The 72,089-nt window shown below is 36.6% G+C and overlaps 2 protein-coding genes and 2 long non-coding RNA genes across 5 annotated transcripts; all 4 read left to right on the forward strand.

Annotated features, from left to right (window-relative positions):
• The first annotated feature begins 1,328 nt into the window (after positions 1-1,328).
• On the forward strand, positions 1,329-9,910 carry LOC125479921 (probable leucine-rich repeat receptor-like protein kinase At1g35710). 2 transcript variants are annotated; one of them, XM_048590084.1, is made up of 4 exons: positions 1,329-1,849; positions 1,937-5,071; positions 6,638-7,509; positions 9,194-9,910. In XM_048590084.1, the coding sequence occupies exons 1-3, from the start codon at positions 1,555-1,557 to the stop codon at positions 7,036-7,038; spliced, it is 3,831 nt and encodes a 1,276-aa protein (XP_048446041.1). In that variant the 5' UTR covers positions 1,329-1,554; the 3' UTR covers positions 7,039-7,509; positions 9,194-9,910. The 2 variants fall into 2 exon arrangements, with proteins under 2 accessions (XP_048446041.1, XP_048446040.1); XM_048590083.1 differs by having other exon boundaries at positions 1,336-5,071.
• LOC125479926 (probable leucine-rich repeat receptor-like protein kinase At1g35710) lies at positions 9,286-17,646 on the forward strand. Its single transcript, XM_048590090.1, has 2 exons — positions 9,286-9,472; positions 17,051-17,646. Exons 1-2 carry the CDS (start codon positions 9,286-9,288, stop codon positions 17,644-17,646), a joined length of 783 nt encoding a protein of 260 aa, XP_048446047.1.
• A 3,473-nt stretch (positions 17,647-21,119) lies between these two features.
• Positions 21,120-23,089, forward strand: LOC125479959. Its single transcript, XR_007260384.1, has 2 exons — positions 21,120-22,056; positions 22,182-23,089. It is a non-coding gene; the product is annotated as an uncharacterized LOC125479959 (long non-coding RNA).
• A 43,141-nt stretch (positions 23,090-66,230) lies between these two features.
• LOC125479991 lies at positions 66,231-68,732 on the forward strand. The gene is made up of 2 exons (XR_007260405.1): positions 66,231-67,939; positions 68,043-68,732. It is a non-coding gene; the product is annotated as an uncharacterized LOC125479991 (long non-coding RNA).
• Positions 68,733-72,089: the final 3,357 nt, after the last annotated feature.

The raw sequence follows: 72,089 nt of genomic DNA on the forward strand, positions 1-72,089 counted from the left end.
GACGTCGGGCCCCTAAGGGGTGGATTGTTAGATCCCACATCGCCCAGGGAAGCGGATCCTTTATGCCTTATATATACATGCCCACCTTCATACAGCACGAGGCCTTTTGGGAGTTCACTAGCTTCGGATTCCATCGGACCTCCGAAGTTAAGCGAGTTCAGGCGAGAGCATTCCCAGGATGAGTGACCCACTAGGAAATTCTCGCGTGAGTTCCCAGAAACAAAACCGTGAGGGTATGGTTGGGGCCCTAAGCCGACAATATCGTGCTACGGCGGAGTCGAGCCCAGGATGTGGTGGAGCCGGGATCGGGATGTGACAATAGAACTATTTGAAGTTTCAAAGTTTTAATCCTTATCTTTATAAAAATGTAATTATTGTTCCATGACTTCCATGTTTCAAGGGGCAGGTTTATAGGAATTTAAATATTTTTAAGTTAAAATGTTCACAAAACTTAATCAAGATAATTTACATAAATTTTACTTTTAAAAAAAGTAACCGACAAAAAATTAAGCCAAAATCATTCTTTAATAATCTCGACCTAAAATTTTTAGCCAAAACTATTGGAGGATAAAAATTATTTTTGAGTTAAAACCTAAATTTTTAGCCAAAACTATTGTTGTATTATTATTTTTTTTTTTCAAAACTGCTTATATTGTGTTGTGAGAATAAATAATTGTGAAAAGAGTAGGTAAGTGTAATGGTAAATTATAGTGCTAAAAGTGCTTTTAGAAGAAAAAAAATGATGGGATAGGATTGTCAATATGAAAGTTTCATTAATTACTTGCGTCCCTTGGAAGAAAAAATGCTTTTTTGAGAAGCATGTGTAGATTTGCTTCTCTCTTTAGCTGTTTTAGACCTATGATTTGGGGGGAAAAAAATAATAAAAAAACTTTTTTTTATTTACCAAACAAAATTAAGGCCCCAACATTTTAAAGAAAGTTGCTTTTAAAAATTTTAAGCAACCCTAACCTAGCCATAATTAAGTTTTCAAAATTATTATTGCTCGTAAAAGTTGAACACAATACCTTTTATTGATAAATAAAAAGATAAATATCACTACACATTACGTGTTACAACTGATTCTTAATAATCTTTAGATGTTGCTCCAAAGAGATAAAACATAAAGTCCACTAGCATTTCCCAAATTTTGTTTTATTTGATAAGTGAACTTATGACACGAAACAGAATAACTTTAATGAGAAGAAGAAAAAATAGAAATAAATGAGATGTGAACAAGAGGGCAGGGCTGAGATAGGGATATTTGAGAAGAAAGATTGACAATTACACACATTTGGGACTAAGTACATTGTATATTATAGGAAAGAACCGTTAGAAGGAGAGGGGTAGGCCCCATACAATTACACGCATTTGGGACAAAGACTTTGACTTATCTTGTGCGTACAAAACATTTTCCAAGTCCTGTATCTTTTTTCTCTCCCACCCCCTCTTTCGGTACGGGTTGAATTGAATTAATTACAATAGCTCATGGATGCCATTATAAATAAGCCCTAGGAGTAGAGTCTAATATGTACACAAAATTAAACGCTAGCGGCCATGACATCTTTAGATTTTCATAAACTCTGCCTTTTGGCTTATTGCCTTGTCTTATTCGTACAACTTCTTTCACCGCCAAGTTGCTTTGCTTTTGTTTCTGCTACTTCTACCATGGAAGCAGAAGCGCTTCTCAAATGGAAAGCCACCTTTCAAAACCATACCCGCCTGCAAAATCTGACATCGTGGGCTTACCTACCTGCTCATGCAAAAGCAGCCCCATGCTTCTGGATTGGTATTTCATGCAATGTTGTTGGGAGTGTCAGTGTGATAAACCTTACCAATTTTGGGATACAAGGTACGCTACATGAGTTTTCCTTCTTATCTTTCCCCAATCTTCAATACCTCAATCTTAGCTACAATAATCTCTTTGATGTCATTCCAGCTAAAATCAGTTCCCTCTCCAAACTCATCTCCCTTGATCTTTCTAACAATTGGCTCAGTGGTTCAATCCCAACATCCTTAGGTCAGCTCACAAACCTTTCCACTCTCAATCTCGGTAGTAATAATCTTTCTGGCACTATTCCTAAAGAGATAGGGAATTTGAAATCTCTTGTGGACCTAGGATTGTCTTATAACCAGCTCATCGGTTCAATCCCAACGTCTCTAGGTCAGCTCACAAACCTTTCCACTCTCTATCTCGGTATGAATAATCTTTCTGGCACTATTCCTAAAGAGATAGGGAATTTGAAATCTCTTGTGGACCTAGAATTGTCTTATAACCAGCTCATCGGTTCAATCCCAACGTCTCTAGGTCAGCTCACAAACCTTTCCACTCTCTATCTCCATCGTAATAATCTTTCTGGCACTATTCCTAAAGAGATAGGGAATTTGAAATCTCTTGTGGACTTAGAATTGTCTTATAACCAGCTCATCGGTTCAATCCCAACATCTCTAGGTCAGCTCACAAACCTTTCCACTCTCTATCTCAATAATAATAATCTTTCTAGCACTATTCTTAAAGAGATAGGGAATTTGAAATCTCTTGTGGACCTAGGATTGTCTGAGAATCAGCTCAATGGTTCAATCCCAACATCCCTAGGTCAGCTCACAAACCTTTCCACTCTCTATCTAGATAGTAATAATCTTTCTGGCACCATTCCTAAAGAGATAGGGAATTTGAAATCTATTGTGGGCCTAGAATTGGCTAAGAATCAGCTCAACGGTTCAATCCCAACATCCCTAGGTCAGCTTACAAACCTTTCCACTCTCATGCTCCATCATAATAATCTTTCTGGCACTATTCCTAAAGAGATAGGGAATTTGAAATCTCTTGTGGACCTAGGATTGTCTTATAACCAGCTCATCGGTTCAATCCCAACGTCTTTAGGTCAGCTCACAAACCTTTCCACTCTCTCTCTCGGTATGAATAATCTTTCTGGCACTATTCCTAAAGAGATAGGGAATTTGAAATCTCTTGTGGACCTAGAATTGTCTTTTAACCAGCTCATCGGTTCAATCCCAACGTCTCTAGGTCAGCTCACAAACCTTTCCACTCTCTATCTCCATCGTAATAATCTTTCTGGCACTATTCCTAAAGAGATAGGGAATTTGAAATCTCTTGTGGACCTAGAATTGTCTTATAACCAGCTCATCGGTTCAATCCCAACATCTCTAGGTCAGCTCACAAACCTTTCCACTCTCTATCTCAATAATAATAATCTTTCTGGCACTATTCTTAAAGAGATAGGGAATTTGAAATCTCTTGTGGACCTAGGATTGTCTGAGAATCAGCTCAATGGTTCAATCCCAACATCCCTAGGTCAGCTCACAAACCTTTCCACTCTCTATCTCGGTAGTAATAATCTTTCTGGCACTATTCCTAAAGAGATAGGGAATTTGAAATCTCTTATGTCCTTACAATTGTATGAGAATCAGCTCAGCGGTTCAATGCCCCAAAATATTTGCTGTAGTGGACAACTCCAAAACCTTTCAGTGATAAATAACCATTTGACAGGTCCAATCCCCAAAAGCTTGAAAACATGCAAGAGCTTAGTTAGAGTTCGTCTTGAAGGGAACCAATTCACAGGCAATATATCAAAAGACTTTGGTGTTTATCCAAATCTTAATTTCATAGGTATGAGTCACAATAAGTTTTATGGTGAAATTTCACAAAAATGGGGACAGTGCGCAAAATTAGAAACCTTACTAATTGCAGGAAACAACCTCACTGGCAGCATACCTCCCGAGATTGTCAATGCTGACAAAATCCATAAACTCGACCTCTCTTTAAATCACTTAGTTGGGGCCATTCCGAAGGAGTTCGGGAGAATGACTTCTTTGCAGAAGTTGATGCTGAATGAAAATCAACTTTCAGGCTGTATACCTTCGGAATTTGGATCACTCGTTGATCTTGAATATCTCGACTTGTCCTCAAACAAATTCAATGGGTCAATTGCGAGCACATTCGGCAACTTTCTCAAAGTGTACCATCTGAATTTGAGCAACAATCAATTTTCCCAAGGAATTCCATTGAAGTTCGAAAAGTTAGTTCAGTTGAACGACCTTGATTTAAGTCACAACTCACTTGAAGGTAGTATACCCGCTGAAATTAGCAATATGGAGAGTCTACAGACGCTCAATCTTTCTCACAACAATCTTTCGGGTTTCATACCATCAAGTTTTGAAGGCATGCATGGCTTGTCATATGTGGATATATCTTACAATGAATTGGAAGGTCCCCTTCCCAACAACAGAGCCTTTCGACAAGCTTCGCCAGAAGCTTTACAAGGAAACAAAGGACTGTGCGGCAACGTTGAAGTTTTGCAATCTTGCACAATTGGCCCAAGAAAGGAACGCAAATGGGTATTTGGAATCACATTCTCTCTTGTAGCAGCAATTTTACTTATTTTTGCTTTCTTTACAATTAAATTCGTAGTGCAAAGAAAGAAGAAAAGTCTAGAAAAAGAAGAAAAAAACTTGGATGAAGGAATATCGTTTTCAGTTTTAAATTTTGATGGAAAGTCAATGTATGAGGAAATCATAAGGGCGACAAAAAATTTTGATTCCACATATCGCATCGCGAGTGGAGCACAAGGAAGTGTCTACAAAGCAAATTTGTCAAGTGACAACGTAGTGGCTGTGAAAAAAATACATCAATTGTGGGATGGTGAGAAGAATTTGGAGACGGCATTCTTGAATGAAATAAGGGCACTAACAGAGATAAGACACCGGAATATTGTGAAGCTTTATGGTTTCTGTTCACACCATCGACACTCGCTCTTGGTGTACGAGTTTGTTGAAAGAGGTAGCTTGGCCACAATTTTGAGCAAAGATGAAGAAGCTAAAGAAGTTGGGTGGAGAAAAAGGGTTAATATTGTTGACGGTGTAGCTCATGCCTTGGCATACATGCACCACGATTGCTTGCCACCAATTGTGCACCGGGACATATCAACTAAGAATATTTTGTTGGATTCTAAATATGAGGCCTCTGTTTCAGACTTTGGCACTGCTAAGTTTTTGAATCCAGGCTCAACAACTTGGACTGCCGTTGCAGGCACATATGGGTATGTCGCACCAGGTAATATGTTTTTTTTTCCTTTTAAGCTTATTAATTGAGTGTTGATTATGATTAATTTTTTGGCAAAATTTATTTCTTTTCGTTAGGATGGATTAAACAGACCATGTTACATGCTTTGATTTTGAAAGAACATTCATCTAACGTATAAGCCATAGTTGGGTTTATTTTATGCTCTTATAAGTCAGCACCCTCTTTCCTTATAGCTAAAACATAAAATAAAAAAAAAAGTAAAAAATAATAGTAATAAAAAAATGGAAAAAAAGAAAACCAATTATAAACATGCGAACTATAGTAACATCTAATTTAATAAGTAATACCAATCGAGATGTTAATGAATTACTAAAAACTATCTAATTAAAACAACTTGTAGTAAACATGGAAACTGCAATAAGAAAACAAATACCATGTAAGATTTACCTCTTTTGCCAAAAAGCCAATCTCTAATACATAACAATGCTTGAACGGTTTCAGGCAATAAACAACTACGATATTGATCGAGCACTCTAGCACCAATACTAAATACTGATTTTGAGGTGACAGTAGAAACAAGAATTGTTAATACATCACAACTACGATAGTTATGGTTTCTCTCAAGTCTTTCTTCATCAAGATATTTACGTAATTCATATTTTGTACTTAAAATTGAGCCCCGTTTGTAACGTTTATCGAATATCAAGAATAAACATATCGAAGAGAGCCCATGTCTTGTATTCCTCTGATCATATACCAACAATAAGCATTAATTTTACCTCAAAAGTTTAGTTTGACCCAAGGTCTGATTCATTGGATTTGAATGATGACAAGATACTTCTACATGAAGTTGAAAGGCAATATGAAAATTTTATTATGATGCATCTATGAGCAACTTTTAGCAAGCTAATAGTCCGCACTAATAAGAAATCCCTAAAACCACCACACTAATAAAAATTCTCAAATTTTGAAGAAAAATCCCCACACTAACAAAAAATCTCAAAAACCCAATATTCAACTATAGTTGAAAATCGAAATTAAGCCAAAACGAAACCTTCATTACCCAAATTAAGCTAATAGTCCAGTAACCCAACAAGAAAGACAAAGTAAAATCACCTCTAGATGACTGTCATTGATTCAACGCAGAGAGAGCGCGAGCTGCTTCATATTGTTCTAAATTGAGAGAGAGAGAGAGTGAGAAATCGTTCGAGGACGGAGGGCCGAATGCCGAAGTGAGAGATCGTGAGAGGGGAGGGGGCGCAGTGGCAGAGTAAGATTGTGAGGAAGCAGAGTGAGAGAAGAGGGCAGAGTTGGTGGAGCAAGAGAGAGATTGCAGACTGTATCTCTTAGATAGGATTTCAAAAATTACAAAACTAACCCTCTTTAATGGGTGATTTATGATTACGGGTTTTTTGGGATTACTCGAGACCAACTATTTTAATCGAGCTTGTTAAGTCTTTCCCCATTAATTAAAATTTTGCGAGCAAATTGAGTCGGGTTAGTTTGTTCAAAATTTTCGCTCTTTATCTTCAGTTTAGTTATTATAATATATGCAAACTAATAGTCCCAATATTGCTATGGTCTTATTATAAGCAGAACTTGCATATACCATGGAAGTGAACGAAAAATGCGATGTTTATAGTTTTGGAGTGGTTGCTATGGAAACAATCATGGGAAGGCATCCTGGTGATTTTTTCTCATCATTCTTATCAGTGTCTTCTTCGTCCACGTCGTCATCAGCATCAACATTACCATCCCAACAAATGTCAGTTGTGGATGTTCTGGACCAACGCATTTTGCCTCCAACGCATCAAGAAGCAGGGGAAGTACTTTCTCTTATGAAGATTGCGTTTTCATGTTTGAATCCCAGTCCGCATTCTCGCCCTACAATGAGACAAGTTACTCAACTCATCTCAACTCAGAAGTTGCATTTGTCGAAGCCAATACGTATGATAACTTGTGGTGAATTGCTTGCTTTAGATCCTTTGACGGCCTGAGAAGCAGAGAGTGCTTGTTTTCGATAAATAAATTTCGAGTCTTCCTTTCAGAAGAAAGATTCTTCGTAGATGTTTCTGTATTGCAATTTATTTTTATGCACTAGTTTGCTTGGGCTCTAGTCACTTTATGCAGAACACTTAATGTTTTTTCAGTTAAAACTGTGTTTACGCTTGTGAGGAAGAAATAGAAGTTAATAAAACAAAGAATTGGTTTTCATGCACAGGGATAATGACTGGCTGAGAATGCAATGGGTACACTTATATTACTATTTCTATTTATGTATACGGACAAACGTAAAGTCATAGACAAAAGCAACCGAGAAGCAGACCAAAAGCAATCGGGTTCTGGCCTAAATAGCCTGCGATAGGTCTTCACATGAACTCCTTGTGGCAAGGCAGGCTTATCACTCTCTATACAAGAAATCCCTCGAGGAGGATGTTGGGCATCACACAACTGGGGACTGCTGCAAGGTAAAGTTGCTAGAGTATAACTTTTTCAACATATTATATTATATAGGGTAAATTATAGGGTTCTTTAGAAAAAGACCCTTGAAACTCCTACTTTTCAATAAAAAGCCCACCAAATATTAAACATCCAAATAAAACTCAAATTTCAAATAGAGTACCATGTAGACAAATATGTAACCAATTATTATTACATATTTACAACTTATGTCACAAAACCCTGATTATGTCAATAAATATTATTACTCACCCTAATTATGATTAGCAATTAACCCCATATGGAAATTTTACCTTTCTTGTATGATAAATATTAGGAACATATATATATATATATATATATATATATTAATTTAGCCATGTTCATAAATAATTATGGGCAAATTTTTCATATGGAAAAAAAAAATCCTTTGTACAATCAGTTATTTTGCATCAAATAATAATATTTTTTGATAAAAACAACAAAGAACCAATTAATATTCTTTTATGTTGTAGGGAATTATTTTACCTAGATTATTACATACATTACGCATTTTTTTATTTGTTATCATATGTGCTTGTTAAAAATAATTTATCTATATTTATATGTCAAACATAAGTAAATTAATTTTGAATCAAATAATAGTGGTTCCATTATGTTGGTAAAGTTAAATAGTGCCTAAATTATTTCGTAAAAATTAAACCAAGACAAATTATCTCCATTAAAATAAAACAATAGATATTCGACAAAAATAAAAATAAAAATAAAAAAGTAGATACATTATTTTCTTATAAGATTAAACAATAGGTAAACTATATTGTAGGTACATTATGTTTATAATATTAAAAAAGAAATTGAAAACCATAAACAAAATGTAGTAGATATATTATTTTTTAATCAAATTTCCTTTAATTGTAGGTGAATTATGTTCATGCATTATTATATATATTGGGCACATTTTACAACTAATATATATGTGCAAAAATTTACCTATATTATTATATAAAATATAGATAAATTTATTTTGAATCAAATAATATTTTTTATTTTATAAGTAAGTTATTTTGCATGTATCAGGCCCGGCCTTGGCCCAATGCTAACAAGGCTACTGTCCAGGATCCAAAATTGCTGAGGGCACCAAATTTTATTTTTAGACATACAAGTATATTAAAAATTAAAAAAAAAAAAAAAATGCAACAGTGCCCGCCGTCCTGCGTCTTCGAATCTTCACCATCGACGCTTCCAAGTTCCAAGCCTTTCTCTTCGTCTTCATAAGTTCTTCGCGACCACACTACAGGCTAAGGCTGCACGGTCCACCCACACCCAGATCCAACGGTCCACACAGACCTGCCTGCCTCCACCACCACCTGACCACCGTCGCCCATCGGATGATCGCCGATCTAATGCCGATGATATTAAATCCCGACTCCATAGGCCAACCCAACCGCGCAGCCGTGGCGAAGCGAGTTTCAAATGCATCCGCATTGAGTCAGGGTGTCAAGTCGGTCTTTCGGTTCGTTCGATTCGCCGAGATCGAAACCCTCTTTCGTTGTCTTCATCATCGCTTTTATCATTTTCAAAGATCTTGTAAGTTCCCCATTCCTTTTTTCTCATATTTCTTCTGATTTCTTTGCTTAGATTCCTAAGTATGGTTTTGGTTAATTATGTAATTTTAATTTTCTGGAAACTGATTATGTTCATATAATTATACAGATTCTTCAAATTTGTTGACTCGTGCTGATTGAGTTGGGCAAAACTTTTCTAGGCATTTGATGTGATGATAATTAAAGAACCGACGCTGGCTGATGATCATATGGATGCTATGGAAGAATAGGAACGACGCTGTCTGGAATGGGGCTCGGGTGCCGCAGGAGCTGGTGGTCAGAACAGAGGGTTGGTTGCAGGAGTACCAGAAGTGGCATAAATCTGGTACGGAAAAATCCATTAATCCCCCGCAGATATGGCGGAGAGCTGAAGTTGACTGGGTCAAGTGTTATTCTCTTATTTTGATACAATGATATATCTATACTAGGGTTTTTATTCCAAGAACAGACATTTATTTTATTTTATTTTATTTTATTTTATTTTTTTATTTTTTATAATACCTTTTATTTATAAATAAAGACATAAACATCACTACACAACTTACAACTGATTCTTTAGATTATTTGATAAATTTGAACCTAAAAATAAATGAGAAATGAAGAAGAGGGCTTGAGATAGTGATATTTGAGAAGAAGAAAGATTGACAATTCCACACATTTGGGACAACCGTTCGAATGAGTGGAAGAGGATCCTCTCCGGGTTCACTTTGTGGGGGATCTTAGAGATCTCCACATCCTAGCCGTTCATCGCACATCGTGCTGTCAATTTTCTTCATGTACTATTTGTGTTTAATTTTAAATAAAAAAAAAGTCAAATGATTTCTAACCGCACGATGCATGATGAATAGCTAAGATGTGAAGATCACTAGAATTCTCACAATTTGGATCCAACTGGGATTCAAATCCAAAAGGAGTGGGGTGGACTCCATAAAACAAAGTGGTGCATTGTACTAACTGGCGACAATTAAAGACTTTTAACTTAGAATGAGTAAATTTATGGAAGACTCCATCAAGAGACACTGAGTCATGAAGATGTCATTTTCTTGTGGAAAACAAAATATTTTGTCATAGTCATATGAAATAAAGGAGAATAATAAAAATAAAACTGGAAGTTTCAATTAAGATCATCAAGCTCTTATTCTTTGAAGAAAAAAATTGAAATAAATTGCCAAATTGCATTTATGGCCCTTGACTATGAATTCTTAATTTCTCAGTTTAATTATTTATGAATTTTCATTCAAGTTGAGTATCATTCTGTATGCTTATGAGCTTGATTTTAATCTTGGTGATTGGCCACCACTTTGGTTTGAGTTGATTGTATTTGATGCGAGTTAACACAGATGCCATGTTATTAATTCGGCTTTACCATCTTGCAAATGGTACCATGAATTCCTTGATGTAGATGCCATGCACTAGGTTTCATGCGGTCTCTTAAGTAGTTCCCAAGTTGTTAAGGAACTCGTGTGTGTTTAGTAATCTAGATGCTATAGATTGTTAGCACAAATGAGCATACATAGTAATCTAGATGCCGTGGATACTATATGAATTAGAGGAACTAGACCATCAATTTGGATGATTACTCATTAATAATTGGAATTGAGTTGGATTGGTTATGGTGAATCAGATGCTCTAGTGTTTTTTACAATTGAATTATAATTTGTTTACTTTGTCGTTGTCATCACTTAGCTAAGTTCATTTCATTTTATTTACAATTACAATTTCAAAATTCTTATAATCATCGATTTTTCTATTCCAATCCAAGTGCAATGCAAATTAAGTTAGATAATTAGAATTATTTCAATCTTAGTTGGAACGATTGTACTTGCCTACTATACTACTTAATGATTCGTACACTTGCGAGCATTAAAATTTAGATTTAATTTGGTTGATTTCGTTTAATCTAATTTTGGCAACACTCCACATTCAAATATTTCAATATTGAACGTATCCAAATTTTGCCACGTGGAAAATCAATGCAGAAGGAAAGGGAGGGTGGGGTACTAATAATTGAAATGGTGTGTGATGAGAATATTCTTGCCTATTACTGAAGTCTGGAAAAGAAATTGCAGTATGCATATTGCATTTGGAATGCGCCCTCAATTTCGAGCTAATTACATATGTGCCATTGGTTTTTTCGTTTCATTTACAGGACTGCCACTGTTGGGTTTATGGAATTAGGTTGGATTACAATTATCTGAGCCCAATGAAAGTATTGGTCCAGTGGAAGACTTCATTGTGAGGAGTGCATTATGTAATCGAGAAAGTCAGAATGTATAATTTATCTGTGTTGGCCTTTCACTTAGAATTACTCACCTATGTCTCACTTAGAATTATAATAGGCTTCTTCTGGTAGGATTGGCATGTGGGTTCGTTGTTGTTGTTTAACTTTTATATCTTTCAAAAATAATGTTTCATTTACTTTTCAATCCCGCAGCAGCGTGCGGGTAGTGGGACTCTAAGTTATAACATATGCTTCTCTTACACGTGTTGGTTTATGATTGATCATAGTTTGTTAGACGATTTTAGAGTATTCCTTGAAGCTTGTGAATGTGATCCTCAACAGCTCTAATTTAGGAGAAATTATATTATCAAGACATAAAAATTCACACATACCTGGTGCCCTTGATTCCCAGATCCACACATACCCAACTCTATGGTCATAGCCTTTCTCTTTTTGGCTCTAGTCCAATTTCGGATAGAAGAACTTCTTCTAATTTAGGTAACTTAATTTCAGCACCTTCACAATAAAATCTGCACAGTGGTGACTTTGCTTGATAACGTTATTCTCTTATTTTGATACAACGATATATCAATACTAAGGATTTTATTACAAGAACAAACATTTTTTTATTTACCAAACACAATTAAGGACTCAACTTTTTCAAGAAGCTATTTTTTTTTTTAAATTAAGCAACCCGAAACTGGCCATAATTAAGTTTTCAAAAATATTAATGCTCATAGAAGTTGAACATAATACCTTTTATTTATAAATAAAGAGATAAACATCACTACACAGTATGTGTTACAACTTACAACTGATTCTTAATAATCTTTAGATGATTGCCCCAGAGAGATAAAACGTATAGTTCACCAACATTATTACAACTTACAACTGATTATTTAGATTATTTGATAAATTTGAACAAAAAAATAAATGAGAAATGAAGAAGAGGGGTTGAGATAGTGATATTTAAGAAGAAGGATTGACAATTACACACATTTGGGACAACTGTTAGAATGAGTGGAAGAGGATCCTCTCCGGGTTCACTTTGTGGGGGATCTTAGAGATCCCCACATCCCAATCGTTCATCGTACAGCGTGCCGTCAATTTTCGTCAGGTACTATTTTTGTTTAATTTTAAATAAAAAAAGTCAAATGATTTCTGACCACACGATGCATGATGAATAGCTAAGATGTGAAGATCACTACAATTTCCACAATTTGGATCCGAATGCGATTCAAATCCAGAAGGAGTGGGGTGGGCTCCATAAAACAAAATGGTGCAGTGTACTAGCTGGCGACAATTAAAGACTTTTGACTTGGAATGAGTAAATTTATGGAAGACTCCAGAGGAAAAATTATTAATTGGAAAAACTTTTTCGTGGTCTGAGAGACACCGAGTCATGAAGATGTCATTTTCTTGTGGAAAATAAAATATTTTGTCACAGTCATATGAAATAAAGGAGAATACTAAATGTAAAACTGGAAGTATCAATTAAGATCATCAAGCTCTTATTCTTTGAAGGAAAAAAATGGAAAAAAATTGCCAACTTGCATTTATGGCCCTTGACTTGGACTTTGGCCAGATTGCCAAATTGCCAAACTACATTGATAGAAGACTCTAATGTCGACTTTTTTTTTTTTTTAGGGAGTCGACGGGATTCGAACCCACACTGTGGTGCAAGGGCAACATTCCTCTCCACCAATGTGGTAGAGGGCCACTTGCTACTCTAAAATCGACTTGGACTTTGGCCAAAATGCCAAATTGCATTTATATAAAAGACTCCAAAGTCATCCAAGTTGCCAAATTGCATTTGTGGAACTCCGAGGACCATGTACAATGATTGGTTTAAAACTCAAATTTTGAGTTTCAAAATGTTAAAACTTGCTTTGGGCCAAATTCTCACCTCCCCTCCCAAAAAAATGAACCAAGGATAGTGGTGGCCCGAGCTCCAACGCGTGAAAGTGCCTACAAAGTGCCCAGCTGTAGCTAAGCAACACATCAGAAGCATCTCATGCGACAAGTCATCAACTCTTGGTCCCAAACAACTACCCACTAGCATAACTGGTCTTTTAGTGATCCAACGATTACAAACGATGGGCAATTGGTTGATCCAAAAGTCCATATTTAAATTTTTTGAAATCAAATTTATAATTAAATTAAATCAAACGGCTGAATTCTGATATTAAATTAACTGTAAAAAAAAGGTCTAACGGCCCAAAATTAAATTGAACGGCTAAAACATTTAAAAGAAATTATTTAAATCAAAATTCACCCAAAAACTCTATAAATACATGTATTTGTTCAAACATCCACCCAAAATTCACTTTCCTCAAACAATTCTTCCATTTTTTTTTCTACCGACTTCCAAAATTTTCAAGATGACAAAAGATCATATTAGAAGGAGGACCCCTACAAGATGACATTCGATTTTGATGTAATGAGGGAGGACCCCAACAAATACACTTCAAATAGGAAGAAATTATTCCGCGACAAACAAGTGGAAATTATAAGAAGGAATGCTGTAAGGAATATCTTTAGTAATTGTTGTAATTCTTATGTAGTATTTTACTTATCGTTTATTAATCTTTATTTAGCGTTTTAATTATGTTTGTATTATTAATTATTGTAAGATTGAAGCATACTATATAGATGACACATCTTGACTTGAAATATCCACTAGAACTTCGAATCGAGCTGTGCTGGCTGACACCTAGAAGGTGACGAAGCCATAAAGTGTAGTAATGTGGAAAATGTAAATAAATTTAAACGTAAAAGTGCCTAAAGACAAGAGTGCGCTGGTGAGCGGGATTGAACCCATTTCACACGTGACGTCAGAGCATAGGAATTGTACATTAAATAGGATGAGGGTTATACCATTGAAGATAACCATAAACTGAGATTTTCCAGAGTCCTCATTTAAACATAAACACAACTACTAAACCTAGAGGGGCGAAAAATAGAAGGGTGAGTGGGTACAAAAATAAAGGTTTATAAAATCCATTTATTTTCTCGAACATACTAACCCCTCGCTGTAAAACATGTATGGTTTCCAAAATATCATACTACGTATAAGTATGAAAATCAAATGATGCCAAATGTAAGTCCAAAGGTACGCCACAACAAATATTCTCAACAACAGTATAGATATGATTATGCGCCATAATCTATACTAACATGTTAGTTGGAGTCACCTAATGTGACCTGTACGACTGGACCTATTCTTATCCATCTAGGCTAACACACAAGTCAGAGTCACCTAATGTGACATGTACGACAGGGCTATGTGTAATAATATACGTTATAGTGTTACAATCACATGAAGATTAACCTTGGCCCGGGGCAAGCACTAACACTGGTGCAGCAATGATGAGCAAACTATATGTAAGCATGCCATAATAATTCAACCATTCAATTCATCACATAACCTTACCTGGACTTACCTACGTGTCCCGCATTCAAATTAACATTTCAAACCATTCACTTTAATTACATGCCGGTAATATGCATATGGGTATGCCATGATGCAATATAAAACTCAACCAGATTATAGCATAAAAAAAAAAAAAATCATGGCATAAATGCATAAAACCATTTAAAAACATTTATGGAAACTATAAAGTAAATACGTAATATACAAAAACAAAATGCCCACCTTCATTTAGCATGAGGCCTTTTGGGAACTCACTAGCTTCGGGTTCCATCGAAACTCCGAAGTTAAGCGAATTCGGGCGAGAGCAATCCTAAGATGGGTGACCCACTGGGAACTTCTCGTCTGAGTTCCCATAAACAAAACCATGAGGGCGTGGTCGAAGCCTAAAACGGACAATATCGTGCTACGGCAGAGCTAGTTTAGGATGTGATAGAATGGTATCAGAGCCACTCTGCTGTGTGGTGCGAGTGTCCCTACGAGGACGTCGGGCCTCTAAAGGGGTGGATTATAACATCCCACATTGACTAATGGAGATAGGATGATGTGCCTTATATGTACATGCCCACCTCCATATAATACAAGGCCATCGGAACTCCGAAGTTAAGCGAGTTCAAGCGAGAGCATGCCCATGATGGGTGACCCACTGGGAAGTTCTCGCGTGAGTTCTCAGAAACAAAACCGTGAGGGCGTGTTGGGGGCCTAAAAAGGGCAATGCCGTGCTACGGTGGAGTCGAGCCCGGGATGTGACGATTTGGTATCAGAGTCAATCTCTGGCTGGAAGTGTGCTGACGAGGACATCGGGCCCCTCAGGGGGTGGATTGTTAGATCCCACATCGCCCAGGGGAGCGGATCCTCTATGCCTTATATACATATGCCCACCTTCATACAGCACAGGGGCCTTTTGGGAGTTCACTAGCTTCGGATTCCATCGGACGTCTGAAGTTAAGCGAGTTCAGGCGAGAGCATTCCCAGGATGGGTGACCCACTGGGACATTCTCGTGTTAGTTCCCAGAAACAAAACCTTGAGGGCATGGTTGGGGCCCAAAGCGGACAATATCGTGCTACGGCGGAGTCAAGCCCAGGATGTGGTAGAGCCCAAATCGGGATGTGACAATAGAACTATTTCAAGTTTCAAAGTTTTAATCCTTATCTTTATAAAAATGTAATTATAGTTCCATGAATTCCATGTTTCAAGGGGCAGGTTTATAAGAATTGAAATATTTTTAAGTTAAAATGTTCACAAAACTAAATCAAGATAATTTACATAAATTTTACTTTTAAAAAAATTAAGCTAAAATAATTCTTTAATAATCTCGACCTAAAATTTTTAGCCAAAACTATTGGAGGATAAAAATTATTTTTGAGTTAAAACCTAAATTTTTTTATACGACACAATCATGGAGGTAGATTTGAGGCTAGTTTGGGGTTGTTGTATTATTTTTTTTTTCAAAGCTGCTTATACTGTATTGTGAGAATAAATAGTTGTGAAAAGAGCAGGTAAGTGTAATGGTAAATTATAGTGCTAAAAGTTCTTTTAGAAGAAACAAAATGATGAGATAGGATTGTCAATATGAAAGTTTCATTAATTGGTATTGTTCACTTGCGTCCCTTGGAAAAAAAAAAATGCTTTTTTGAGAAGCATGTGTAGAGTTGCTTCTGTTTTTAGCTGTTTTAGACCTACGATTTGGGGGGGGAAAATAATAAAAAAACTTTTTTTTATTTACCAAACACAACTAAGGACCCAACATTTTAAAGAAAGTTGCTTTTAAAAATTTTAAGCAACCCTAACCTAGCCATAATTAAGTTTTGAAAATTATTAATGCTCGTAAAAGTTTAACACAATACCTTTTATTAATAAATAAAAAGATAAATATCACTACACATTACGTGTTACAACTGATTCTTAATAATCTTTAGATGATTGCTCCAAAGAGATAAAACATAAAGTCCACTATCATTTCCCAAATTTTGTTTTATTTGATAAGTGAACTTATGACACCAAACGGAATAACTTGAATGAGAAGAAAAAAAATAGAAATAAATGAGATGTGAACAAGAGGGCAGGGTTGAGATAGGGATATTTGAGAAGAAAGATTGACAATTACACACAGTTGGGACTAAGTACATTGTATATTATAGGAAATAACCATTAGAAGGAGAGGGGTGGGCCCCATACAATTACACGCATTTGCGACAAAGACTTTGACTTATCTTGTACGTACAAAACATTTTGCAAGTCCTGTATCTTTCTTCTCTCCCACCCCCTCTTTCAGTACGGGTTGAATTGAATTAATTACAATAGCTCATTCCAGCTCAGATCAGTTCCCTCTCCAAACTCATCTCCCTTGATCTTTCTAACAATTGGCTCAGCGGTTCAATCCCAACATCCCTAGGTCAGCTTACAAACCTTTCCACTCTCTATCTCTTCCGTAATAATCTTTCTGGCACTATTCCTAAAGAGATAGAGAATTTGAAATATCTTGTGGACCTAGAATTGTCTAATAACCAGCTCATCGGTTCAATCCCAACATCTCTAGGTCAGCTCACAAACCTTTCCACTCTTTATCTCAGTAGTAATAATCTTTCTGGCACTATTCCTAAAGAGATAGGGAATTTGAAATCTCTTGTGGATCTAAAATTGTCTTATAACCAGCTCATCGGTTCAATCCCAACATCCCTAGGTCAGCTCACAAACCTTTCCACTCTCTATCTCTATAGTAATAATCTTTCTGGCACTACTCCTAAAGAGATAGGGAATTTGAAATCTCTTGTGCACCTAGCATTGTTTGAGAATCAGCTCAGCGGTTCAATCCCAACATCCCTAGGTCAGCTCACAAACCTTTCCACTCTCTACCTCAATCATAATAATCTTTTTAGCACTACTCCTAAAGAGATAGGGAATTTGTAATCCCTTGTGCACCTAGCATTGTCAGAGAATCAGCTCAGTGGTTCAATCCCAACATCCCTAGGTCAACTCACAAACCTTTCCACTCTCTACCTCTATCATAATAATCTTTCTGGCACTATTCCTAAAAAGTTAGGGAATTTGAAATCTCTTGTGGTCTTACAATTATATGAGAATCAGCTCAACGGTTCAATGCCCCAAAATATTTGCTGTAGTGGACAACTCCAAAACCTTTCAATGATGAATAACCATTTGACAGGTCCAATCCCCAAAAGCTTGAAAACATGCAAGAGCTTAGTTAGAGTTCATCTTGAAGGGAACCAATTCACAGGCAATATATCAAAAGACTTTGGTGTTTATCCAAATCTTGATTTCATAGATACGAGTCACAATAAGTTTTATGGTGAAATTTCACAAAAATGGGGACAATGTGCCAAATTAGAAACCTTACTAATTGCGGGAAACAACCTTACTGGTAGTATACCTCCCAAGATTGTCAATGCTGACAAAATGGAAAAAAAAATAATAATAAAAAAATGGAAAAAAAAAACCAATTATAAACATGCGAACTATAGTAACATCTAATTTAATAAGTAATACCAATCGAGATGTTAATGAATTACTAAAAACTATCTAATTAAAACAACATGTAGTAAACATGGAAACTGCGGTAAGAAAACAAATACCATGTAAGATTTACCTCTTTTGCCAAAAAGCCAATCTCTAATACATAACAATGCTTGAACGGTTTCAGGCAATAAACAACTACGATATTGATCGATCACTCTAGCACCAATACTAAATACTAATTCTGAGGTGACAATAGAAACAAGAATTGTTAATACATCACAACTACGATATTTATGGTTTCTCTCAAGTCTTTCTTCATCAAGATATTTACGTAATTCATATTTTGTACTTAAAATTGAGCCCCTTTTGTAACGTTTATCGAATATCAAGAATAAACATATCAAAGAGAGCCCATATCTTGTATTCCTCCGATCGTATACCAACATACAATATAGATGCATACAAAAAGTACAAAAACACCAACAATAAGCATTAATTTGACCTCAAAAGTTTAGTTTGACCCAAGGTCTGATTCATTGGATTTGAATGATGACAAGGTACTTCTACATGAAGTTGAAAGGCAATATGAAAATTTTATTATGATGCATCAATGAGCAACTATTAGCAAGCTAATAGTCCGCACTAATAAGAAATCCCTAAAACCACCACACTAACAAAATTCTCAAATTTTGAAGAAAAATCCCCACACTAACAAGAAATCCCTAAAACCCAATATTCAACTATAGTTGAAAATCGAAATTAAGCCAAAACGAACCTTCATTACCCAAATTAAGCTAATAGTTTAGTAACCCAACAAGAAAGACAAAGTAAAATCACCTCTAGATGACTGTCATTGATTCAACGCGGAGAGAGCGCGAGCTGCTTCATATTGTTCTAAATTGAGAGAGAGAGAGAGAGAGAGAGAGAGAGAGAGAGAGAGAGAGAGAGAGAGAGAGTGATAAATCGTTAGAGGACGGAAGGCCGAATGCCCAAGTGAGAGATCGTGAGAGGGGAGGGGGCGGAGTGGCAGAGTAAGATTGTGAGAAAGCAGAGTGAGAAAAGAGGGCAGAGTCGGCGGAGCAAGAGAGAGATTGCAGACTGTATCTCTTTGATAGGAATTTGAAAATTACAAAACTAACCCTCTTTAATGGGTGATTTATGATTACGGGTTTTTTGGGATTACTCGAGACCAACTATTTTAATCGAGCTTGTTAAGTCTTTCCCCATTAATTAAAATTTTGCGAGCAAATTGAGTCGGGTTAGTTTGTTCAAAATTTTCGCTCTTTATCTTCGGTTTAGTTATTATAATATATACAAACTAATAGTCCCAATATTGCTATGGTGTTATTATGAGCAGAACTTGCATATACCATGGAAGTGAACGAAAAATGCAATGTTTATAGTTTTGGAGTGGCTGCTATGGAAACAATCATGGGAAGGCATCCTAGTGATTTTTTCTCATCATTCTTATCAGTGTCTTCTTCGTCCACGTCGTCATTAGCATCAACATTACCATCCCATCAAATGTCAGTTGTGGATGTTTTGGACCAACGCATTTTGCCTCCAACGCATCAAGAAGTAGGGGAAGTATTCTCTCTTATGAAGATTGCATTTTCATGTTTGAATCCCGGTCTGCATTCTCGCCCTACAATGAGACAAGTTACTCAACTCATCTCAACTCAGAAGTTGCATTTGTCGAAGCCAATACGTATGATAACTTGTGGTGAATTGCTTGCTTTAGATCCTTTGACGGCCTGAGCAGCAGAGAGTGTTTGTTTCTGATAAATAAATTTCGAGTCTTCCTTTCAGAAGAAAGATTCTTCGTAGATGTTTTTGTATTGTAATTTATTTTTATGCACTGGTTTGCTGGGGCTCTAGTCACTTTATGCAGAACGCTTAATGTTTTTTAATTAAAATTGTGTTTACGCCTGTGAGGAAGAAATAGAAGTTAATAAAACAAAGAATTTGTTTCATGCACAGGGACAATGACTGGCTGAAAATGCAATGGCCACACTTATATTAGTATTTCTATTTATGTATAGGGACAAACGTAAAGTTATAGACAAAAGCAACCAAGAAGTAGACCAAAAGCAATCGGGTTCTGGACGAAATAGCCTGCGATAGGTCTTCACATGAACTCCTTGTGGCAAGGCAGGCTTATCACTCTCTCTACAAGAAATCCCTCGAGGAGGATGTTGGGCATCACACAATTGGGGACTGCCACAACGTAAAGTTGCTAGAGTATAACTTTTTCAATATATTATATTATATAGGGTAAATTTAGGGTTCTTTAGAAAAAAACCCTTGAAACTTCTATTTTTTAATAAAAACCCCACCTATTATTAAACATCCAAATAAAACTGTAATTTCAAATAGAATACCATGTAGACAAATATGTGACCAATTACTATCACATATTTACAACTTATGCCACAAACCCTAATTATGTCAATAAATATTATTACTCACCCTAATTATGATTAGCAATTAACCCCATATGGAAATTTTACCTTTCTTGTATGATAAATATTAGGAACATATATATATATATATTAATTTAGCCATGTTCATAAATAATTATGGGCAAATTTTTCAAATGGAAAAAAAAAATCCTTTGTACAATCAGTTATTTTGCATCAAATAATAATATTTTTTGAGAAAAACAACAAAGAACCAATTAAGATTCTTTTATGTTGTAGTGAATTATTTTACCTAGATTATTACATACATTACGCATTTTTTATTTGTTATCATATATGCTTGTTAAAAATAATTTATCAATATTTATATGTCAAATATAAGTAAGTTAATTTTGAATCAAATAGCATTTATTTTCTAGGTAAATTAAAATGGTAGTTCCATTATTTTGGTAAAGTCAAATAGTGCCTAAATTATTTCGTAAAAATTAAACTCTCCATTAAAATAAAACAATAGATATTCGAAAAAAATAAAAATAAAAATAAAACAGTAGATACGTTATTTTCTTATAAAATTAAACAATAGGTAAACTATATTGTAGTACATTATGTTTACAATATTAAAAAAGAAATTGAAATTCATAAACAAAAAGTAGTAGATATATTATTTGCATGATTAGACCCAAGTTCTTTGCATGGTTTTCCACAACACAAAAACGACACGAATACGAGAAATATGATACGAATGTCAGGTCTAGTTTAGACCTAAGTTCTTTGCATGGTTTTCCACAACATAAAAGCTGATAATTCAATTGTTGAAAGATGTCAAGAAAGGCAATGAAAGGATCAAATGGATGGACAGAGAACCTTATGCATACTGGAAAGGGAACCCTTTTGTTGCCGATACGAGGAAAGACTTAGCTCAAAAACACTTGACTGGAATGCTCGCCTATTCATCCAGTACCATTAAAGATAAAAACTAATTTCATTTAAACAAATGGCATATGTTATCAACAACATTAACTTTTGATTGAAACAGTGCCCGCCGTCCAGCGTCTTCGAATCTTCGGTCTCTCCGTCTTCCAAGTTCCAAGCCTTTCTCTTCGTCTTCTTAAGTTCTTCGCGACCAGACTACAGGCTAAGGCTGCACCGTCCACCCACACCAGATCCAACGGTTCACACAGACCTGCCTGCCTCCACCACCACCTGACCACCATCGCCCATCGGATGATCGCCGATCTAATGCCGATGATATTAAATCCCGACTCCAAAGCCCAACCCAAATGCGCAGCCGTGGCGAAGCGAGTTTCAAATGCATCCGCATTGACTCACGGTGTCAAGTCGGTCTTTCGGTTCGTTCGATTCGCCGAGATCGAATTCCTCTTTCGTTGTCTTCATCATCGCTTTTATCATTTTCAAAGATCTCGTAAATTCCCCATTCCTTTTTTCTCATATTTCTTCTGATTCTATGCTTAGATTCCTAAGTATGGTTTTGGTTAATTATGTAATTTTAATTTTCTAGAAATTGATTATGTTCATATAATTATACAGATTCTTCAAATTTGTTGACTCGTGCTGATTGAGTTGGGCAAAACTTTTCTAGGCATTTGATGTGATGATAATTAAAGAACCGACGCTGGCTGATGATCATATGGATGCTATGGAAGAATAGGAACGACGCTGTCTGGAATGGGGCTCGGGTGCCGCAGGAGCTGGTGGTCAGAACAGAGGGTTGGTTGCAGGAGTACCAGAAGTGGCATAAAACTGGAACGGAAAAATCCATTAATCCCCCGCAGATATGGCGGAGAGCTGAAGTTGACTGGGTCAAGTGTAGTTTCGACGGAGCGTGGATCCAGCAGGGTTCGAGGGGAGGCTTTGGTGCTGTTATGCGAGATCATGGGGGAGTTTTCATTGCTGCAGCTGCGAGTTAGATTGGTTGGACATGTTCCGCGTTCCATGCTGAACTTTTTCCTGCTCGTCAGGCTGTGTTGCTGGCCCAAACGTTTTGCCCTGTTGGTAAAAGGATGATTTCTGAAGGTGACTTTAGCCTGGTTTTGGCTGCCATGAAGGATCAGGAGGAGGATTGTTCACTTTTGGGGCCTATCATTAATGATCCGCGTTTTTTCCTCAGTCGTTGGTGAACTATGTGCAACGGGGAGGTAACTCGGCTGCGCACAGGTTTGCTCGAGTGTAGGGTGTGAATAAAACAATCATTAGATTTGTTAGAGCTTCCCTGGCTTGGAACCCGTCGGCCTCTCGCACCTCTGCCTATGTCCTTCTATATTGCTTTGCCATTTAGCATATCTTATCGCACTTACTTTTGTCCCCTTTTCACTATAGTTGCTCGTGACAAACTAATGAAAACAACAATAAATCTTCATGGACAAATTGTAGAGAAAGACAACGGGCACACAAAAGAAACACAAGAGCATGAAATAAAAATGTTAATTTGACTTCAATTCTTTTGCTCTTATTTTTTCCTCTAATAATAGTACAAGTTTAATTTCTTTTTCTTTTTAGTACAAAATGTTAATGTGGATGATAGAAGTTGATTACATGGGTAATGAGAGGATAAGTAATGGGAAACTGCTAAATCCTTGTGTTAATGTATGTGTGTTTGTTCCTTTATTTTTTACTTGGATAAGAGGATTTGGATAATAATTTAGATATAAGAGTTATTTACAGGTAGAAGGGGCATAATATGGCCTCCTAATTTAGTATTTTGCTAAAAAGATTTAATTAATAAGAATACACCAAACAAGGCAGCTCTTCATAATCAACAAATTTATATTAAGTCTTTTTTTAAAGGGGGCGGGTACTAGCGGTTCGAGGCGGGTACGGGGCGGGTCCATAGTATTTTATATACAAAACAGGGCAGGTCCAATATTTTGAAGACACAGCCCCCGATTCGGGGCCGATCCGAATCGTATCCAATAAAGTGTCGTCTCACATACACACACTCAAATCTCTCACACACACACACACACATCACATCACTTTCTCAAAGACTCTTCCAGACTCGAACTGAAACTCATCTCCTTAGTCCTCCCTCTCAATCTCTCTCTCCCAGAGTCCAGACTTACTCTTATCCCACTCGATTCTCAGTCTCTTTGTCGAACTCGAATGGACGAACAACGAAGTCAGTCTCTCTCTATCGTACTCGAGGGGATGAACAATGAAATGGAAAAAATCATATTAAAATTCTATAATTGCTAGTCAAGTGAATTTGGAGAATGTTTTGATTGTCATTGATCTCTTGCTTTAATTATTAAATCATTTGTCTGTTGGCATATTAAGAGTTGTTATATGTGCAACTGAATTATGTAGTACATTACATTTATATCATTTGAATCTTATGCAGGATGATAAAAGAGAGAGGAATTGCATTCATACGAGCTTTGCACTTATCCTCCCATTAGTCACGTGATTATTTATAAGAAAATGAGAAGGGTATTTGGTGAGAATCAACGAATAATTATTGCACAGTTGGATCTTAGGTCATGTTTTGCCTTTTTTCGAAGGCGGGGTATGTTAGAGATGGGTATTTGATGACGTCACGTGTTGATCCTGGACATATGTCGAGATCAGGGCGTGACAGTTAGCACAAATGAGCATACATAGTAATCTAGATGTCATGAATACTATATGAATTAGAGGAACTAGACCGTCAATTTTGATGATTACTCATTAATAATTAACTGTAGGAATTGAGTTGGATTGGTTATGGTGAATCGGATGCTCTAGTGTTTTTCACAATTGAATTATAATTTATTTACTTTGTCATTGTCATCACTTAGCTAAGTTCATTTCATTTATTTACAATTACAATTTCAAAATTCTTATTCAAATCATCAATTTTTCTATTCCAATTCAAGTGCAATACAAATTAAGTTAGATAATTAGAATTATTTCAATCTTAGTTGGAACAATCTTGTGCTTGCTTACTATACTACTTAACGATTTGTACACTTGCGAGCATTAAAATTTGGACTTAATTGGGTTGATTTAGGTTAATCTAATTTTGGCAACACTCCACATTCAAATATTTCAATATTGAACGTATCCAAATTTTGCCACGTGGAAAATCAATGCAGAAGGAAAGGGAGGGTGGGGTACTAATAATTGGAATGGTGTGTGATGAGAATATTCTAGCGTATTACTGAAGTTTGGAAAAGAAATTGCACTATTCATATTGCATTTGGAATGGGCCCTCAATTTTGAGCTGATTACATATGTGCCATTGGTCTTTTCGTTTTATTTGCAAGACTGCCACTGCTGGGTTTATGGAATTAGGCTGGATTACAAGTATGTGAGCTCAATGAAAGTATTGGTCCAGTGGAAGACTTCATTGTGAGGAGTGCATTATGTAATTGAGAAATTTAGAATATATAATTTATCTGTGTTGGCATTTCAATTAGAATTACTCACCTCTGTTTCACTTAGAATTATAATAAGCTTCTTCCGGTAGGATTGGCATGTGGGTTCGTCGTTGTTGTTTAACTTTTATATCTTTCAAACCTAATCTTTCATTTAATTTTCAATCACGCAGCAATGTGTGGGTAGTGGGTCCCTAAGTTATAACATATGCTTCTCTTACACGTGTTGGTTTCTAATTGATTATAGTTTATTAGACGACTTTAGAGTATTCCTTGAAGCTTGTGAATGTGATCCTCAACGGCTCTAATTTAGGAGAAATTATATCATCAAGACACAAAACTTCACGCCAACCATGCACGCTTGATTCCCAGATCCACACCTACCCAACTCTCTGGTCATACCCTTTCTCTTTTTTGCTTTAATCCAATTTCGGATAGAAGAACTTCTCCTAATTTAGGTAACTTAATTTCAGCATCTTCACGATAAAATCTGCACATTGGTGACTTTGCTTGATAACGTTATTATCTTATTTTGATACAACGATATATCTATACTAGGGTTTTTATTACAAGAACAAACATTTTTTTATTTACCAAACACAATTAAGGACTCAACTTTTTCAAGAAGCTGTTTTTTTTTTTACTGATTCTTAATAATCTTTAGATGATTGCCCCAAAGAGATAAGACGTATAGTTCACCAGCATTACAACTTACAACCGATTCTTTAGATTATTTGATAAATTTGAACATAAAAAATAAATGAGAAATGAAGAAGAGGGCTTGAGATAGTGATATTTGAGAAGAAGAAAGATTGACAATTCCACACATTTGGGACAACCGTTATTATGAGTGGAAGAGGATCCTCTCTGGGTTCACTTTGTGGGGGATCTTAGCGATCCCCACATCCTAACCGTTCATCGTACATCGTGCCGTCAATTTTTGTCAGGTACTATTTGTGTTTAATTTAAAAAAAAAAAAAAGTCAAATGATTTATGACCGCACGATGAATGATGAATAGCTAAGATGTGAAGATCACAAGAATTCTCACAATTTGGATTTGAATGGGATTCAAATCCAGAAGGAGTGGGGTGGGCTCCATAAAACAAATGGTGCACTATACTAACTGGCGACAATTAAAGACTTTTGACTTGGAATGAGTAAATTTATGGAAGACTCCATCAAGAGACATTGAGTCATGAAGATGTCATTTTCTTGTGGAAAACAAAATATTTTGTCACAGTCATATGAAATAAAGGAGAATACTAAAAATAAAACTGGAAGTATCAATTAAGATCATCAAGCTCTTATTCTTTGAAGAAAAAAATTGAAATAAATTGCCAAATTGCATTTATGGCCCTTGACTATGAATTCTTAATTTCTCAGTTTAATTATTTATGAATTTTCATTCAAGTTGAGTATCATTTTGTTGTGCTTATGAGCTTGATTTTAATCTTGGTGATTGGCCACTACTTTGGTTTGAGTTGAGTGTATTTGATGTGAGTTAACACAAATGTCATGTTGGGAATTGAGTTGGATTGGTTATGGTGAATCAGATGCTCTAGTTTTTTTCACAATTGAATTATAATTTGTTTACTTTGTCGTTGTCATCACTTAGCTAAGTTCATTTTATTTTATTTACAATTACAATTTCAAAATTCTTATAATCATCAATTTTTCTATTCCAATCCAAGTGCAATGCAAGTTAAGTTAGATAATTAGAATTATTTCAATCTTAGTTGGAACGATCTTGTACTTGCCTACACTTGTGAGCATTAAAATTTAGATTTAATTTGGTTGATTTCGGTTAATCTAATTTTGGCAACACTCCACATTCAAATATTTCAATATTGAACGTATCCAAATTTTGCCACGTGGAAAATCAATGCAGAAGGAAAGGGAGGGTGGGTTACTAATAATTGGAATGGTGTGTGATGAGAATATTCTGGCGTATTACTGAAGTCTGGAAAAGAAATTGCACTATTCATATTGCATTTGGAATGGGCCTTCAATTTTGAGCTAATTACGTATGTGCCATTGGTCTTTTCGTTTTATTTACAAGACTGCCACTGCTGGGTTTATGGAATTAGGTTGGATTACAATTATCTAAGCCCAATGAAAGTATTGGTCTAGTGGAAGACTTCATTGTGAGGAGTGCATTATGTAATCGAGAAATTCAGAATGCATAATTTATCTATGTTGGCCTTTCACTTAGAATTACTTACCTCTGTTTCACTTAGAATTATAATAAGCTTCTTTTGGTAGGATTGGCATGTGGGTTTGTTGTTGTTGTTTAACTTTTATATCTTTCAAAAATAATCTTTCATTTACTTTTCAATCCTGCAGCAACGCGTGGGTAGTGGGTCCCTAAGTTATAACATATGCTTCTCTTACACGTGTTGGTTTATGATTGATTATAGTTTGTTAGACGACTTTAGAGTATTCCTTGAAGCTTATGAATATGATCCTCAACAGCTCTAATTTAGGAGAAATTATATCATCAAGACACAAAAATTCACACATACCCGACGCCCTTGATTCCCAGATCCACACGTACCCAACTCTATGGTCATACCCTTTCTCTTTTTGGCTCTAGTCCAATTTCGAAGCACAGTGGTAACTTTATTTGATAACGTTATTCTCTTATTTTGATACAACGATATTTCTATACTAGGGTTTTTATTACAAGAACAAACATTTTTTTTTTATTTACCAAACACAATTAAGGACTCAACTTTTTCAAGAAGCTGTTTTTTATTTTTTTTATTTTTTTTTAAAAAAAAAAAAATTAAGCAACCCTAAATTGGCCATAATTAAGTTTTCAAAAATTAATGCTCATAGAAGTTGAACATAATACCTTTTATTTATAAGTAAAGAGATAAACATCACTACATAGTATGTGTTACAACTTACAACTGATTCTTAATAATCTTTAGATGATTGCCCCAAAGAGATAAAACGTATAGTTCACCAGCTTTACAACTTACAACTGATTATTTAGATTATTTGATAAATTTGAACATAAAAATAAATGAGAAATGAAGAAGAGGGGTTGAGATAGTGATAGTCCAATTTCGGATAGAAGAACTTCTCCTAATTTAGGTAACTTAATTTCAGCACCTTCACGATAAAATATGCACATTGGTGACTTTGCTTGATAACGATATTCTCTTATTTTGATACAACGATATATCTATACTAGGGTTTTTATTACAAGAACAAACATTTTTTTTATTTACCAAACACAATTAAGGACTCAACTTTTTCAAGAAGCTGTTTTTTTTTTTTTTTTCTTAAATTAAGCAACCCCAAACTGGCCATAATTAATTTTTGAAAAATATTAATGCTCATAGAAGTTGAACATAATACATTTTATTTATAAATAAAGAGATAAACATTACTACATAGTATGTGTTACAACTTACAACTGATTCTTAATAATCTTTAGATGATTGCCCCAAAGTGATAAAACGTATAGTTCACCAGCATTACAACTTAAAACTGATTATTTAGATTATTTGATAAATTTGAACATAAAAATAAATGAGAAATGAAGAAGAGGGGTTGAGATAGTCATATTTGAGATGAAGAAGGATTGACAATTACACACATTTGGGACAACCGTTAGAATGAGTGGAAGAAGATCCTCTCCAGGTTCACTTTGTGGGGGATCTTAGAGATCCCCACATCCTAGTCGTTCATCGTACAGCGGGCCGTCAATTTTCGTCAGGTACTATTTGCGTTTAATTTAAATAAAACAAGTCAAATGATTTCTGACCGCACGATGCGCGATGAATAGCTAAGATGTGAAGATCACTACAATTTCCACAATTTGGATCCGAATGCAATTCAAATCCAGAAGGTGTGGGGTGGGCTCCAAAAAACAAAGTGGTGCACTGTACTAGCTGGCGACAATTAAAGACTTTTGACTTGGAATGAGTAAATTTATGGAAGACTTCAGAGGAAAAATTATTAATTGGAAAAACTTTTTTGTGGTTTGAAAGACACTGAGTCATGAACATGTCAATTTTCATTGGCTGGTTCAAATAGTTCTAGACCACGGAATACTTTCTCGATTAGATTGAGGATGTCACACTACGAATTGAAACAATCTGGGTGGATGTGGTATAATCATCCGAGTGAATACTTGACAAGTTAGGGTTATATGAATAACGAACTATGCTCATGCGTGTTCATTAAGAAGTAACACTCCAGATTTGCAATCGTTGTTGTTTATGTTGACGACCTGAACCTTATCGGAACTCTCATAGAGCTTGAGGAAATTGCTGCACAATTGAAATCGAAATTTGAGATGAAAGATCTTGGGAAAACTCAATATTGCCTCGGCCTGGAGATTGACCATTGTTCAAATGGAATCCTAGTACATCAATCGAACTACACCGAGAAGGTGTTGTGACGTTTTAATGAGGATAAAACGAAGCCTTCGAGTACTCCTATGGTCGTTCGGACTCTAAATGCTAAACTAGATCCCTTCTGTCAATTGGTGCTTGGAGTTCCATACCTAAGTGCAATTGGTGCTTTATTGTACTTGGCCCAATACATTAGACCTGACATCTCCTTCGCTATTAATCTTTTGGCTGGATACAGCAATGGGCCTACACGCCTACACGCATACACTGGAATGGTGTTAAAGACATTTTCCGCCACCTCAAAGGTACGATGTATTTGGGCTTGTTCTACACCCTCGAATCCTCAAAAGGAGCCGCTACCCCTTTCGATCCTCGGGTTAATTCTTGCCTCATTGGTTACGTAAATGTTCGTTATCTGTCTGACCCACATATGGCATGTTCTCAAATGGGTTATGTCTTTACTGTTGGAGACACCGCTATATCTTGGAGGTCTACCAAGAAAACCCTAGTTGTGACTTCTTCGAACCTTGCTGAGATTTCGCCCTACATGAAGCCTCGCGAGAGTGCTTTTGGTTGAGAGCAGTTATGGAGCATATTCGAAGCACTAGTGGTCTTTCTTCCGTCATTGACCTTCCTACGACGATCTTTGAAGACAATCCAGCATGTATTGTGCAGTTAAAGAAGGGATACATCAAGGGAGACAACACTAAGCACATAACGTCGAAGTTCTTTTATTCTCACTAGTAGCAATAGCATCAGAACATCGAAGTCAAGTAAATCCATTCCTAGGACAACCTGGCCAATCTCTTCATGAAGTCATTGCCCAAGTCTACTTTTCAGAAGCTCGTCCAAGGAATCGGTATGCGTAAATTATTTGAGTTGAATCGCTTGTAGGTCTCTTATTTGGAAGTTATTTCTAACTTAGGGTGCATATCCTGAAGCATACTCACTTGATCTTAATATACTCTTTTTCCTACGATTAGTCTCCTCAATATTTTCCTAATTAACCTAATACCTTATGATAATGATGAGGCAGGGGCAAAACTAGGTTCGATGTTGAGGGAGGCTTAAAATTAAGGTGATTTGCTAATTTAGTCCTTGAATTATCATGTGAGTGAAAATTAGGTACCTAAACAATTTTTTTTTTCAAAAAAATCAGTCCATTATAAAAATATGCCCATTACATCCCTAATATTATATTCGAAGCTATTATGTTCAATCTTTGGTCAATTTAAGTCATGTTACTTGCAAGTGATACACATGGGAAGGTAGATTGGCAATTTTTCATAAAGAAATAGTGCATGGAGTTAACTTCGGAGGGTAAATTAGACGTTAGATTCGTAACTTATATGAAATATTAGGGACTTATAGGCAGGAAAATGACAGTATTACACTGTAAAGTGTGTTAAAGTGACTTAAATTGACAAAAGATTGGATAAATGCTTTGAATATAATACTAGAGATGAAATTAGCAATTTTTGTTGAATTTAGGAAATTATTTTACCGAAAAAATAATTTAGAGACCTAATTTTTATTGAGGTGATAGTTCAAAAACTAAATTAGCACTTCACCCATAAAAATAAAGGCAAAATTGCATAACTAGAAATCATAAAACTTCAAGTAAATAATTTTAGTAGAATAATTCAGAAAATTATTGCTACTATTCTTGGCCCGAGACTATTAGCTGTTTCCTTTGCTTAATTTGGCATTTTAAATTTAAAAAGGGGGCAACTAGTGGCAAGTTACGGTTATTCACACCTTCTAAGCCTTGAGAGGTTGCCATAGTCAAGCAGACTCACCAGCTCGGAGCATCAAACTCGTGACCTCTTGTCACATCCTGGCCCAGGCAGGACCACTTCTCGGGCCCGACTCCACTGTAGCATGATATTGTCTGCTTTGGGACCCCAGCACACCCTCACGGTTTTGTTTTTGGGAACTCACGAGCAACTTTCCAGTGGGTCACCCATCATGGGATTGCTCTAGCCCTCTTCTCGCTTAACTTCGAAGTTCTTACGGAACTAGAAGCCAGTGAGCTCCCAAAAGGCCTCGTGCTAGGTAAGGATGAGAATACACATATAAGGATCACTCCCCTGGGCGATGTGGGATGTCATAATCCACCCCCCTTAGGGGCCCGACGTCCTCGTCGACACACACGTGGCCAGGGTTAAGCTCTGATACCAAATTGTCACATCACAGCCTGGGCAGGACCACTTCTTGGGCCCGACTCCACCATAGCACGATATTGTCCGCTTTAGGCCCCCAGCACACTTTCATGGTTTTGTTTTTGGGAACTCACGAGCAACTTCCCAATGGTTCACCTATCATGGGATTGCTCTAGCCCCCTTCTCGCTTAACTTTGGAGTTCCTACGGAACCCGAAGCCAGTGAGCTCCCAAAAGGCCTCGTGCTAGGTAGAGATGTGAATATACATATACGGATCACTCCCCTGGGCGATGTGGGATGTCACACCTCTTATATTCCTTTGTTTATTTGGAAGCCGCAATCCGCGCCTATATCACTGGGCCACTTGCTGTATAAATGAATATACAATTATTTTACCAAAACCTAAAAACTCTGAGTGTCACATCTCAGACCCGGCTCTACTTTGCCGTAGCACGACATTGTCTACTTTGGGCCCCAACCACGCCTTCATGGTTTTGTCTCTGGAAACTTACACGAGAACTTCCCAGTGAGTCACCCATCCTGGGATTGCTTTCACGTGAACTCGCTTAACTTCGGAGTTCCTACGGAACCCGAAGCCATTGATCTCCCAAAAGGCCTCGTGCTAGGTAGAGATGGGAATATACATATAAGGCTTAGAGGATCCACTTCCCTTGGCGATGTGGGATGTTACAATCCACCCCCCTTAGGGACCAGACGTCCTCGTCGGTACACTTCTGGCCAAGGATTGGTTCTAATACTAAATTGTCATATCCTAGACCCGGTTCCACTCTGTCGCAGCAGGATATTGTCCACTTTGGGCCCCAACCACGCCCTCACGGTTTTGTTTCTGGGAACTCACACGAGAACTTCTTAGTGGGTCACCCATCCTGGGATTGCTCTAGCGCGAACTCGTTTAACTTCGGAGTTCCTATGGAACCAAAAGCCAGCGAGCTCCCAAAAGGCCTCGTGCTAGGTAGAGATGAGATTATACATATAAGGCTTAGAGGATCCACTCCCCTAGGTGATGTGGGATGTTACACTGATGGTGCGCGCACATATATAACCTTATTATGCTAAACCTCAAATAAGTGCTCTCATCTGCTTGACATGTGTGTTTGCATATAAATAGGAGGAGATTAACTAGTACACTTTGGACTTATGGTTATTTATTAATTCTAAACTTGCCTCCCCTTAACTGTAAACTCCAATGTGTACTAGTTAATCCCCTGTTATTTGTACGCAAACACAAATCCCTCAAATGGAGGAGAGACAATTGACTCTTTGGTTCCTTTGCCTATTAGTTAGCAATTTAGTTTACTATTGTATAAAAATAATTTTTTAGATTTACTTCTATGGTATGGATAGGAGTTCCCTACCTATTAAAAATAGGGTTAGCTCTTTATAAATAGAATGTTTGTAACTCATTTAATAATAAGTTTGAGAAGTAGTCCTCTAATATGTAACCTACTAACTCTCTTGGCAATATATATATAACGTGACCACCCTCTACCCAACAAAAAACATCCAACAGAAGATAACTCAAACGGGGCAATAATACGACCAACAACATTCTATCCACAGAAACATGATCCACACCACCGTGGACGAAACTGAAAAATAGGGCAGGCGGCATGAAATGTAGTAAGTCAAGAATATACACATGAGCATCATCCTCAAGAATATCAAATGTGGTGATCAAAATTTAAAGACAATCGGTGAACAGATTGGAACACAATATATATGTTTTATTAACTTGTCGTACATAAATATAGGGTGAATATGTTCTGTCTCTTATCGTGACAGCTTGTGTAGAAGACAATTTGCCTGGACATGCACGGCAGCTATAAAAGAAATCGTGCGTGGATCTCCGTTACTCAACAAACATATCTCCTAACTGAAAACATAGGAATGCTAGTAATACTATGCCTTGTACTAGCAATGTGCCACAGCGCTTTCACAGTTGCCGAGGGAAATATTTCGTTCAAGACAACGGAGTTTACTGGTGACAGATGCAGCAAGTTCATAAATGAGTTACGAGCATAATTGATAACCGGAGGGTCGACCACAATATTCAATATTCCGGTGTTGAAGTCTTCTGCACCAGACTCACGACGCTTCATTCTGGTTGATCTAACCTTGGGTGGATATTCCAATATCACCCTGGCAAATTTGAGTATTGAAAGTCAAGAATGGGTATTTGGAGCTATTGGTTAGGTTGATTATTAGGGTGTAGTTGTCACCTTACTTCTAGTTATATCTTGTAATGATCTTGTATCTTTTTTCCCATACTTATAGGGTGGTTATAGCTTTTTAGCTTTATCCCTTACCTTACTTTCTGCTCCTTGTTTTATGGAGCTACCGTGTAGGAGTGATTCAAAGGTGATTAGTGTGTTGATCACTCCTTACCCTATATATCTTGTATCCTTGTGTTGTTGTTTCCTTATGAATCATAATACAAACAAACACTTAACACTCAACATGGTATCAGAGCAAGAATAACCCGTCTTTGTGATAATTGTTGCATTTGTTCTTCAAGCATTCTTCCATGGTTGACGAAAACCCTATCCTCGAGTCCGAGGCTGATAGCTTACTTGGAGCTGGTTGCCAATATCAACTGGAGATCGATGTAAATCCAAATCAAAGGTTGAGTTCTGAGCTTTTAAACGAGTTCAACTACTTACCATAGTCGAGGGCAATTTCACTTGCCCTAGAAGGAAGATCAAAGCTAGGGTTCATAAATGGAAGTATTGAAGCTCTTGATGCTTCCTCTACCACTTATGAATCTTAGCTCAGAAAAGATCAGTTGGTCATATCCTGGCTCCTCAACTTCATGGAGTGGAAGATAGCTGAAATATTTAGCTACTCTGAGTCATCTCTCCAGTTATGGACATTCGTGCAAGAGATGTATGGAAATCAGAATAATGCAGCCCGTGTGTTTCAACTTAAAAGGGATATCGCGAGCATGCAACAAGATGGAAAACCTTTTGTTCAGCTCATTGGAAGTCTTAAATGTATGTGGAATGAGTTGGAAGTATATCGTCCACATACAACAAACTCAACCCTACTTCTTAAAAGGGCTGAAGACGACAAAATTTTCCAGCTTCTCTCTAGTCTAGGGTCAGAATATGAAGATTTATGTAGCCAGATTCTCATGAATCCAGAACTTCCCACGTTTGCTAATGTTTGTGCAATAATTTAAGGGTAAGAAGTACGGAAAAGGTTATGAAGGCTGGTACCACGACGACTGCCTCAAAAGCTAGGGCTTACTTTTCCAGTGATAAGAAATACTTCTCTAGTGATAAGAAGTACAAGGGAAGATATCCTCATCTCAAATGCAAACATTGTGATGCCACTGGACACGTGATGGATCATTGCTAGATTCTTCACCATGAGCTTAAACCAGAGTTCATGAAAAATGAAAGGTTTATTCAGAAGAAGCCTCAGTTTCTAAAGCTAATTATGCCTCATCCCTATCAACTACAGGCTTAAAGGATTTTTTGAATTTTACCTCTAATCTTACCACACTCATAAATGAGATTGCTGCGTACCTTCAAATGAAGAAGGAAGTCTCTGGGAGTGATGAAGTTGTTACCTTTGGAAATGGCAACTCAATTGCTTTGCTGGGAAAGTTTGCAGGTTTTCTAGCTGACTCGAAAATGCTCACTCTGGACAACATATAAGGTATATCGACAGCTTTCAAAACTGCTTTAAATATAAATCAATTGCATGATTTGTGGGTCATAGATTATAGTGCCTTAGATCACATGACAAACCAATTTTACAAGCTCCATGATTTTAAAAAACTTCCTACACCTTCACTTGTTTCAATTGCTAATGGGAGGGGAGCTAAAGTGTTAGCTATAGGATAAATACGTCTAGTGTCTGACAATATAGAGTCTAAAGCCTTGTATGTTCCTTCATTTCCTTTTCAACTTCTCTCAGTTGGAAAAATCACACATACCTTAAACCGTTTAGTTACTTTCTCCCATTACATTGTCATCTTTCAGCACCAAGAAGAAGATTGGTGGAGGTTTTTTCTTAGATGGTCTTTATTACCTGTCCAAGGAGACCTCATTTCTCAAGGGATTTCAAGTCAAGTCTAACCTAAGTCAAGACCAAAACCTGTGGCATCAAAGACTTGCTCATCCATCCAAGTCCATTTTGTCAAGATTGTTTCCAAATCTGTGTAAAGAAGTGATCCAGTGTGATACTTGTCACTTTTGTAAATCCACTAGGTTACCTTTTGGTTAATCCTTAAATAAGACCAAGCAAGTTTTTGAGCTTGTACATCCAGATGTATGGGGGCCATGTTTTGAATCTATTGATGGGTATAAGTATTTTGTAACTTTCATAAATGATTTCTCGAGAGTTAATTGGTTATACCTTTTGAAATCTAAGGGTGAAGTTGTTGAAGCATTCATAGACTTTCATAATCTTGTCAAAAATCACTTTAATTCCCAAGTCCAAACCTTGAGATCTGATAATGGCTCGGAATACATGTTACACATTATGAAACAATATTTAAGCAATAATGGAATTTTGCATCAAACCAGTTGTGTTGGTACTCCACAACAAAACGGCATAGCCAAGAGAAAGAACCGTGATCTACTTGAAAAAACAAGAGCTCTAATGTTACACATGAATGTACCAAAAAGATTTTGGTCCCAAGGGGTCATGATAGGTACATATATCATAAACAGATTACCAAGTCGAGTCTTAGAGTTCAAATCTCCAATGAAAGTGTTAAAAGGAAGAGATGTTAGTCTATCACACCTTAAAGTCTTTAGGTACACTTGCTATGTTCGTATTCAATTTCAGCATAGGGATAAATTGGACCCTAGGGCTAACAAATGCATGTTTCTTGGTTACTCATTTACTCAAAAAGGTTACAAGTGCTATAGTCCCAAGTTAAAGAGAGTTGTAGTTTCAAAGGATGTACGACTTGATGAAACTAACTCATTTTTACAACAAGTTGTCTAATGATCAGTCACAGGGGGGGTCATGTTTTGAGTTTTTTCCCTTAACAAGGGCTGAGAAACTGTCTTTCGAGATACAGCCTCTTAATGATCCTACTTTAGCTAATGAAATTCAAGTTAGTGATCAAAATCCTGACCAATAGATGTACAATGAAAAATCTCCTCACGAAGAGCTAGAAATCTTGATAGAAGAAACACAACAGGTTCAAGGCAAAAAAAAATCTAGTGCATGCTAGGCACCCTCCTTCAAGGCTTCAAGATTATGGGATTTATTCAACCAGGCATCCAATCAATGGTTTCATGTCCTACTAGAAAGTTTCTCAATCTTATGCTGCCTATTTGAACACCATCACCAGTCACTGTGAGCTTTAAACCATGTAAGAAGCAAGCTGTCAAGAAGTGTGGAGAAATGTCATAGAGTAAGAACTTCATGCTCTCACCAATCACAACACCTAGAGTGTAGTTAGACTTTCACCAGAAAAAAGGGCAGTTGGTAGTAAGTGGATCTACAAGATCAAATTCCACTCAGATGGATCGATTGAAAGACACAAAGCTAGGTTGGTGGCTAGAGGATTCACTTAAACATATGTCGTAGACTACAAGGAAACATTTGCTCCAGTTGCCAAGATGAACACTGTGAGGTTGTTAATGTTTGTTGCTGTTAATAAATGATGGTCTTTATACCAAATGGATGTGAAGAATGCATTCTCACATGGCGACCTTGAAGAGGAGGTCTACATGAAGCTACCACTGGGACATCCTCAATACAATGAGCCTAGCATGGTGTGTAGGTTGCATAAATCCATTTATAGATTAATATATATTGTATCCTTGTGTGATTGTTTCCTTATGAATCATAATACAAACAAATACTTAAAACTCAACATTGAGTGTGAATGTAGTGGCTTATAGTACCACTAACCAAGGAAAATCCTACTTTTTCAAGGATGCTCTGATTGTAGCGTTGAATACTTTATTATTCCCATAAACAACGGGTTATTTACTTCCCTTCACTGGTAATTATTTCGAGGTTGAGAGCACAGTAGCTAAATCTAAGGAAGAAATCCATTTAGGACGTGTCCCTTTGAATTATGTAATTGCATATTTGTATGTTGACTTGCGTAAAGCCAAATCACTACTAGTGATTATGCAAATGGTTTCTAAAGTAGCTAGGTTCAAATTCACTGCGCAACGTGTCCGTAGTTGCATGTCGGAGAAGGGTTTTCTCCCAGACCCAGAAATGCTGAGCTTGGAGGATAATTGGTCGCCTCTCTCGTTCGAGATCTAAAGGTCACTCAACGGAGTCTTCAATCGGATCATTGAGCTTCGAGGCCAATGAAACAACTCCGTCTTGGTGTATGGCACTATGTCAAACATCATCCTCAATGTGAAATTACTACACTACCAATGCAGCACTTGCAATACTCCTACTAGGAATAGTGGAGCAAATGTTGAATATGAAAACCAAATGTGCACGATACTAAATAGCATAACACCCATCAGTGGTCCATCAGGTCTGTGTGTGGATGCAAATGACTATGTAGATAAGAGTGTCACCCAATTGTGGTCATGCGAACTAGAACTCAATAAGCAGTGGATGTTCCAAACAGATAGGACAATCCGAGCAAACGGCAAATGCATGACCATCTCGAGTGATAAACCTGGAAAGTATGTCATGAAATATGACTATGATAAAGCCAACTCCAAAGCCACGAAGTGGGTATTATCTATTGGAAAATAATCTTTTCATTGATCTTGAAATAAAAATTACAATATGTACATATACAAGTATTTCCACCAATAAGATAAAACCACCATATTCTAACAAATTAAACAACTATAACAAACTATACAATATGTAAGAGATATCTTTTACATCTGCACTTACATTTGTACCCTCAATATCACCCCTCAAACTAATTCGAGGTTGTTGAAGAGCAAGTTTGTCGCTCAGAAATAGAAACTGGGACTTAGGCAGAGCTTTAGTACAAATGTCAGCCACTTGATCATGAGAACAAACAAAATACAGAGAAATCTCTTATGCTAAAACTTTTTTCACGAATATAGTGGTGGTCTATTTCAACATACTTAGTTCGAGCATGAAAAATGGGATTCTTGGCTAGAGAAATAGCTGAGATATTATCACACCACAACTTTGGATTACAAGGCAATTTAAAACCAATGTCAACAAGAATTTTGCAGATCCATGTTAGTTCTGCAGTAGTGTTAGCCAATGACCTATACTCAGCCTCTGTGGAGGATCTTGCCACTGTAGATTGCTTCTTGGCACTCCAACTGATAATTGACTTGCCCAAAAACACACAGAAACCACCAGTGGACTTTTTATCAAGAGCACAACCTACCCAATCAGCATGTGAATAGGCATTTATACTTGGTGATGAATAACTTTTGGAAAACCAGAGACCACAATCAATGGAACCTTTAAGATACCTTAGAATTCGCTTGATTGCTTGAATATGAGATATTCTAGGACAATGCATATACTGGCAAACAAGATTCACTATAAATGAGAGATCTGGCCGATTCCATGTAAGATATTGTAGAGCTTTAACAAGAGATCGATAATTAGTAGGATTATCCAAGAATGGAGAAGTGTGATCCAATTTAGATGTGCTAAGTGGAGTAAAACATGGTTTTACACCATCCATTTTAGCCTTATGTAACAGGTCTAGAATATATTTTGTTTGAGAAATAAAGATGCCCTTAAAAGACCGTTTAACTTCAATACCAAGAAAGTAGTGTAAGGAGCCAAGGTCTTTGATTGGAAATAGGGCACTCAATTGATCAATAACTTGCTTGCAGGCTGGAAGAGAAGGACCAATGACAAGAATGTCATCAACATAGACAAGGATGAATACCAATTGAGGATCTTTCTTGACAAATACTGAATGATCTGATTGGGAACCCACAAAGCCCAAAGAGAGTAATGCACCATTCAACTTTTCATACCAAGCTCTAGGAGCTTGTTTAAGTCCATACAAGGACTTATGTAATCTGCAGAAAGAATTAGGTTGTGTAGAGTCCTCAAATCCAGAAGGTTGTTGCATGAAGACATATTCTGAGAAGTTACCATGTAAAAAGGCATTGTTCACATTAAGTTGGTTGAGAAACCAATCATCTTGAGTAGCCAAGGTGAGAAGAAGTCGAATAGTTACAGGTTTAGCAACTGGACTGAAGGTTTCAGTGTAGTCTAACCTTGCTTGTTGATGGAACCCCTTGGCAATAAGCCTAGCCTTGTACTTGCCTATGGAACCATCATGCTTCATTTTGATGCGAACCACTCACTTGCAGTCTACAAGGTTTTGAGATAGAGAAGAAGGAACCAAGGACCAAGCACCAGTATTGAGAAGAGCATTGAACTCTTCTTACATTGCTTTTCTCCAATGAGGATATTTTGATGCTTGATGATAGGTAGATGGAACATAATCAACAATGAGATAAGAAGAGAGTGGATGTTTGATGGCATTGAAGGCTTTAGGCTTGAAGATACCAGATTTTGATCTAGTTTGCATTGGATGATTATTGGTATTTTGAGGTATAATATGAAGGGTTGAATAAGTGGTAATAAAATGAGAGATTGAAATAGGATGGGGTGAATTGGAGATAAGAGATGAGACCTGAGAATGAGATGTTGGATTTGAGGTTGGTGGGTGAGGATGAACTGAGGTGAATGTTAGAGTAGAGGGGATAATATGGGATTATGAAGAAGAGAGAATTTTGGAAGTGTTTGAAGGTAATTGAGATAGTTTATGAAAAGGAAAATTGTTCTCATAAAAAATATCATGTCGGGATATGTAGATTCTATCTAGACACTTATACCCTTTGTGGTTTAAACTGTAACCCAAGAAAACATAATGTTTACTCTTTGGTTCTAACTTGGATGTAGTGTAGGGTTTTAACCAGGGAAAACAGCTACAACCAAACACTTCGGGAAAAGTATACTTTGAAGCTTTCTAGAACAATGATTCCCAAGAAGATAGTTTGGTAACAGTGGGCATTTGGTTGATGAGATAAATGGCTATAGAGAAAGCATGAACCTAATACTGATGTGGAACCTGTGAAACTGTCAATAATGTTATGGTAGTCTTAACAAGGTGTCTGTGTTTACGCTCAGCACATCCATTTTGTTTTGGAGTGTGAGGACATCTAAGTTGATGTGTAATACCATGAGCTAGTAAAAACTGAGAAAACTTTGAACTCAAGAATTCATAACTAAAATCTGAGTGTATAGAAATAATTTTGGTAGCCAACTGATTTTTAATGAGAGCTTTGATTTGAACAAATGTAAGGAATACATTAGATTTAAACTATAATGGATAAAACCAAGAGTACTTGGTATAGTCATCAACGAAGATCACATAGTATCTAAAGCCATGGACCAAAGGAACAAGAGCTGGTCCCCTGACATTTGTGAAGCTTTAATGGCTTGCTTGTAGTACAAGATACAAATACAAGGGGAACCTTAGAACTTTTGCTTACATTATAATTTGAGTAACAAGCTTTATTACTAGTACTAGACAGAGAAATACAGGATTTTGAGACTAACTTATTTACGATTTTGACAGAGGAATGGCCAAGTCTTTGATGCCAAAGATCCCTGGAAACCTTTGTATCAGCAGCAAAAGCTTTGTGATTGCCAGTAACAGAAGATGATGCATAAAATGGGTAGAATCCTTCACGAACTGGTCCACTAAAAAACATCTTCCCCGAAGAAATATCCTTCACAGTGAAGTGAAAAGGATAAAGATGCATAGAACACCAGTTGTCAAGAAGAAGTTGATTGGTAGAAAGAAAATTTTGCTTTAAATCAGGTACATGCAGAACATTGTTTAACTTAAAACAATGAGTACATGTATTTAAGATAGAAGAACCAGAGTGAAAGATAGGCAAACCTTTGCCATCACCAATGTAGACCTGTTCAGGACCATGATAAGCCTTAGGATTTTGAAGATTGGTGTAGTTGTTGGTCATATGTGAGCTAGCTCCATAATCGACAAGCCAAGTAGAGGCAGAAGATGTAGATCCGGTATTTGCAACCATAGCAAAATGAGATGATGAACCAGTGTAGCTTTGATTCATGCGTTGTGGACATTTAATTGCTTCATGATCATATTGGTGGTAGATTTGACAAGGAGTGCATTTGCCAGAAAAATTGGAGAAAGAACGACCACCACGATGAGAACGTTGATTGTTCTGGCGATATCTGTTCGCTGGGAGTTGCCTCTGAAATTACCCATGCCTTGATAATTTCTAGGGTTGGAAGAATTGCCATAGTAGTGAGAGTAATTCTGAGAATAGCCTTGAGAAAAGTTAGATGAAGAGGTATTCTGAGCATTATATGTCTGAGGAGGCACATGTGGCGTGGGAAGAAGACCAACAGAAGAATTATACGCTTGAAAAAGAGCAGTAGGAGGCGATTTCTTGCGATTATTCAGTTGAATTTCTTTGTTTAGAAAAAGGCCATGTAATTCATCAATTGTAGTTAATTCGATGCGAAATTGAATAGCATCAACAAAAGAATCATACTCAGATGGCGATCCATGAAGTGTTACAAAGATGAGCTCATAATCCTCAACTGAAGCTCCAACACTCGCAAAAGCATCTACGATTTCCTTAATTTGTTGGAGAAATTAAGCTGCTATGGATTCTTCTTTAGTAATATTACGCAGACGAGATTGAAGATCATGAATGTGAGATTGAGATGCAGAAGCTAGTCTTAATTCCAATTTCGTCCAAAGTTCGCAAGATGAATTAACTCCAACAGTATAAGGAATTAAGGTTTCAGAAATGGTGGAATTGATCCAGACGAGGATGTTTTGATCATTCTCATACCACGAAACATACTCTGGATTGATGAGAGAGGTGCGCTGGCCGAAATCATCCAGTAGCATTTGAGGCGGTGGAGGTGTTAATGCATCAATTATGCCAGTGAGATTGTATCGATGAAAGATTGGGGCAAACAGAGCACTCCAGGTGAGATAATTGGTAGTTGTGAGCTTGATTGGCAACATCGATCCAATATTCTGAATCGTGACGGAGGAAGTCGCCGAAGAGGTGATGGAGACAAAGGAAGTCATCGGAGGAGGTTGATGAGCTTGAGCTGTAGATTCAAAGGAAGGACAGATGCCACCATTGATATGCAAAGTTAGGGTTTGGAGAAGAAGAAGGTGTAGAGATCGTGATTGTGATCGGAAAGAAGAAAAGGTTTGTAGGTGGTGAAGCGTGTTTGGATCTGGTCATGAGATAGAAGGCGGTTGATACCATATTGGAAAATAATCTTTTCATTGATCTTGAAATAAAAATTACAATTTGTATATATACAAGTATTTCCACCAATAAGACAAAACCACCATATTCTAACAAACTAAACAACTATAACAAACTATACAATATCTAAGAGATATCTTTTACATCTGCATTTACATTTGTACCCTTAATATTATCTACTGACGGAACCGTCACCAATCCTCACTTTGGGCTAGTCTTGATGGTCCATGGAGCTGAAAACGGCACCTCCCTGACAGTAGAAACCAATGTATATGCTGCTACGCAGGGTTGGAAAGTGGGAGATGACGTAGAGCCCACCATGACTTCCATTGAAGGGTATAATGGTCTGTGCCTGGAACCCTATAACCACAACACCTTATTATGGATTCAGAATAAGTTATCCATTATTACCTTGTTTTCCAGCCACAAGCGATCAGTATATATAGCATAGCTAGCATGAGTTTACTGTACGAATATTTTACAATTAAGCATTATCTTTATTTGCGCAATATGATTTGGACAATTGTAGTAGTATTTTGTTTGCTTTAGTTTAAACTAATAATTTACATGTCCTCAACCAATAGAGCATCAAAATTCGCACAGTCGTCGTTTTTTTAGTTACAATCTTCAAGATGGTCGGATAATTCCCATTATGAGGAGTTCATTATAACAAATATATTGGAGGTTGTTGATGTTCTAGACTTGTATGACAAATATTTCATTGATTAAAGGGTCGAGCAGAAGAGAGAGATCATATTTCACTCACTATATATATTCACCATGGTGTGCGATGCCAAGATTTCGAGTAGTGTACTTATGGTTAGAAAATTAGTTATTATTTTATTATAATTTATGGTTTTCTTGTGGACCAAGGATATTAGAGTTTCTTGTCCGTTAAGGATTAATGTATTGTTTTAGTTTTCACTACATATAGTAGTACTTGCATTAGTTTATTTTAACAAGTTAGTCGCAACGTAGTCTCATGAGTTATGTAGTCGTCATGACAATTTTTCGTTCACTTAATAAAATTATGTTAGTTTATAGTTAGTTTGTCCATTTGTAAATCCCACACTTTGATATTCAACTTGGTTTCAGAGCAAGTTAAATCATTCAGGAATTAATTTGCTTTAGGATTTGATACGGTTTGTTTTTTGTATCAGTTTGTCTTAGTTAGGGCTTTGATGCTTGAAAAAATAGGAAAAAAATTGAATATGTTTGCAGCATCATGTCATCGTCCTCTGCAACACTCGAACCATTGCCATGAACACACATCACCATCCACATGCGTTGATCTGGATGACCCAACCAGATCCAAACTCGCACGTCACTGCTGCTGATCAATCCTGAACCACGTCTCCACGATCTCACACCAAACCACCGCCATCTGTTGTTGCTGCAAACTCGCTGCAATCAATCTCCGTTGCCCCACCACTTCGCTGTTGTTGCACTACCTGCCTGACCTACCCATATTTTGACCCGCTGCTATTCTTGAACTACCGCTGAGTTCTGACGAACCTAAATCGTCAAATCGCCTCCTATGTTGAAATGGTACCAGACATATAGTGTAGGTTGATAACAAAGATAAAGGTTAAGACTTTGAAGCAAGAACTTTGATAAAATTGCAGAAAATTAGAATGCAGAGAGAGAGAGAGAGGAGAAATTGTATATCTTTCTAGATTGAGATCGAAGAACCTATTAGAAGGTAATAAAACCCTAGCTTGGTCAAAACTTAGATCCCACAAATTAGGGAACAAGGACTCATCTCCGGCCATTCAGGTAATTGGAGTACGATCCTTCCACTTGGAAATGGATCAAGAGACATAGTACGATTCCAAAGGATAAGAATACTAGCTGTGAAACTTACTAAAAACCGAAAGTAACTAGACGTTACATGATTGTCAACTGCAGGTTGGCTTTAAGCTAGTATGCACCTTAATTCTCAACCGCCTCTCTTAAGCTACTTACTGGCTTTACTCCAAGCTTCATTCTCAAGTAATTGAACCTGTCTTTGGGCAAGGCTTTTGTAAATATATCTGCAAGTTGTTCTTCACTCTTGCAATATTTAACATCAATTGAACCTTCCTACAATGCTTCCCTTATAAAGTGATACTTTTTATTTATGTGCCTTGTTCTTTGATGAAAGATTGACCATGGATATTGTAGACATGTTGTCACAAAACAGTGGAGTTGCATCAGTTTGCATTTCACCAAAATCATCTAAAACAAATCTCAACTAAATGGCTTGAGCTGTTGCTTCTTCACCATGGATAATGCAACTGTGTTTTGTTTTACTAAGGCCCATGAGAACATTCCACTTCCAAAACTAAATGCATACCCGTAAGTGCTTCTACAGTCATCTTCACTTCCTACCCAATCTAAATAACAAAATCTAATTAGAACTGCATCTTTGTCTTTTGCAAATTCAATACCACAGCTTAGAGTGCCTTAAGTGTATCTGAGGAATCTTTTGGCTATTCCCATGTGTTTCGTTGTGGGTCCATGCATGAATCTTGATAATAAGCTGGCAGCAAAGATTATATCTGGCCTAGTTGATGTCAAGTACAACAGGATGCCAACAATTCTTCTAAAGAGACCTTCATCAGCCAATTCACTCCCAACAACTTTCTTCAATTTTTCACTTGTAGGTAGAGGAATTGAAACTGACTTGCAATCTTCAAGTCCAAATTTCACAAAAAGAGAATTTGCATACTTGCTTTGATGAATGAACACATCCTTATAAGTTTAGAGTATTTCAATTTCCAAAAAATAATAATGGATTCTTAAATCTATCATTTCATACCTCTACATCATTTCTCTTTTGAAGTCACTGAGCAACATATCACTACTACCTGTATAGACAATATCATCAACATAGATGAAGACAATGATCATTTGCCATTCTCCATCAGTTCTGGTATACAATGTAGCTTCACTGGTGCTTCTTTTGAAGTTGCAGCTAGTGAGAAAGATATTAATCTCACTATATCAGGCTCTAGGAGCCTGTTTTAGGCCATGTAAAGCCTTCTTCAATTTGTAAACCTTATGGCTTGCATTTCTCACTTCAAAACCTTCTGGCTGCTCAGTGTAGACTTCCTTCTCAAGCACTCCATTCAAGAAAGCTAACCTAATATCTAACTAAAATAGCTTCCAACCTTTTTGTGATGCAACTGCAATGAAGGTTCCAATTGTATCTAACCTTGCCATTGAGACAAAGGTTTCATTATAGTCAATACCAGGTTTCTGTGCATACCCTTTTGCCACAAGCTTAGCCTTGTGTTTCTAGGCAGTTTCATCTAAGTTTAGCTTCGTTTTGAACACCCATTTGACTCTAATGACTGGTTTGTCTGCAAGACTCTCCACTAGCTCCCAAGTTCCATTTTCTCAATTTTTTCCATCTCAGCATTCATTTCTTCCTACGATGCTTTATCTTCAACAGCTTCATGAAAGGTTTCAGGTTCAATTATGCACATGTGACACCTAGCATCGATTTCTTCCAAGCTTCTCAGCTTCATACTTATGTTGCTTGGTGTTAAACCTGAATTTGAGTTTCCATTGTTATTCACGGAGACATGCTCATCATCAAAGTTTAATTGAGTGAGACTAAGAGAGTGATTACTTTGAACTTCAAAAGATGATTCTGCAGATTCACTAACTTCAGAATTACCATTTCCAAGATTGAGTGGTATGGTTATTGTTTCAACCTACCTGTTTTCCTAGTTCCAAGACTTGTTCTTATCAAATACAACATAAAGAACAATCTTATGAGATTGAAGATTATAGACCATGTAACCATCTTCATAGCTACCATAACCTATGAAAATTCCCTTACTTGCTTTCTCATCAAGCTTTTGTCTAAGATTTGATGGAATGTGATTATAGCAGATGCTCCCAAATACTCTTAGTATACCTGGTTTTCTTCCTGTGAAAGCTTTAAATGGTGTTTTGTCATTTACTGAAGTAGTATAACACCTATCCTGCAAATACACATCAGTGCTAACAACTTCAACCCAAAATCTCATAGGGATTTTCTTATCTGCCATCATGGACCTTTCCATTCCTCCAATAGTTCAGCAACACCATTTTGCTGAGGTGAGTAAGCAATAGTAAATTGCCTCTCCATATCAATATCGCTGCAATAGTCCAGAAATTCATATGATGTGTACTCTTCACCTCTATTATTCATTAGTTTCTTCAATTTGAATCCATTTTGCAATTCAACAAATGCTTTGAACTTTTTGAAAACATTCAACACATCAAACTTGTTTATGAGAAAGTATACCTAGCACATTCTTAAATACTCATCAATGAATATGATGAAGTATCTGTTTCCACCTATGGACTCATTTTGCATTGAACCATACACATCTGTGTGCACAAGCTCAAGTGGATTGCTTGCCTTTCAAGATCTCTCCTTTTTAAATGTCTCTCTACGACCTTTTCCATACACACATCCTTCACATACTTCTTTCTTTTCTGATAAATCAGGTAGTCTAAGCACCATATTGGTTTGATGCATCTTCCCCAAGCTTCCAAGTTCAAATGTTCCAATCACCTATGTCAAATCCATGGATCTTCTTTTATTGATGCTTTTCTTACCACTAAGTTCACTAATTTCAATGATAAGGGAAAACACTTGTTACCAGTCATAATTACTTTGGCTGCAACATTGTCAAGGCTGTCATCATCACATATCAAAACAACATTTCCTCCAAATAGAACATAGTATCCATGTTCCATCGTCTGGCCTACACTCAGCAAATGTTCATCTAAACCTAGAACTAGCAACACTTTATTTATATATCTTTTTCCCCTAGTTTCAACAAGTGTCCCTTTTCACTTTACAGGTCACTGACTTGTCAAAATTGATGAGTAGAGCTTCTTAAGAAGTCATATGATTGCTGCAAGCACTGTCAACAAACCACACAGATTTGTTTGGTACAATTGAAGTTGCATGACAAGTATAGAACATTGTTCCTGTGATAGCATCTACTTCTTTTGCACAATTTTCAACTTGCTTATTATTATCATAATCTTTGGTTAAATGACCAAATCGATTGCACTTACCACACTTGGGCTTCCCCTTGTATCTACATACACCAAAGTGATACCTGTGACACACTTAACATAATGGTTTCCCATTTCCATGACTGCCACTAGGTTGCTTGTTGTAAGAAGTAAATTTGTTGATCCAATTTCCTCCACCAAAGTTGTTCCAATTGTTACCTCTACCATTGTTCCATTTATTTCATTGAGACCAATTTTTCCCATCTTTGTATTAACCCGATTTCTGGTTTGACTTTTCTTGAGACCCCTTGAAGTTTCCTGCATCATTTTCCCATCTTTGTATTAACCCCATTTCTAGTTTGACTTTTCTTGAGACCCCTTGAAGTTTCCTGCATCATTTCCATTTCTTCCAACTTTAAGACTACTAAATGCTTTCTTAGTACCAGCATACTTGTCTCTCTCATCATGCAAATCTTCTCTCTCGTCATAAGCCTTAACTGAGGCTAACACTTCATCTATTCTGATTGTGTCAAGATCTCTGGTTTCTTCTATGATAAAGACTATAGACTTATATCTCCTACTCAAACTCATTAGCAATTTTTGAACAGTTCTTTTCTTAGACACATCATCTCCTAATGATTTCAAGTTATTCACTATCTCAAAGAAGCGAACAAAATAATCATCAAAAGTTTCAACATCATTCATTCTCTTAAATATTTGAAATCAGCCCTAATGGCTTGTAGTTTCATAGCTCTAACATTTTTATCTCCTTTGAACTCTCTTGATAAGATGTTCTAGGCTCCTTTTGCTGTTTTCTCTCATTCTTGATACAAGAGAAAGGTCATCTGAAATTGCTCCTTGGATGAGGCTTAGAGCCTTGGCATTTTTTATACTATCTTCCTTTGAGACAACATAGCTTCAACTGGAACGCACTTAGTTGCTTTATTCTTCTTCTTCTTCTTCCTCAAAGCCTTCTTCTCTAGGAATTTGTTGTGTAAAAATGCCAACTTCAACCACATCTCATAGATCATAAGCTATGAGGATAGTTACCATTTTGACAGCCTAAAAATTGTAATTCGAGCCATTAAACTTTGGTGTTTGTAAATCATTAGCAGAGGAACTTGATCAAACCATATTCTCAAGTAACGCAGCATGGAGACGATGATAAAGGAACCACCTTTAACCCTTTATGGTTTTTTTTTTTTTTCTTTTTGTTTTTTGTTTTTTTCTAGAAGATGATCTCACAATATTGCTTCTTCTTAGGAATCAGACCTAGAGCTCTAATACTGTATTGAAATGGTACCATGCATATAGTTTAGGTTAATAACAAAGATAAATGTTGAAATTTTGAAGCAAGAACTTTGATAAAATTGCAAAAAAAAATAAAAAATAAAAAATCCAGATAGAGGAGAAATTGTATATCATCCTTGATTGAAATCCAATAAGCTATTACAAGGTTATAATACCCCAGTTTGGTCAAAACTCAGATCCTACAAATTAAGGAACAAAGACTCATCCCTAGCGATTCAGGCCATAGCAGGCTACGATCCTTCCACTTGGAAATGGATCAAGAGACATAGTACGATTCCAAAGGATAAGAATACCAGTTGTGAAACTTACTAAAAACCGAAAGTAAACTAGACATTACATTTTAAAGACTAATGACTACAACTAAAAATAGTAAATTCTTCATTTCTTCGATTTCAACATTCTCTTCAATTTTAGCTACAAGATTATCATCTGCAGGTTGGATTTAAGCTAATATGCAGCTTAATTCTCAACATTATGCACCTATATCCAAAACTAATTGATGCCCAGATTTGACTTGAACCATCACTAACCCACCGTTTGTCTTGACAAAGCCTAGACCTGAGAACCACAAACTCAGATGTACTTCATCTTTGCCTTGCACTTTGCCGCAGTCTCGTACTCGCACCACACCTCCAGACCATTTGATCAATGCCCTGCATATTTGCAGCCTGACTGTCTGCATCATTGTTGTATTGTTGCTCACAAAAAGATATTGTTGCTGCTATTTGTTCGCACAGAAGAGAAAACAAAAACAAAAACAAAAAAGAAGGAAGAAAAAGAAAGAAGAAGAAAAAAAAATAAATAAAAAAGGAACAAAAAAAGTTTTCTTTGGGGCCCACATGATGCTGTTATTGAGCCATTGTTTAGAGCTTGTCGTTGCCCATCACCACGATAATCACTTGAGTGTTTGGACTAATGACCACTCAAGTGACGTTATACACTTGGTTATTAATAGAATGGTCTGTCGAAATCCGCTTGCGTGCTTGCTTGTTTGGTTGAATCGCTCAAATTGCTTGCTTGAATTGTTCGCTCAAATTGCTCGCTTGAATTGTCTGCTTGAATTGCTCACTTGGATTGCTTGCCTTGTCATGTCCACCTAACGGACCTTGCATCCGCATCTGCTTGTTGGAAAACTCATGACTTGTACCGCCATAAGTTTGACAGGGGTGTTGGAAAATTAGTTATTGTTTTATTATAATTTATGGTTTTCTTGTGAGTCAAGGATATTAGAGTTTCTTACCCGTTAAGTATTAGGGTTTTGTTTAGTTTTCACCATATGTGGTAGTGCTTGTATTAGTTTATTTTAACAAGTAAGTCACAATATAGCCTCTTGAGTTATGTAGCCATCATGGCAATCTTACGTTTACTTAATAAAATTATATTAGTTTATAGTTAGTTAGTTTGTTAATCGTGCAAAATGATATTCAACTTATATAACCTAATCATATCCTCACTCTTAACAGAAAATAAATAAATAAATAAATAAAAAGCACCTTGTATGAATTATGGGATTAAAATTGAGGTTGTGATAAGACCATATTTATGCGACTTAGTTAGCTTGTTTTCTTGCATGTACATAGTTTGTTTCTATTTATTATAGTGATTTAAGCTATTTCCGTGTGTTTGTAGGTTTAAATGGCAAAAGAGGCAAGAAAGTGCATTTTGGTGCATTTTAGTGCAATTTTGGGTTGGAATGGATAGCTTGCATATGGAGCAAAATGGATGGACAAAATTGAAGATCAAAAAAGGCTAGAATGTGCTTAATATCTGGAAGAATTAAATCAAAGACTTGGAAGATAAGGAATCAGCAAGAAGAAGGAAACATTATCCAAATTACCTTATCTTATCCAAACCTTATCCAACCTTATCTTATCTTATCCTATCCTAATCTTTTCTTACCTTAATTCCAGCTGCAAAGGGGACTCCTTTTCACATTAAATCACCTAAATATTAGTTTCTAGAAGCCCTATCTCTTCTCCATAAAGGGTGCCGCAACAACCCTTCTAGAAGATCTAGAATCTGCCGCAGGTTGCATCCTTGTTGGAGTAGGTTGTGTAATCCTTTTTCTCCACGAATTTGTATCATATCAATCCCTCTCCAATCATGACAATGTGCTGCATCCCTGCCCTATAAATACCCCATCATTCTATTGCAAAAAGGAGGACACACACATAAGAGAGCAATTGAGAGATTTTTAGAGAGTTTCAAAGGTGTGCCGCAACAAGGAGAAGGAAGGAAGGGAGAAGTCTTTATGCCGTGCCTATGCCCAAGCTTTTGGGAGTGCTGGAGCGTCTTTGGGGTGTCTTCTATCCTTGTTTTAGTTTTACAATTATGTTGATTTTGTTGTTAATTTCTACAATTATGTGGAACTAATTTCTTTTTAGTTAGAGGTGAAATCAAAGCCATGAACATATATGTGATATGAATTGATTTCATCCAATTATTGTTTCGTAAAACATGAATGCGATTTACTTATATGTTTGATTGATAGCTTATTCTTGTATGTTGATTAAGGGTGCACACTTAGTCTACATGCATGAATTTGATCCTAAAATATAAGGGAATTTCACCTAGTCGTTATGAACTTATATTCATGAGTAGTGGAGGTTGCTAGTCACAATCGTGTTTAGTAAATCCATGGCAGGAGTATTATGCAGTTCATAATTACGAATGTCATGTCAATGCTTATGATTTTCACAAAGCTTAATGATCTTTGATTGTATCTCTATTATGTTGTTCATGTAGGGAACTATTGAAGAATAATTTGGTTGCCGATGCGTTATCCATCCAATTCAATGAATTTAGGAAAGTCTGAAAGTTAATTTGTGCTTCTCACGATTAATTTGGGGCATTGTCATTTATGGTTTAAAAGAATAATAATTGGAAATCAATTTATATCCATCTGTGTTATGTGTGGAAAAAGACCCTCTATCTAGCCTCTCACCATTCATTCATCCAATTTCGTACCCTTTAGTTTATTTCTGCACTTCGTTTGTTTAAGTTTTAAATTCGTCAAAACTATTCCCCCTTTAATATTTTGTGTTTGAATTTAGTTAGAACCTGTTTAAGTCTATTTCTATTAGTGTTTTGAGTCAAGTTAGGTTTAAAATTCGTCCAAATACCCCCATGGTTCTTATTTGTGCTAGTTTAGTTTAAATTCGTCAGAATCTGTCCCTATTGAGTATTTTGAATCTTTTTGGTTTAACTTTCGTCCAAATCACTTTCTAGTATATGTTTTGAGTCAATTTAATTTAGTTTATGTGTTTTGAGTCTATTTAGCTTGTTTTGAGTTGTTAGAGTTTAGTTTTCTGTTTTTGAGTCTAGTTTAGTGTTTTAAAGTTTAAATTGTGTAGATTAGCATCCCTTCTAATTTCCAGCCTAGAACGATCCCTACTTACATATACTACAATTATAGGGTTTAATTTGTGTGCTATCTTATATCACATCAGGTTGCCCGTTTCCATTTTGAACGATAGCATATAAGGTAAAAAGATAGAACGTCCATCCCTTTATTATAGGTAATTTAATTAGCCAAAGATCAATAAAAACCTTACTATTCAGCCATAAATCAGTGACATATTTTTGTTGTGGACTTAATCAATGATATATTTTTATTAGTTAGGTATAGGTCAATGACTACATGGGCTTTAAGGCATTATCAATAGTTATAATTTTGCCCTTTTCTCCTTCTCTCTCTTTTTTTTTTTTCAAAAAGAAATTATAATTACATACTACCTGATCTTTCTCCTCCACCACACAACCAACCGCCAACCAAATTTACGAAATATGCAATCAAGCCGTCCTGATGCTCTCCATCTTCTCCCGCCAGGACACCACGTCGATCTATCTCAGCCTTCTCCTGCTCCCAATCCAAGAGCTTGTTCTTGGTGGGACTCTTCGATGACAACATACTACAGCCATCATCCGCAACAGAAAAAAGACCCAAAAAGCTCTAATTTCAATACATACGCCTCGTTGCCGCTATCTTTCACCGGCAAGGCCTTCTTGTTGAGCCCAAAATGGGTAAAGCCAAGACGAAGATCTACGGGAGATGAATTTAGGGTTGAATTTTATGGGTTTTGATGTTTTCTTCTTTTGGGTTTGAAATCTTTTTGCGTTTCGATTAATTTGATGGGTGTTCTATCTCCTTGTGTTCTATGATATGAAATTTATAGTTTTTTTAAAGAAGTAATTTTATGGGTCGAGAGAGACTCCATGAAATGTGAAAATGATGATGGGAGGAAGAAGAGAACCAGGAAACGGACACTGCAATGCAGCATTTGAATAGAAATGTAAAAACAAAACCAAGAAACGGACACCACATTGCAATGTCTAAATCAAAATGTAAAAGAGAGAGAGAGAGAGAGAAAAAAAAAAAAAAACTAGGAAACAGACATTGCATTGTAGTTTCTAAATCAAAACGTAAAAAAAAAGAAAAACAGAACAAGAAAACGGACACTGCATTGCAATGTCAAAATCTAAACGTAAAAATAAATAGTCACTCGAAGAATGAAGCATAGAAGGCGTGTGAGTGATGAGAAAAAAAAAAGAACCAGGAAACGAACACTGTAATGCAGTGTCTAAATCCAAGTATAAAAAGCAGAATCATGTAACAAACACTGTGTTGCAACATCTGATTCGTATTAACCTATTGCAAAATATGAAAAATATGAGAAATGGGTGTCAGTTGAAGTGGGTGTCAGCTGTAATGGCAGATTATATTGTTTTTGTTTATTTGAAATGCATTTAAGTGTTATACATAATTGACCTATTTATAATTAACATAAATATTGTTGATCTATTGTCAATATGGTAACTTTGTATTGATTTTGTACAAAATCACCCCTTTATTATAGTGGACCGCATCTTTATGTGGTCTATTGATGGAGTAGAGCCCATCTTTATATATGCTTATTAGGTATAGTTAGAGGATACTCTATCACAAAAGCCAAAGGAAGAAGATTTTGTGAAATTGATGTCAAATATCTTCATGGTGGTGACCACGGTAGACCCAAAACCCTAGCTAGCTTGTCCTCCCCCTCCATTTAACGTAACCAAATGGAGTCTTTAATCCGTATTAACATTCTTCCGTCGTTGTCAACATTGTGGAACTCCTGGGAATCTTTAATTGTACAACTCATAAGCTATCCAAGCTAATCCTAGCGCAATGCAAGATGCAAGTTGCAAGAAGTAACTGACGTTTAAACTTTTGACTTTTCAATTAAATGCGATCTCCTGTACGCACCGTGTGGGGTACGGGATCCAAATCTTCTCTGAATCTCTCTCTGGTGATCCATCCAGATGCTTCATCCTGGCCGTTGGTAGAGACCGTGCGGCCAAGAATTATTTCTTTTAACTGCTCTCCGCACCACCATCTTCCGTATTCCTTTCTGTACCCACATCGACCTCTCTTCCTTGTTTTTTCTAACTGAAAACATGGGATGCTAGTAATACTATGCCTTGTACTAGCAATTTGCCACGGTACTATCATAGGCGCTGGGGGAAATATGTCGTTCAACACGACGGTGTTTTACCGGTGATAGATACAACGAGTTCATAAGTGAGTTACGAGCACAATTGACAATCGGAGGGTCAACCACAATATTCGATATTCTGGTGTTGAAGTCTTCTACACCAGACTCACGATTCTTCACTCTGGTTGATCTGACCTTGGGTGGATATTTCAATATCACCCTGTCAGTAGATGTTTTGAGCATGAATGTAGTGGCTTATAGTACCACTAACAAAGGAAAATCCTACTTTTTCAGGGACGCTCTGATTGCAGCGTTGAATACTTTATTATTCCCTAAAACAACGGGTTATTTGCTTCCCTTCATTGGCAATTATTTCGAGCTTGAGAGCGCTGCAGGTAAATCTAAGGAAGAAATCCATTTGGGACGTGTCCCTTTGAATTATGCAATTGCATATTTGTATGTTGACTCGTGTAAAGCCGAATCACTACTTGTGATTATGCAAATGGTCTTTGAAGTAGCTAGGTTCAAATTCATTGAGCAATTTGTCTGCAACTGCATGTCGGAGAAGGGTTTTCTCCTAGACCCAGAAATGCTGAGCTTGGAAGATAATTGGTCGCCTCTCTCGTTCGAGATCCAAAGGTCGCTCAACGGAGTCTTCAATCGGATCATTGAGCTTCGAGGCCAACGAAACAACTCCGTCCTAGTATACGGCATTAGGTCAAACATCATCCTCGGTGTGAAATTACTACTCTACCAATGCAACACTTGCAATACTCCTACTAGGAATAATGGAGCAGGTGTCGAATATGAAAACCAAATGTGCACGGTACTAAACAGCACGACGATGATCACCGATTCATCAGGGTTGCTGGTGAATAAGCATGGAAGCTGGATCACAGGTGCATTGCACCTAAACAAAGGTAGAAGAAGATGAAGGTTGAAATGTTCGAAGTGTTAAAGTAGTTGATATTCAAATAATGTAATGAACAGACAGGATTATAACATCTCAATGGTGTGTATCTTGCCACGTGTCTAGTTTGTTATAAGTTAAATGAAAACATGTGAAGTGCACGTGATCACAATCACGGTGCAAGTGTGTGTGTGTGTGCGTGGGTAGCAACGACTATAAACCCCACATTGTATGCCGACTTTGGTGAATCGAATCCAAAGTAGATTTGAGGGAGCAACGTGGTTCATCTCTGATATTCAATCTCTGAGTTCATTTCAATTTCTTGTTGAATTAATTACAAATATGTAGAGAAATTTAGCACAAAAGTAGCTCAACACACCAACATGGCCTCAAAACTAGGTTGGATTAGAATCTGGGAGTTAATCTATGAGTGTTCATTTACATTTTCAACGAAGAACTTAGAAGCACAAAAATGGCTAGATCTAGCACCAATCTTTGTGCACCAATATTCACAGGAGTCAATTATGAATTATGGTGTATCAAAATGAAAACAATTTTTAAGTTTCACAATCAGTGGAGCTTTGTTGAAGATGGCTTCACATTATCGAAGGAAGGGAAAGTGACAGATGAGAAGCAAATTCTTGCTGATCAAGATCTCATTTCCAGAGATACAAAGGTGTTGGGATTGATGCAAGGAGCTGAGTGATGAGATCTTTCATAGAATTGCAAATCAAGAGATTGTAAAGGATGCTTAGGATGTTCTTAAGCAAGAATTCAAGGGTGATGCTCAAGTCATGGCTGTGAAATTACAAGGTATTCGCCGTAATTTTGAATATGCTAGGATGAGAAATAATGAATCTCTCTCTGATTATCTAGCTAGATTATATGGTCTTGCAAATAAGATGAAGATGTTTGGTGAAACCTTGCCAAACAAGAGACTAGTTGGGAAAATGTTAATTAGTCTAACCCCTGCATATGATAATATTCTATCATTAAGGGGACTAAGAAATTGGATGAGATTGATCCAGTTGAGGTTGTTGCACCTGTGAAAGGATTTGAGTAGAGGTTGAAAAGACATACTAAAGATGAGGAAGTGAGTGATAAGGCATTTAGTAGTCTTAGTATCCAAAACAAAAGTGGATCACAGACCACTAGGTACAAGGGGAAGAAACCTTTCAAATTTAGAGATAAGAAGGGTGATTTTAAGAGTAATGATAGGCCTTAGTATGCCGTTAAACCTTGGTTTAACAAGGAGAACACAAGATAGGCATGTACAATCTATGAATTTGTACACTTTGGTGAATGCAAATTCAAAGGAAAACCTAAATGTCACAACTGTGGCAAATTTAATCATTTTGCCAGAGATTGCATAAGTAAACCAGTTCAACAGGTTCAAGTGGCATAACAAATGGAGGAGGAAACCTCTATGTTCTTTGCTTGTAATTATGCTACAATAGTCAAAAGTGAGCACATTTGGTATATTAACAGTGGATGCAACAATCACATGACTTCACCTAAGTCTATGCTAATTAATCTGGATAGAAATGTCTCAACAAGAATTAAAATGGGGAATGGACAGATTTTTCAAGCTAGTGGGAAAGTAACCTTGGTGATTAAAACCTAAAAATGTACCAGGCACATCAAAGAAGTAATGCTTGTGCCAAGACTGGATGAAAATCTCTTAAGTGTAGGGCAAATGATGCAGCATGGTTATTTCTTATTATTTAGAGATTACCAGGTTGAAACTTTGAAGATAGGAGCTTGGAGAGTGATGTTGTTATAGTACAAATGACTGGTAATGGGTAGTTTCCACTACTTATAAAAGATATGTATGGTTCTGCACTAAAAGCCAGTTGTGAAGGTGATGCTTGGGAATATCACAAAACGCTGGGGCATTTGAATTTTAACGGCTTGCAATTGTTATCTAATAAGGAAATGGTGTTGTGATTACCAAAACTCGAGAAGTCATCTAGTGTTTGTGAAGGGCGTATGGCAGGAAAGTTGCACAGAGATGCCTTCAATAAAGAGCTAGCTTGGAGAGCAACAAAGCATCTGGAATTAATTCACTCAGATGTATGTGGACCAATGCAAGTCACAACATTTGGAGGAAACAAATACTTCTTAACTTTCATTGATGATGAAACTAGAATGTGTTGGGTTTATCTTTTGAATCATAAATTAGAAGTGTTTAAAGTGTTCAAGAAATTATAAGCCATGGTTGAATTGTAGAGTGGCTACAAAATTCTAAAGTTAAGAAGTGACAGAGGTGGAGAGTACAACTCTAATGAGTTTAATCAATTCTATGAAGATTTGGGGCTTGAGAAATAGTTGACAGTGGTTTATTCCCCACATCAAAATGGTGTTGCTGAGAGGAAGGACATAACCATTGTTGAAATGGCTAAGAGTATGCTTCATGACAAACATTTGGCCTATGAGTTCTAGGGAGAAATTGTTAACACGGCTGTGTCCTTACTCAACAGGTGTCTAACAAAGGCTATGGAACACAAAACTCCATTTGAAGCTTTCAGTGGCAGGAAGCCAGGTATTCAACATTTAAAGATGTTTCGTTGTATCTGTTATGGTCATATGCTTGGACAATTAAGACAGAAACTTGATGAATCCTCTATGAAGGTATCTTTGTTGGATATGGGAATATGGATAAAGGATACATGATCTACAACTTGAGTACCAAGAAGAGATTTCTGTCTAAAAGTGTTGTATTGGTGAGAAGGGTGCTTAGAGTTGGAATGTAGAAAATGGTGAGAAACTATCATTTCCTGGCAATTTGAATTTACCTGAGATTGATCTATTACCATTGAGAGATGACTTTCAACTAGAAAAGAGCAAGTGTGTAACATATGAATTCACTGATTCTCAAACCGAGAGTGGTGAGTCCAGTACTGCTAAAGCCACACCAGTTAAAGAGAGATTACTAAGTGAAATATATGCCATATGCAATGTAAGTATGATTGAACTAGAGAATTTCACTAATGCTACCACATATGTAGTTTGGAAAAAAGCAATGGATGCTGAAATTGAAATGATAGTGAAAAACAAGACTTGGGAATTGGTTGACAGACCATCGAGAAAACCTATTTTTGGAGTAAAAAGGATCTTGAAGACCAAATTAAACCTAGATGGGACAATTCAAAAGCACAAGGCAAAGCTTGTTGCCAAAGGGTATACATAGAAGCATGGGGTTGATTTCAAAGAAACGTTTTCTCCTGTTGCAAGATTGGATACCATCAGGACTCTCATAACCTTAGCAACTCAAAAGAAGTGGAAGTTGTTTCAACTAGATGTGAAATCAGCTTTCCTTAATGGTGTGTTGCAAGAAGAGGTCTCCATTAATCAACCAGTGGGTTATATTGTGTAAGGTGCAGAAGATAAGATCTACAAACTCAAGAAAGCTTTGTATGGATTAAAACAGGCTCCAAGGGCTTGGTATGAAGAAATTGATACTCATTTGCACAATTGTGGATTCACCAGAAGTCCAAGTGAAGCAACCTTGTATATGAATTCAAGGGCAGAAAGTGAAAGCATCATTGTCTTTATCCATGTAGATGACATTATCTACACAGGTAGTAGCACTGAGTTACTGGAAAAATTCAAGTGTGACATGATGAAAAGATATGAAATGATAGACTTGGGATTGCTATATCATTCCTTGGAATGGGAACTCTTCAACCTGAATATGGAATTTTCATTAATCAAAGGAAATATGCAGTCAGCCTACTGCAGAAATTTGGATTGCTGGACTACAAGCTTGTTAGTACTCCATTGGTGGTGAATGACAAACTTAAGAAAGATGATGAGAGTGAGAAAATAGATGAGAATGTATATAGGCAATTGGTTGGAAGTCTTTTATATCTGACTGCAACCAGTTTATGTTTGCAGCTAGCTTACTTGCTAGATTCATGAATGAACCAACAAACAAGTATTTGGGAGCAGCAAAGAGAGTGCTCAGATAAACAAGGCACATTAGACTATAGGATTGAGTATGAGAAAGGCAAAGAATCAATTCTCATAGGCTATTTTGACAGTGATTGGAGTGGGGATGAAACTGATATGAAAGCACATCTGGATATGCTTTTTCATTTAGAAGTGGGGTTTTCTCTTAAGCCTTCGTTAAACAACATAGTGTTTCTCTGTCAATGGCTAAAGCTGAGTGCATGAGTGCAACTGAAGCAACCACTCAAGTTATGGGGTTGAGGTTTGTGCTTCAAGATTTTGGTGAAGAACAAACTTAATCTACTACTATCAACTGTGACAATACATCTGCCATTTCTATGACTAAATCCTATGTTCCATCAAATAAAAAACACATTGGAAGAATATATCATTACATTCTCGAAGCATTATGGTCAAACATCATCAAGTAATCTATTGCAAATCAAAATGTTAGCTTGCTGATATTTTCACCAAGGCACTTCCCAAAGATCGACTATGCACACTCAGAGAGAAGCTAACAACCTTAGAAGGAAGTGTTGGTGAATAAGCATGGAAGCTGGATCACAAGTGCCTTGTAGTTGAACAAAGGAAGAAAAAGATGAAGGTCGAAATGTTCTAAGTGTTTGAGTAGTTGATATTCAAATAATGTAATGAACAGACATGATTATAACATCTTAATAGTGTGTACCACGTGTCTAGTTTGTTAGAAGTTAAATGAAAACATGTGAGGTGCACGTGATCACAGTAACGGTGCAAAAGTGTGTGTGTGGGTAGCAACGACTATAAACCCCACATTGTATGCCGATTTTGGTGGATCGAATCCAAATTCGAGGGAGTAACGTCCTCCTTCTTCCCAAATGTTCATCTTGGTTATTCAATCTCTGAGTTCATTTCAATTTCTTGTTGAATTGATTACAAATACGTAGAGAAATTTAGCTCAAAAGTAGCTCAAATACTAAAAGGGGTTGTGTGTGGACGCAAATGACGACGTTAATGGAAGTGTCATCCAACTGTGGTCATGCGGACCGGAACTCGGTAAACAATGAACGTTCCAAACAGATGGGACAATCAAATGCATGACCATCTCTAGCGATAAACCTCGATAGTATGTCATGAATTATGACTGTGATAAAGCCAACTCCAAAGTCACGAAGTGGGTATTATCTACTGACGGAACCATCACCAATCCTCACCCTGGGCTAGTCTTGACAGCCCATGGAGCTGAAAACGGCACCTCCCTAACAGCAGAAACCAATGTCAATGCTGCTACGCAGGGTTGGAAAGCGGAAGATGACGTAGAGCCCACCGTGACTTCCATTGAGGGGTATAATGGTCTATGCCTGGAATCCTACAACCACAACACCTTATTATGGATTCAGAATTGTACAGACAACAAGCTGGAGCAACAATGGGCACTCGCGGTGGCACCATGCGAGTAAATAACGATCACAGCTGATGCATCACATCCCATGGCCAGAGCTCTGAAGAACCCATCGTCATTCGCAAATTAGAAGGGTCAGTTAACCTGCGATGGGTGTTCAAGTACGATGGGACAATTCTAAACCCTAATGCTACATTTTTCATGGATGTGAGAGATAGCAATCAATCTCTTGAACAGATCATACTGTATCCTCGCACTGGGAATCCTTACCAGCAGTGGGTCTCCTTTTTCTCAGTGCATGGTTGCCATGCATCCGTAGAGAAGAAATTATCCATTACTACCTTGTTTTCCTGCCATAAGCAATCAGTATATATAGCATAGCTAGCATGAGTTTACTGTACGAACTATTTTAAAATTAAGCATTGTCTTTATTTGCGCAATATGATTTGGATAATTATCGTAGTATTTTTGTTTGCCTTTGTTTAAACTAATAATTTACATGCCCTCAACCTTTAGGGCATCAAAACGCACGCAGTGGTCGTTTTTTATGATTTACAATCTTCAAGTTGGTCGAATAATTCCCATTATGAGGAGCTTATCACAACAAATATATTTGAGGTTGTTTATGTTCTAGACTTGTATGAGAAATATTTCATTGATGAAAGGGTCGAACAGAAGAGAGAGATCATATTTCACTCATGCACTATGGTGTGCGATGCAAAGATTTCGATAATGTACATACAACCTAATCATATCCTCTCTCTCTCTCTCTCTCTCTCTCTCTCTCTCTCTCTTAACAGGAGAAAAAAAAGAAGCTCCTTGTATGAAGTATGGAATTAGAACTTGAGGTTGCCCGTTTCCATTTTGAATGATGGTAAAAAGATTGAACATCCATCCCTTTGTCAACAATGTAAAAGCTTAAGAACTAAGTAACACACCTCTCTACTGACTACCTAAGGACACAACCAATAATACACAAATACTTGACACAATCCTATGCACTCATAATATTATCAACTCTATCATCCCCCCTCAAGTTCATGTTGCGAACTCCCAAGCGTGAGATTGGAGCAATTTCTAGTAAACTGAGGAGAACACAAGCCTTTAGTAAACATCATGCTTGCATACTGATTTGCAAATGGAACAAACTGCAAAAGAACTGTCCCTTGTTGAACTCTTTCAAGAACAAAGTGACAATCAATCTCAATGTGCGTTGCTTTGGAGTGCAGTATTGGATTAGTGGCAACAGCCATAGCCCAGATATTATCACAATAATAAAGAACTGGAACAGTAGGACATGAATATGCAAATCCCTGAGAAGTTGTTGAATCCGTATAACCTCAGTTGTAGTTGTAGCCATTGCCCTATATTTAGCTTCAGTCGAAGATCTACTCATTGTATGTTGTTTTTTAGAGCTCCAAGAGATAGGACTATCACCAAGAAAAATAACAAAACCAGTAGTTGAACGTCGATCATTGGGATGCCCTGCCCAATCAACATTTGTGTATGCTTTCAACTGAGATGAACCTGATTTAAAACACAACCCCAAATGCATGGTACCTTTGAGATATCTCAAAATACGTTTCATAGCAACAAAATGAGTGTCTAATGGTGAGTGCATAAACCCACACACTTGATTGACTGAGAAAGAAATGTCCGGTCTTGTAAAGATGAGGTACTGCAAAGCCCTTACAATTGAGTGCATAAACTGACACACTTGATTGACTGAGAAAGAAATGTCCGGTCTTGTAAAGGTGAGGTACTGCAAAGCCCCTACAATACTTCTGTAAGCACTAGGATCAGAAATAGGTTCACTACCATGATTCAAAAGCTTTTGGTTAGGATGACAAGGTGTAAGGCAAGGTTTACAATCCATCATGTTCATCTTTTGTAGCAAGTCTTTGACATACTTTGCCTGATGAACAAAGAGACCCGAGATCGATACTCAATCTGTAAACCAAGAAAAAATGCAAGAGACCCAGATCCTTTATTTCAAACTCTCTAGTTAATTGAATAATAACATTTTGCACTTTACATAGCCTACGTGGCATGTATTTTATTATAGTGGACCCGCATCTTCATGTGGTCTATTGATGGAGTAGATCCTATATAATGCTAGGAAAAAGGACCGGGTTCGATGAAGCCCATCTTTATATATGTTTATTAGGTATAGTTAGAGGATACTCTATAACAAAAGCCAAAGGAAAAAAGTTTTGTGAAATTGATGTCAAATATCTTCAAGGTGGTGGCCACTGTGGACCCAAAACCCTAGCTAGCTTGTCCTCCACATCCATTTAACGTAACCAAATGGAGTCTTTAATTATATCACAACTCAGAAGCTATCCAAGCTAAACTCCTGTACTCACCATGTGGTGCGCGGGATCCATCTGGATTAGGCCTGGCAAACGGGTCGTGTCTATCGTGTTCGTGTCGTTTTCGTGTAACACCTGTTATCTTAACGGGTCGTGTCGTGTCACACCCGTTATCTTAACGGGTCCTTAACAGGTCGTGTCACTTTACCCAACGGGTAAAGTGACCCGACCCGTTATGACCCATTAAGAAAAAAATATATTTTTTTTAAATTTGCACATACCACACATTGCCACATAAATATTACTTCAAAACATTAAAACATTTCTCATTCAAGTACTATATCTACACTCAAAAATAAAAGCCTAATAAAAAAAATAATACATACACTACTAATCTATTACAAATATTAAATGTGCAAGGATAAAGAGTTTTTGTTTTTAAGATAAGATTTTGTGGTATTCACTTGTGTAAATATTTTAAATTGAAGATCGAATTCATTCATTGTATTCATATAGGGTCAAGGAGTGTAGTTACAAAAAATCATCAAAATCGGAGTTAAAATAACCGTTAAATCGTGATTTTTCATTTATAACCGTTGAAAAGCTTTGTCCCGTTACTTGATCTCTGAATGTTTTTTTTTTTTGTGATTTTTTGCTGATATGATCTCCAAGCATATACAAACAATTTTGACGGTTTGGATCGTTGAAATTAGTTTTCGAGAATTCGTAAAACGATAGATTGACTAACACTTAGAGTTTATTTATACTTTCATTAAGTATAACATAAGATTTTGTGGTATCCACTTGTGTAAATATTTTAAATTGAAGATCGAATTCATTCATTGTATTCATATAGGGTCAAGGAGTGTAGTTATAAAAAATCATCAAAATCAGAGTTAAAATAACCGTTAAATCGTGATTTTTCGTTTATAACCGTTGAAAAGCTTTGCCCCGTTACTTGATCTCTAAATGTTTTTTTTTTTTGTGATTTTTTGCTGATGTGATCTCCAAGCATATATAAACAATTTTGACGGTTTGGATCATTGAAATTAGTTTTGGAGAATTAGTAAAACGATAGATTGACTAACACTTAGAGTTTATTTATACTTTTATTAAGTATAACATAAGATTTTGTGGTATTCACTTTTGTAAATATTTTAAATTGAAGATCGAATTCATTCATTGTATTCATATAGGGTCAAGGAGTGTAGTTATAAAAAATCATCAAAATCGGAGTTAAAATAACCGTTAAATCATGATTTTTCGTTTATAACCATTGAAAAGCTTTGTCCCGTTACTTGATCTCTAAATGTTTTTTTTTTTTTGTGATTTTTGGCTGATGTGATCTCCAAGCATATACAAACAATTTTGACGGTTTGGATCGTTGAAATTAGTTTTGGAGAATTCGTAAAACGATAGATTGACTAACACTTAGAGTTTATTTATACTTTTATTAAGTATAACATAAGATTTTGTGGTATTCACTTGTGTAAATATTTTAAATCGAAGATCGAATTCATTCATTGTATTCATATAGGGTCAAGGAGTGTAGTTATAAAAAATCATCAAAATCGGAGTTAAAATAACCGTTAAATCGTGATTTTTCGTTTATAACTGTTGAAAAGCTTTGTCCCGTTACTTGATCTCTGAATGTTTTTTTTTTGTGAGTTTTTGTTGATATGATCTCCAAGCATATACAAACAATTTTGACGGTTTGGATCGTTGAAATTAGTTTTGGAGAATTCGTAAAACGATAGATTGACTAACACTTAGAGTTTATTTATACTTTCATTAAGTATAACATAAGATTTTGTGGTATCCACTTGTGTAAATATTTTAAATTGAAGATCGAATTCATTCATTGTATTCATTTAGGGTCAATGAGTGTAGTTATAAAAAATCATCAAAATTGGAGTTAAAATAACCATTAAATCGTGATTTTTCGTTTATAACCATTGAAAAGCTTTGTCCCGTTACTTGATCTCTGAATGTTTTTTTTTGTGATTTTTTGCTGATGTGATCTCCAAGCATATACAAACAATTTTGATGGTTTGGATCGTTGAAATTAATTTTGGAGAATTCGTAAAACGATAGATTGACTAACACTTAGAGTTTATTTATACTTTCATTAAGTATAACATAAGATTTTGTGGTATCCACTTGTGTAAATATTTTAAATTGAAGATTAAATTCATTTATTGTATTCATATAGGGTCAAGGAGTGTAGTTATAAAAAATCATCAAAATCGGAGTTAAAATAACCGTTAAATAGTGAGATATGTCATGACAGTCATGTGTGTGATAAAAAGTTAATAACTTAAAAAAAAAAAAAAAATTTCTCACCACTTCTATTAATTTTCATTTTTCCCTCTCTTTTTTGTTACCTTTTCAACTTTTTCTTATCATTTTCATTTTTCCCTCCAACATCTTTCTCTAATTCCCTCACTTTTTTGTTTTATTTTCAACTTTTCTTAACATCTTCATTTTCCCTCCATTTTTTTTTTTTTCAAAAAGGGCGGCAAGTTGGCAAATGGCAATGTCAAAAAATTGATTATTGAAATTTGAATGGAAACAAATCACATCTGACGCATCAAATTTCAATAGATGCAAAATCATGCAAATATGCAATGCATGATCATGCATATTAAATTATTAATTATTAATTATTATAGTTTTTATAAAATTTAATATATATATATATATATATATATAATTATTATAGATAGACTTAATATTTTGGGGGTATAATTATTATAGTATATATAATTATTATAATTATTATAAATTTTATAGTTAATTTAATATATATATATATATTTTATTTATTATAATTTTTAGGGTATAAAATTGTAAAATTAATGTATATAATTATTACAGTATTTTTTAGGGTTATAAAATTATACAAATAATATTCTGCTTATCGTGTATCGTGTTACCCACGTGTATACCCGAACCAACCCATTATCTTAACAGGTGCTTATCGGGTTACCCGATAATACCAGATTCGTTATCGTGTCGACCCAAACACCTGTTAATTTCGTGTCGTGTCGGGTTATCGAGTCATGTCAGAAATTGCCAGGCCTAATCTGGATGCTTCATCGTGGTCGTTGGTTGAGATCGTGCGGCCATGGATTTTTTTTTTTTTACTGCTCTTCGCACCATCTTCTTCCTCATTCCTTTTCGTACTGACATCGACCTCTCTTCCTCTTTGTGCCGACATTGACGGATGGTCCAGCCACGAAAGCATCGGGCGTTGCGTTGTATTGGGCAAGGCGGATGGGGACAGGGACAAATACACCGTTATTTTTGTTTTGGAGTTTTCTGAAGGGTAGGGGAATTGTTTTTTGCGATTTGGGGTTTGGGATTCGGAAGTTTCTAGGGGCGAGGTAGAGGCTAGAGTAGGTCTATTTGCGGCTGCCGGCGGATTTGTTGAAGACGGAACTGCCGATTTTAGGGATAAACATGTCGTCTTCGAAGCAGTGAGTGGGTGGGATTGGGATGAGGAGTTTAAAAAATTTAATATCTGGCCACACGATCTCAACGAACAGCCGGATTGGGATGAGGAGTTTAAAAAATTTAATATCTGGCCACACGATCTCAACGAACAGCCAGGATGAAAGGTCAGGATGGATCCCAAGGATAGATTCGAAAAGGATCTGTATTTTGGTGTGCGCTCTATTCTTCCCTTATATTTAAGACCTGGATTTGGAGCAACCTAACATTCTCTGTTATGTAGACTGTTTTTTCATTCATTCTGTTAAGAAGAAGATTTTTTTTTTTTTTTTTTAACAAAAGCGATATCGATTTCATTACTAACCAAGAATAATTATGTTAATGCATGGTCATTTTATACACATTAAAATAACAAATAATTGTTATGGGCCTAATAGATGGGCCTGATGAGAGCTAGCGACCCAAAAACAGTAAACAAAGCACTACCACATCAACCACTCTTGACCTTGGATAGTCTACTGACAAGAAGGAACAAGCGTAGAACTTAAAGTACTTTTTGACTACTCAAGATAGTTGGCATGTCTAACAACTTTCTGGCATAGAGTTCTAATGACAGGTTTGTGCAAACATCAACTCCGGATCACGTGGATCCCTATCTGACCCAGTCCCACTCTTGTGGATCACTGTTGGATGAAAGACCGGTTGACCAGGGATTAGATCACCGTTGGATGGAAGACTTCTTAGCCAAGGACTAGATCACCATTGGATAAGAGACCTTTTGGCATGTGATGGGCCACCTCTTCTAAGTGGTCAGCTTTCTAGTAGTCGTCTCTCTTGTGGCCAGCTCTTCATGGTTATCTCTCTAGCTATCGACTCTAGTGGTTATCTTTCTAGCTATCGACTCTAGTGGTTAGCTCTCTATAAGACCACTTGTGATGAACACTTCCTCCAAGTGGTGAGCACTCCGGATGACCACCTCTTCTTAGCTCTCTACCGGATGACCACTTCTCCCAAGAGCTCTAAGGATGACCATTTCACTTGAGTGCTCTACGGAAGACCACTTCTCCCGAGTTCTCTACGGACGACCATCTCTCCCAAGTGCTTTATGGACGTCTGCCTCTTCCGAGTGCTTTACGGACGACAGCCTCTCTCGAGTGCTTTCTACGAATCACCACCATTAAATGAAAACACTAGATATTTATTAGTTTGTAGAGATTTTTTGGGATTTATATATCTATTAATCGGTAACTTTTATGCCTGACAGCTTCAATCCTTTTGATTCCCACGTATAGTTTGAATTCTATGGATCCCCATTTGATCGCGATGTTGATCTCCTCGGCAATGTATGCCCGTCCACCTACTTTCTTTATATATTTTCAACATTCAAAATCAAACGCTCCTCTATTATTTCTACTAATATGCAGGTTTATTGGGATATTTGTGCAGGTTATTCAATCATGGTGTGTCATGGGATGCTTGGGTCCCTATATTGTTAGCTGAGTAATTTTATCGAATTGGTGGTCTTAAACATGTACGGGCAGTAATTGGATAATTATTGTATACAAAACAATTTCATACAAAGTCAACATCATCAAGTATATTTCAAATATGAAGGTATGATAGGAGTGGTGAGTAGAATTTGTTGAAAAACCGCACACTAGATCTTGTTCATTAATGTAACCAACGACAATAGACTAAAACTTAGCAAAAGAGTGAAAACTAGAAAACACACAAGACTTATACTAGTTCGGTATAACTTTTGCCTACGTCCAGTTGTCATTTCTCTGGGTAAAGAAATCACCGCTCCTTTGATTAATAATAGAGATTATAGAACTTTTGCAAACCCTAGAACTAATCTCTCTCACTTGTCTCAACTGTCACAATTTTTCCTCTCTAAAATTTAATCCTTGCCCCACCCTATTTATAGGCATAGGGTGCAGTTTACATGTCATTTACAGATTGTAATTCCTATTCTAAGTGGAATAGGAAATTAGACTTCCTTTCCAATTCCAAATAGACTTCTAGGATTTCTAATCTAAATTGAATAAGGAAACTAAGATTCTTTCCTAGCCCTTTTAGGAGAAGAATCGGTGCACCTTTTTTTTCCCTAAAACAATCATAAACAGAAAATGACACTAATTGACGAGCCAAAACCTAACAATCTCCACCTTGGTGAGTCAAACCAAGTCTTGATCATTTGCACCCCCAAAGTATCTTTGAACCTTCTTGAAGCAGCTCTAGAAATCTTCAAGAGTCTTTACCTTGGCAATCTTCTTCTTGCCTCATCGCACCTCAAGTGAGGAGGTGCTCCACTTTAATCAATCAACGAGATTGATCAAGTTCAAGCAATGCTTGAACTTCTTGACCAGCACTATCTTTGTAAAGAAATCTGCAGCATTATCATCCATATGAATCATTTCAATCCAAATTTCCTTAGACTCCTCCAAATCTCTGATTATGTGATACCTTGCTTCAATGTGCTTTGACCTTCCAGAAAAAAACCTGATTCTTTGCCAAGTGAATAACACTTTGACTATCACATTTCAGCTTCACACAATCTTGAGTGATTCCCATTTGACTTACCAGGCCACTAAGCTAAATTTCTTCCTTTCTAGCTTAGGCCAAAGCAATATACTCTACCTTTGTGGTCAACAAAGCTATAATTGGTTGCAGTAGTGCCCTCCAACTGATTAGTCCTCTTGCGTATGTAAACACATAACCAGAAGTTGACCTTCTCTTGTCCAAGTCCCTTGTATAATCGGCATCCAGATATCCTAACACCCCTGCATTTTCTTTTTGCTTCTCAAACATAATCCTTTGTTGCCAAAAACCCTTCAAATTACGCAAAATCCACTTCACTGCATCCTAATGTTGATTTCCTGGATTTGCCATATATCTAGAAAAAACACTGATTGCTTGAGCTATGTCAGGACGTGTGCATACCATTCCATACATGAGGCAACCCACAACATTAGCATAAGGCACCTTCTTCATTACTTGTTGTTCTTCCTCGGACGTAGGAGACTGTTGCTCACTTAACCTGAAGTGAGCTACCAAAGGAGTCAAAACTACTTTGCTTCTTACATGTTGAACTTCCCAAGAACCTTCTGAATATACTTGGCTTGTGATATCAAATTCTTCCAGTGGTCCTATCTCTCTGAATTTCCATGCCAAGGATTTTTTGTGCAGCACCCTAGTGAAGGATAAAATTTTGTCCTAGCTAAGAACATGTAAAAACATTTGAACACAAAAGAAAACTATTAACACTTTAAAGTAGGCATGCATTCAAAAATAATTCTAAAACCCATGACTTTCAAATCGCAGTGAATGGTGAACCACAAGACTCTAACAACATTAAAGAGAAGAAAGGATTTTGAGATTCATTACCCTTGAAGCTCATCCTTGTTTACACAAGGGATTCACCCAAGTGGAGGGCCTTCCTCCTAGCTCCTTAGATCTTCCTTGTGATTTTCTTCCCTTTTGATACTCCTTTGCTCCTTGAGGATGTGAGGAAAGGAACTCCAAAAATACCAAAAGTTTGGTACCTCTAAGTCTCCACACCAAGGATGATGGTGTGAAGATGAAATGGATTACCTAGAGGAAGTTGGATGCTAGCAAACTCCCCTAGGAAGGCCGGCCTCTATAAAGAAAAAGGTGAAAAAGTTTCTCTTCTTTGCCTCAAGAAAACCCTAGTGAGAGAATGGCTATAAAGATGTCTTTATACCACCTCACTTGTGAGTGGCAAACTTGCAATTAACCCAAGTTTTCTACCACTCACCCTATGGCCAGTTTTGACTTTGTATTTGGGTTAATTTCCATTTAGTTTTAGTTGTCACACAACTTAAACTCAATGGGCCTTGTGGACCAAAACCCTTTTGGGCCTCGAAATCCAAAACCAACTTGAAAGCCAAATACCAACCTTTCGTAAGATTAACTAACTAATTAACTAATGTTGACCGTTCTCAATTAAACTATTTAATTTCTTGTCCATCTCATTTATATCTTCACATTCATCCTTACTTGATATACGATCCATTAGGCTCTAATTAGCGGGGCAGTGGGCGATTGCTACTCTTAACGATCGATTATGAATTGAAACAACATTTCAATTCTCCCTTTGATGAAGATTAGTGTTTGCTAATTCTCAGGGCTTCCACAAACCATGAGTGACACCTAGCAGTATGTCTTGGCTACCCAAGCTAATTAGAAGGTTGGAGAACCTATCCAGTGACAATTACAATGCAATACGGTCATTTTCTAATACAATACTCTTAATCACATTGTTTGAGTGATAGTTTGTTTCATGTCTACTATCTAATGTAATACTTCTCTATATGATTCAATTGAATATGATTTGGAACAAACTTCCTAAGTCATATTCGTATGCTTTGGACATAGACTCCCAAATCATATCTCAAATGCATTCTCCCTCTTCCATGGAAGGTTAGAGATCCCTTGTTGTGCATTCATATGCCTACATGACTAGATAGCTTGACCCCAACAATGTCGTGGATACTCTAGATGGAATGCCTTTGACATGATCAAAGATCGAGGACCTAACCATTAGACATCTATGATGCCTCAAGTCAAAGGATTACTTTGCATATTGCAACTTACGAGCTCTTACATGACATGCATGTTCGAACTCTTTTTTTATCGTAGTTCAGTGTACTCAATTACCATTTTGAGCACATATGTGTTTGTCTCAGTGTCCAACACTAAATGACTTTAGACTAGTCATACTCACGCTTGAGTTAACGTAACACATACTAACCTTAGCGGATTTTCAATGCCCAATTGGCAATCCTATGGCTAGGAACATTTTAGGAATCAACATAAATGAAAGGTCTTGTTAATCTAACTTACTTAGATCACTTCTCTCTTAGATTAAATACATTCCTTTGATTCCCTTATTGCTTAAACACATAATACAATAAATAGTGATTAGCAATAAGCTTTACCCTTCATTAAACATACAATAGTTTAATGATAGGATTAAAAGCACACCACAAAGTAGCACACAAATGTTCTATTGATTTTCCTTATTAACACTAAGATTTGTCAATTGTAGCATATGAAAATAAGGGTCTTTCTGATACACCTTGATCTAAATCAAGGCATGCTAGTCGTCACGTGATGGTGACATAACCATGTGCGTAGTGTGGAAGTGATAGTGATATAAAGATGTGAGAAATCAACAACCAATTAACTAATGCACACAAGAAAAGTAAATAAGTGCACGAAGAAGTGTTAGAGTGTAGATACACAGAATCAGAGCGTAGGTGCCAAGGTGCAGTCTAGCAGGCTAAATACTAATTATACATGGCATGATAGAAAACCCTACATTGATGGATGTCTGTCAGAATTGTTGTAGAGTCCTCATGAGTCACCAACACACACTTCTATATAGAACCTGGAAGGGCGCAAAACAGAAAACATGAGTAGGGCAAAAACAAAGCTTTTCAAAACCATTTCTCTTTCCAAAAGTAATAA

This window comes from the organism of the source record quoted next, unplaced genomic scaffold (genome assembly GCF_019419815.1).
Source record: "Pyrus x bretschneideri cultivar Hongxiangsu unplaced genomic scaffold, Pyrus_bretschneideri_v1 Contig30, whole genome shotgun sequence".
Lineage (NCBI taxonomy): Eukaryota > Viridiplantae > Streptophyta > Magnoliopsida > Rosales > Rosaceae > Pyrus > Pyrus x bretschneideri.

Excerpts from the sequence above, each read along its gene's own strand:
- LOC125479921 (XM_048590083.1), top strand. The coding sequence starts at position 1,555 with ATGACATCTTTAGATTTTCATAAACTCTGCCTTTTGGCTTATTGCCTT. Across the intron at positions 5,072-6,637 it reads ATATGGGTATGTCGCACCAG|AACTTGCATATACCATGGAA; the intron begins GTAATATGTTTT and ends TATTATAAGCAG.
- LOC125479926 (XM_048590090.1), top strand. The coding sequence starts at position 9,286 with ATGATCATATGGATGCTATGGAAGAATAGGAACGACGCTGTCTGGAAT. Across the intron at positions 9,473-17,050 it reads TGAAGTTGACTGGGTCAAGT|CTCAGATCAGTTCCCTCTCC; the intron begins GTTATTCTCTTA and ends AGCTCATTCCAG.